Here is a 72,089-nt window from a genome sequence, read left to right as displayed (position 1 = left end):
ATAATTTTTTGCTGACACAGACTCAGTGTGCGTTTCATTACATAGATGAATTAAGCGATAATTAATACACATTCGTAACTCCATTCATGACGTCTCAACAATACCCAAAGGGATCATAAGACAAATGACGTTGGTCTTATAATCTGACTTATAGGCATCAAATTTATTTGCAGAAGAGGCTGTGAAGTGTATCATGTAGGTCGGCCCACCTGTCACCAGCAGGAGCAGCTTCCGCCGATACTTTCCGCTTTCGAACAGTTCAAGATGACATAGCGCACTGGGAAGTGTCAGACAATTGTTGTCTTACAACAAATTTTAACCTCACTGTTGAAGGTTACTGTAAACAGTGGTAAGAATGAACGATAAATTGATCTTTCTTTCGATCATAAGTACTGTTATTGCTCTGGTGCAGTTATCCACTCCTGTCAGTTACCATCTCCATTATCATCACTGCCACTGCCTACAACATCAACGATTTGTCAAATACATGTAGCTTCCCACTGAGACACGCTCTCTTTCCGCCATCCCTTTTTACCGCTCTTGTTGTAACAGATGCCTAACCATTCTATATCTCCGAGTAATTATGTATGTTGTCCTATAAAATTAGCTGGATTCAGTATTGAATACATTAGTGAAAATATGTCTGCAATACTCCTTTCCAGTAAGAGTTTACCTAACCTGTGCTTATGAACGTTCCTTTCCTCGTGGATCGAAGTCTGATTTCACAGACACTAGCAGCAATGCCTGGGATGGCCGTGGACATGGCATCGTCATACATTCTCACCGCATTAGGCGGTAGCTTTTAATTGCACTGATCACCAGTGCCTTGCGTGCTGAAAAAGTATACATTTTACTTAATTCTATAAAGTAATGTGACGTAAAATGTTAAATCAGAACATGTACAAAAACAAGCTTCCAAGTCAATGCCATCGGCAAGTACGGCGATTTAAGTCACATACTTTTGGTAATCGATAACTCAGTTATCGACCATCGTAGGTGCCTCCCACATGACGTTATGAACTACAAGTGGTGTAACAGTTGTGAGATTTATTGTAGAACTGTATATTTATGTGTGCAGCGCTGAAAAAGTGTTCAGTGGCTTTTTCATTTTAATTTTACTGTGAACAATTTTTTTAAAAATATAACATTTGTGGTTGTAGGTATTAAGCAGGCTGAACGAAACAATTCACATTCCATATCACGGTGCAGAGTGCTGCCTGATATAGACGCTTCCAAGACAAACGTGAGTGCGGCACTACCACAATAGCAATACGTTTCCATCTATACCTGTAGGATACTATGTGAAAACGAAAGAGAATTACGCAAATTTGTCATAGACATTTGAAGCTATTAACTACAAAGAAAACAATGGGAAAAGATGTGGTATTCTTAACGTTACTGGTTTAGTAACTGGTCTGTAGTGTGGTTTCACAAGATTGCTGTTTCCTTTGTCTTTGGGACAGCAGTGCTACAGACAAATTGTGGTGACACCGCTAGGCACCACACTTGCTAGGTGGTAGCCTTTAAATCGGCCGCGGTCCGTTAGTATACGTCGGACCCGCGTGTCGCCACTGTCAGGATTGCAGACCGAGCGCCACCACACGGCAGGTCTATACAGACGTCCTGGCACTCGCCCCAGTTGTACAGTCGACTTTGCAAGGAAAGGTTCACTGACAACTACGCTCTCATTTGCCGAGACGATAGTTAGCATAGCCTTCAGCTACATTTGCTACGACCTAGCAAGGCGCCGTATTCAATTGATATTTATTATGTGAAGCATGTATCATCAAGAGAGATGTTCTACAATTGTGGATTAAAGTTAAGTATTACATCATCTACGTACTTCATTTGCAATTCTCAAGATATTGTCCTGTTCCAGACCTCACGCCAGTCAGCGTGTAATTAAACGCGTGCATTTCGGCCTCCTCTAGAAACACAGTGTTGGCTCTTCTGCCAACACTACAAATTTGGCGACGAGTCTCCAAAGGGTCTTCTTTTTTTCTACTTGCTTAATTTACTTGTGTCATGGCTTCGCCACAATCTCCAGATGTACTTGCAGAATCAGCAGACGCAGGCGTTATTGGATGCCCTTGGACAGCTCGTCCAGGGTCAACGTGCAATGCAAAACGATGCGGCCGCCGCCGCTCCACCGCTACCGCAGCCACAACATGCAGTTGCACCACCTTTTCGTCAGTTTGATGCGGCACTGGAAAGCTGGACGGAGTGGTCACGCCAATTTGGATTCCATCTCGCCGCCCACAGAATTCAAGGTAACGAGCGGCAGCCTTTTTTGTTGGCATGTGTAGGCGTGTCCACCTACCGAGTGATAGTGAAATTGTTTCCCCGCCGCGACGTAGCAACTCTGTCCTACAAAGAAATTTTGTTGGCATTAGATGCATATTTCAAAGACTCTGTCAATGTAGTTGCAAAAAGGTATACGTTCTTTCGTACCAAACGTACGGCCAGTCAGACTAATTGGGAGTGGGTTGCAACTTTGCAAGGCCTTACAAGGGATTGTGCTTTTGAGTGTGAATGTGGACTCCCTTATTCAGATACTATGGTACGTGATGCAATTGCACAGAACGTTTCTGATGTTCGTATAAGGAAACAGATTTTGAAACTAGTCAATCCCTCCCTTCAACAAGTGATAGACATATTGGATAGGCAAGACACACTTGACTTTGCTCAGGAATCATTTGAATCTTCGCCAGCCGTGTGTCACGTTAACCGGCCCGCCGGGCGAGCTGCACGGAATGGTAAACAGCCCTCGCGGCCGTCCGCGCAGCTGCGTGTGCCACGCAAGCACGCAAATGCAGTGAAATCATGCCCACGGTGTGCTACTAGACATTCGCGTGAAAATTGCCCATCACGCCAAGCTATTTGCTTTTTCTGTAATAAAAAAGGACATGTTCAGAGGGTTTGCCAGAAAAAGCTCAGATCGGACATTCACAACCATTCCAGGCCCTTTGCTTCACGCCGGAATCGGAATCGAACCAAGCATACTCAGGCTCGTGAACCTTCGCCCATGGACATTCATGTAGTTAATTCCACTCCGCCCAGTGCCACTCTCTCTAAAAGTGACTTGTTGCGTCCCACAAAAAGTGTGCGTCGACGTCGCCGTAAATCACGTCAATTAGCAAGTGATTCTGTACCAGTGTCTGTTCAAATTGCACGAGACAGTCGCTCTTGTCGTCAGCAGGACAATAAACTTTTTGTAGACTTGGACATTCATGGCAACGTGATCCCATTCCAGCTCGATACCGGAGCTGCAGTTTCTCTGATCAATAAAGACACGTACAAACAACTGGGCACACCTCCGTTGCGTGCCGCAAATGTTACGTTAAATAGTTATTCCGGTCAGAATATCCCTCCGTTAGGACAGTGCAGCCTTCTTGCCACCTACAAGGGACAAACAGAACTTGTGTCATTTTACGTACTTCGTTCTTCTTCTGCAGTGAACTTGTTTGGTTTAGATTTATTTCAGTTGTTTGACTTGTCTATAGTAAATCAGGTCCTATCAGTGAACCAGACTGTGCCTTCAGCCAGTGTTTCTCGTCTATGTGAAGAATTTGCTGACATTTTTGCACCGGGCCTCTGTTGCGCTAAGAACTATAAAGCACATTTGGACCTGAAAGTAAACGCGCAACCGAAATTTTTCAGAGCGCGCAATATTCCCCACGCATTGCGTGATGAGGTCGCAAGAACATCACACGATTTGGAATCACAAGGTGTGATTGCACGTGTGCAGGCTTCTCTCTGGGCCTCACCCTTAGTAATTTTGCCAAAACCTTCCGGAAAATTGAGACTTTGTGTGGACTTCAAGCCAACAGTGAATCCACAATTAGTGATTGCAACTTATCCTTTACCCCGCCCGGAAGATCTTTTATGACAAACTGTGCCCGGGTAAATATTTCTCGAAGTTGGACCTAGCAGATGCGTACTTGCAACTACCAGTGGACGACGAATCCCAGCGCATCTTGGTGGTTAACACGCATCTTGGTTTGTATCGGTTCAAAAGACTGCCATTCGGGTGTGCATCCGCCCCTGCATTGTTTCAGCAATATCTGCAAACTGTTTGTGCGTCGGTCCCTACTGCAGCAAACTATCTGGACGATATTGTGATCTCCGGAAAGACGGAAGAAGAACATTTAGCCAATCTCAGAACATTATTTCAGGTCTTGCATCAAAATGGTCTTCACTTGCGGAAGGACAAATGTGTGTTTTTTGCTCGTGACTTACCATATTTGGGACACGTACTCAATGCCCAAGGCATACTTCCCAGTCCCGAGCACCTCCGTGCCATACAAGACTTGCCTTCGCCGCAGAATTTGAAGCAGCTACAGAGTGTGCTGGGTAAAATTAATTATTACAACCAATATATTCCCCATGCCTCTTCCATTTCAGCTCCGCTTCATCGCTTACGCCGTAAAGGTGTTCCGTTCATCGGGACGACAGAATGCGAACGCGCCTTTTGCCAGTTGAAATCGGCGTTGCTTTCAAATACTTGCCTTACGCCATTCGATCCCCAGAAACCCCTTTTGTTGATGGTAGATGCATCGTATTTAGGGATCGGTGCTGTGCTTGCGCACAAAGATGGTTCGCATGATCGCCCTATTGCCTTTGCGTCCAAATTGCTCTCGTCTGCGCAGAGAAATTATTTCCAGATAAAGAAGCTTTGGCTCTCGTATTTGGTGTTACTAAGTTTCATGATTTCTTGTGTGGTCGTCACTTTACCATCATCACAGACCACAAACCTTTGACATCGCTTTTTCATCCGAACAAGCCTGTACCTCCATGTACAGTGCAGAAATTCATTCGCTGGTCAATTTTCCTCTCGCTGTACCGCTACGATATCTTGTATCGGTCCACTGCTAAGCACGGAAACGCCGATGCGTTGTCCCGTTTGCCTGATGCTGAGGATAGAGCATTCGATTCTTCCGAACTTGCTTGCATGTTCATTGATGCGGAAACCGATGACGTGGTCGAATCGTTTCCGATTGATTTTCGTCGTGTAGCTACGGCCACAGCTGCTGACCCTGTCCTTGCTACCGTTTTGCGTTTTGTTGCTACGCAATGGCCCTTGTCAAAGTCACGGATCGGGGATCCGTTGGTTCGCCGATTTTTTGCTCACAAGGAGAGACTTTTTGTACGACGTGGTGTTTTGCTGTTGCGTTCTGATAATGATCAGTCTCGGGTCGTGGTCCCACATTCGTTACAGTCCTCTGTCTTACGGCTTCTCCACCAAGGACATTGGGGTATAGTGCGCACGAAACAACTTGCTCGTCAGCACTGTACTTGGTTCGGAATCGATGCTGCGATTACGAAAATGTGCTCTTCTTGCATGGCGTGTGCCGAACAACAATCCGCACCACCACGGAAATTCTTTGCATGGCCGAAAGCCACTTCCCCTTGGCAACGCTTGCACATAGATTTTGCTGGTTCATTTTGGAATGCTCGATGGTTGGTTGTGGTCGATTCTTTCAGTAATTTTCCTTTTGTTGTCCGGATGTCTTCCACGACGTCATCTGCCACCATCCAAGTGTTATCCGCTATCTTTTGCATTGAAGGTCTTCCACAGACTATTGTTTCCGACAATGGCCCACAATTCATGTCCGCAGAATTTCAGTCATTCTGCAAGGCCATTTATCATTCAACATCTGACATCCGCGCCGTTTTCGCCTCAGTCAAACGGTGCCGCTGAACGATTGGTCCGGACTTTCAAGTCCCAGATGTTGAAGTTGAAAGAGTCACATTCTCGGGAGGACGCGTTATTGTTCTTCTTGTCCTCGTATTGCTCTCAGCCCCGAGATGGTCGCTCGCCGGCTGAGTTGCTCCACGGTCGTCCTCATCGAACCTTGATGTCTTTGCTGCATCCGCCGCATCAGGTTCCTGTGCAGCGGTAGACGCCTGCTTTTGCTCCAGGCGCCGTTGAATACTATCGCAACTATCGAGGTTCACGGCGTTGACTCACAGGGCGCATTCTTCGCTGCCTCGGCCGCGCGATGTATCTGGTTTTGGGGGCCTCTGGTGAGGTGCGTCGGCATCTCAATCAGCTGCGCCTCTGTCGTCACACGGGTTCTGCCGCTCCCCGTCTGCTTTCAGCGACGGTGCCGTCCGGTCAGCGCCCTGGGGACCCATCTACTGGCTCGCCTCATCCGCAGGTGTTACCGACGCTGCCTTCCGTTTTGCCCGTGGCGACGCGCCGCCACCGCCGCCGCCGCCGCCGCCGCCGCCGCCTGTTCTCCCGCCGCCGCCGCCCGCAGTGGACACTTCGCTGCAGCCGCCAAGCGCCTCCCTGGGTCACGCGCCGCCGATCGCTTCCCGTGACCAGCTGTCCTCTGACATGGACCTCTTACCCGCTCCGGACCAGATGTCGTCTTCGCCCGTCGGCTGCCCCGCCCCGATGGAGGTCGAATCTTCGGCCCCGGCCCCTCCTGTCTCTTTACGGGCGCATACACCGCATGTTGGCGTGCACCCTGGACTAGGTTTTCAGGTGTTTCCTAGCTCCCCTCGGACCGAATGGCCGGGTGCGTGTGGCACAGCCTCGCCTGTTGTTAGGCTCCCCACCTCGTCGCATACGTCAACATGGGGTCCTCCCCACGACGGGTGGAGGTCTTATAACACAACCGTTCGCCGATTTGCGGGGGAGGAATGTGGTGTCACCGCCAGACACCACACTTGCTAGGTGGTAGCCTTTAAATCGGCCGCGGTCCGTTAGTATACGTCGGACCCGCGTGTCGCCACTGTCCGGATTGCAGACCGAGCGCCACCACACGACAGGTCTAGAGAGACGTCCTGGCACTCGCCCCAGTTGTACAGCCGACTTTGCAGGGAAAGGTTCACTGAGAACTACGCTCTCATTTGCCGAGACGATAGTTAGCATAGCCTTCAGCTACATTTGCTACGACCTAGCAAGGCGCCGTATTCAATTGATATTTATTATGTGAAGCATGTATCATCAAGAGAGATGTTCTACAATTGTGGATTAAAGTTAAGTATTACATCATCTACGTACTTCATTTGCAATTCTCAAGATATTGTCCTGTTCCAGACCTCACGCCAGTCAGCGTGTAATTAAACGCGTGCATTTCGGCCTCCTCTAGAAACACAATGTTGGCTCTTCTGCCAACACTACACAAATATTATCTAGGTAAGCGGTGCCATCGCAAGAGGAATTCGCTCCGGGGAAAGAAATAATGAATTATGCACTTTTGATGGATTCTCAAAATGTCTGCCTTACCCTGCTGCATTCAAAGCTCAGATTTATCAAGAATTTTATGATGAGGATGGACAAACGTGACAAGGGCTTCATGCGTCTGCATTAAGAGTTCACTGAATTGAGTGATGCAAAATTCAAAGAAGGGTTTTTTTGTACGGCTTCAGATCCGAAAGACAACGCATGAAAAGAATTCTGAAGAAAAATTTAGTCAGAACTGGCAGGTAGGAATTCATTTAAGGGCGTTGTTGAAGGTTTCACTGGCAATATAACAGCAGAAAACAATGATGTATGAGTGATAAATCTTATAGAGAACTTAAAAGCCTTGAATGCAGAGTATTTCTAAAAATGCACTTCCTTCTTTCGCATTTGGACTTATCATCTGCCAATTAGAGAGCTATTAGTGAGTAACATGGGGAAACGTATCAGCTCATTTTGTCGATGGAAAGCTGCTACACTACTGGCCATTAAAATTGCTACACCACGAAGATGACGTGCTACAGACGCGAAATTTAACCGACAGGAAGAAGATGCTGTGATATGCAAATGATTAGCTTTTCAGAGCATTCACACATGGTTGGCGGCAGTGGTGACACTTACAACGTGCTGACATGAGGAAAGTTTCCAACCGATTTCTCATACACAAACAGCAGTTGACTGGCGCTGCCTGGTGAAACGTTGTTGTGATGCCTCATGTAAGGAGGACAAATGCGTACCATCACGTCTCCGACTTTGATGAAGGTTGGATTGTAGGCTATCGCGATTGCGGTTTATCGTATCGCGACAATGCTGCTAGCTTTGGTCGAGATCCGATGACTGTTAGCAGAATATGGAATCGCTGGGTTCAGGAGGGTAATACGGAACGCCGTGTTGCATCCCAACGGCCTCGTATCACTAGCAGTCGGGATGACAGGCATCTTATCCGCATGGCTGTAACGGATCGTGCAGCCACGTCTCGATCCCTGAGTCAACAGATGGGGACGTTTGCAAGACAATAAACCTCTGCGCGAACAGTTCGACGACGTTCACAGCAGCATGGACTATCAGCTAGGAGACCATGGCTGCGGTTACCCTTGACGCTGCAACACAGACAGAAGCGCCTGCGATGGTGTACTCAACGACGAACCTGGGTGCACGAATGGCAAAAAGTCATTTTTTAGGATGAATCCAGGTTCTGTTTACAACATCATGCTGGTCTCATCCGTGTTTGGCGACATCGCGGTGAACGCACGTTGGAAGCGTGTATTCGTCATCGCCATACTGGCGTATCAAACGGCGTGATGGTATGGGGTGCCATTGGTTACGCGTCTCGGTCACCTCTTGTTCGCATTGACGGCACTTTAAACAGTGGACGTTACATTTCAGATGTGTTACGACCCGTGGCTCTACCCTTCATTCTATCCCTGCGAAATCCCACATTTTAGCAGGATACTGCACGACGGCATGTGGCAGCTCCTGTAAGGGCCTTTCTGGATACAGAAAATGTTCTACTACTACCCTGGCCAGCACAATCTCCAGATCTCTCACCAATTGAAAACGTCTGGTCAATGGTGGCCGAGCAACTGGCTCGTCACAATACGCCAGTCACTACTCTTGATAAACTGTGGTATCGTGTTGAAGCTGCATGGGCAAAACGCCATCAAAGCTCTGTTTGACTCAATGCCCAGGCGTATCAAGGCCGTTATTACGACCAGAGATGGTTGTTCTGGGTACTGATTTCTCAGGATCTATGCACCCAAATTGCGTGAAAATGTAATCACATGTCAGTTCTAGCATAATATATTTGTCCAATGAATACCCGTTTATCATCTGCATTTCTTCTTGTTGTAGCCATTTTAATGGCCAGTAGTGCATAAAGAAAATGGAATTCTTCAACGTGAAATGACTATTGTTGGATATTGGAACATGAAGGATTCACATCCCACTGAAAGAAGTTGTCACAAAAGGACTGGACCATCAACATCATCATCCAGGAAATTTATATTCGATTGTAAAATTCTATAATAGGCCGAGTACTCCACATCAACTTAGTTTTAGGACATTAAGTATTTAACCATTGTACAAATTTAGTGAAGGAATTATACAGACGGCTGTAGCCTCTGCTTCTAGACTTACCCTCCATAGCTACAAATTGAAGGGTGATGGTGATAAACTAACTCCACTTTCAGAATCAGAAGGTCGAAATTAGTTATGTCCTTTATGTTTTAGCTCTTTCTCTTTGTACGGGAAACAAACTTTTTTGTTGGCCGTTATTTGTGGAAGCGCGGGCAACTTTGTATTGGACACGTGGGACACGCTTTAAGGTACTGGGATTTCCCTGCGCCACGTCGTGAAGTGTGGACCGTGAGTAATTCGATTCGGACAAAACCGTAGGCACCAGCGTCAGCTGTCGCGGGCGACAGTGTGTTTCAGTGGTCACTGCTGAATGCCACGGATTGTAACAACGAATAAACGTTACACCGTGCAGCAAAGCATTTGCCGATACAGTGCTGGACAGCAACAAGCGATAAGAATTCTCATCATCCGAACGAGTCTTCTCGCTGTGAAGTACAGATGTAAGTCCACGAAACATTTCTCTCTCCTCACCGCTCGTCACAACACGCGGAGACCCGTTCTTGGACGTTTGAAAAGTAAAACGTTGGTGTTTCTTCTTTCCTTATAGACTGCCTGCAGACCAGTGGATGTCTAAGTGGGGGGGGGGGGGGGGGTTTGGAGGGAAGTAGGGTCTTCTCCTGGCCAGTGGTCTTGGGGTGGGGGGGGGGGGGAGTCTCCGTCACCATATCTCGAGAATCTCAATACTTGGAGGCACCCAAGGACCCGACCGTTTTTAATCAGATCCCAAGGAAGGGCAGTAAATAAGAGGCAGGATGGAGTTCTAGGCCGCATATGTATGCAAAATAGGAACCAACTTACCAGTTATCATGCCGTGGCAATTGTCAATGCAGGTTGAATGAGATTTTCACTGGAGTGTGTGCTGATATGAAACTTCGTGGCAGATTAAACTGTGTGCCGGAACGAGACTCGAACTCGGGACCTTTGCCTTTCGCGGAGACGACGTACTGGCAGAAGTAAAGCTGTGAGGAGGGGGCGTGAGTCGTGCTTGGGTAGTTCAGTGGAGAGCAGTTGCCCGCGAAAGGCAAAGGTCCCGAGTTCGAGTCTCGTTCCGGCACACAGTTTTAATCTGCCACGAAATTTCATATCAGCGCACACTCCGCTGCGGCAGAGTGAAAATCTCATTCTGGAAACATCCCCCAGGCCTTGAGCAGCTGCTGGTGAAGTATCACTGCAGCAGCAGTGCAGTAGCAAGTGGCATATTTAGCTTTCATATTTGTTTTGTAGTTTGATTCTTAATTTCTTTCCGAGTGTTGCATATTTAATTACATAGAATTCTTGCGTATTCCCGTATTTGAGAGGAGTTATAGTGCTTATTGATAGCTGTAAAGTATAAATTCGCGGAGTCGTTAGTCAGTTGTTTGGTTTGGACAGCCAGTGCTTTCTGTTTATTTCGTAGTCAGTCAGCAGCAGACAGAGGCCAGTGCAGTTTCATCTGTGCTTGCAGAGTGACGTGTGCGAGCAGCAGTAGCAGAAACTAGTCGTATATTCAGTTTTCCGTATTAGTTCCGCAGGTTCAATTCAAATTACTTTGTGTGTTTTTGTGCTTGCGTGGTGAATTTTTTCCGATCTTTGCGTATTTTCGAATTAGAAAGGGGTAGTATCAAATTTTAATAACGGTAGAGTATAACACCGCGTAGGCGGTTGTCATTTGTTCTAAGACAGGGGTAGGATCGCATTGTAATATCTGTATAGTGGCGTAGTCGTGGTCATTTGATTGCTTGGTTCGTAAGTAATTGTTCATATATCGCAGCTCAATCTGGCGCTGGGGACGCAACTGTGCAGTCGCATATTGCTGTTTTATTCGTCGCAACTCTATGGGTCCAGATATTAGCAGTAAGATGGATAGGGTGTGTGCGTGCTGTGTGCGGGCGCAGGAGGAACTTGCCGCGGTTCGCGAGCATCTCAGCGTGCTGTTGGCCACGGTCAGCCGCCTTCAGGCTGCTGCCTCGAGGTGCAGCGACGGCGGAGGGTCTGGCGCATCGCTTGAGACACCGCAGGTGTCGCTTACTGCGTCCGCTGACTCAGCCGCCGAGGCACCTTCTAGTATAACCGGCGCGTTGGGGCCGCCCTCACCTCAGGGTGAGTGGAGCGCGTTCGCGTCGCTCGAGGCGGAGGGTCAATGTGGAGGCTGGCCGGCTGGCCTCGCCCGTTCACCCTGTCAGTGGGCAGGTGGCCGCTCCTTCAGCAGGGCCCGAGCAGGCACACGGGGGCAAAGATTTGCTGGTTATTGGGAGCTCCAACGTTAGGCGGGTGATGGAGCCCTTTAGGGAAATAGCGTACAGGGCTGGAAAGAATTCCAACGTGCACTCGGTGTGTCTGCCGGGGGCCTCATCCAAGATGTGGAGGCGACCTTGCCTGCGGTTATTGTGCGTACGGGGTGCAGTCGTCTGTAAGTAGTTGCTCACGTCGGCACCAATGATGCCTGTCGTTTGGGTTCTGAGGCGATCCTCAGTTCGTACAGGCGGCTGGCGGATTTGGTGAAGACCGCTGGCCTCGCACGTGGGGTGCAAGCAGAGCTCTCTATTTGCAGCATCGTTCCCTGAGTGGATCAGGTCCTTTGGTTTGGAGCCGAGTGGAGGGTCTCAACCAGAGGCTTCGTAGACTCTGTGACGGTCTTGGCTGCAGATTTCTAGACTTGCGCTATTGGGTGGGGAATTGTAGGACGCCCCTAGATAGGTCAGGGGTGCACTACACAGAGGAAGCGGCTACTCGGGCAGCAGAGTACTTGTGGCGTCGACATAGGGGATTTTTAGGCTAGGCAGTAGTGCGAGATGTCCTGGTGAACACTCACCAGTCGACGTGCAGGGACGCGCTCAGTGTAAAGACACTTCAGCTATCAAGATATTAGCAGTAGATTTTCAGAGTGGTAGGAATAAAGTTCCTGAATTTCTGCCCTCCGGGAAGCGCGTGGCGCACAAATTATTCTCGGGACTGAGACCTGGCTGAATCCTGAGATAGGAAGTTCTGAAATAGTTAGTGAGGGTTGGAACGTGTATCGGAAAGACAGATTAGACTCCTTAGGAGGTGGTGTCTTCATTGCAGTTGACAAAAATATTGTGTCTACTGAGGTCGACGTAGAGTGTGATTGTGAAGTTATCTGGACACGTTTAACAGGCTAGGAGAAATAAAGTTAATTGTTGGGTGTTATTACCGGCCACCAAGTTCCACCGTGACAGTTCTAGAATCATTCAACGGGAGTCTACACTCTGTATGGCAGAAGTACCCGGATCATGCTATATTAGTCGGAGGCGACTTCAACCTACCTAGTATAGACTGGGATGTCTATGGATTCATTACAGGTGGTACAGACAAGCCGTCGTGTGAATTACTTTTGGACACATCACCGAAAACTGTCTTGAGCAGCTATATCGACAGCCAACGCGTAATGGAAATATTTTAGATCTGATAGCCACGAACAGACCAGACCTCATCGACGGTGTCAGTGTTGAGACAGGGATTAGTGATCATGATGTTGTCGTTACGACTATGGTTACGTAAGTTAAAAAGTCGGTCAAGAAGGCTAGGAGCGTATTCTTACTAGAAAGAGCAGATAAGCGGTTGTTAGCATCCCACTTAGTAAATGAATCGACTCCATTTACTTCCGGTACGATGGACGTGGAAGGATTATGGGAAAATTTTAAACAGATTGTAAATCACGCATTGGAGAAGTATGTGCCGAAAAAGTGGGTTACGGGCGGAAAAGACCCACCGTGGTTTAACAGCGCAATTCGGAGAATGCTCAGGAAGTAAAGACAGTTGCACTCGTGGTACAAGAAAGATCGGGAGAATGAGGACAGGCAAAAGTTAGTAGAGATTCGTGCTGCTGTAAGAAGAGCGATGCGCGAAGCATACAACCACTACCACCGTCATACCTTAGCAAAAGATCTTGCTGAAAACCCAAGGAAATTCTGGTCTTACGTAAAATCGGTAAGCGGGTCGAAGGCTTCCATCCAGTTACTCACTGATCAGTCTGGCCTGGAAACGGAAGACAGCAAAACGAAAGCTGAAATTTTAAATTTAGCATTTGAGAAATCTTTCACGCAGGAGGATCGTACAAACATACCGCCGTTTGAGTCTCTTACAGATTCTCGTATGGAGGACATAGTGATAGACATCTCTGAGGTTGTGAAGCAGCTGAATGGGTTGAAAATAAATAAATCACCAGGTCCTGATGGGATTCCAATTCGGTTTTACAGAGAGTACTCTACTGGTTGGTTGGTTGGTTGGTTTGGGGAAGGAGACCAGACAGCGTGGTCATCGGTCTCATCGGATTAGGGAAGGAAGTCAGCCGTGCCCTTTCAGAGGAACCATCCCGGCATTTGCCTGGAGTGATTTAGGGAAATCATGGAAAACCTAAATCAGGATGGCCGGACGCGGGATTGAACCTTCGTCCTCCCGAATGCGAGTCTAGTGTCTAACCACTGCGCCACCTCGCTCGGTTACTCTACTGCATTGGCTCCTTAAATAGCTTGCATTTATCGTGAATCTCTTGCCCAGCGTAAAGTCCCGAGCGACTGGAAAAAAGCGCAGGTGACGCCTTTGTATAAGAAGGGTAGAAGGACGGATCCTCAAAATTACAGGCCAATATCCTCAACATCGGTTTGTTGCAAGAGTCTCGAACATATTCTCAGTTCGAATATAATGAATTTCCTTGAGACAGAGAAGTTGCTGTCCATGCATCAGCACGGATTTAGGAAACATCGTTCCTGCGAAACACAACTGGCCCTTTTTTCACATGATATATTGCGAACCATGGTTGAAAGGTATCAGACGGATGCCATATTCCTTGACTTCCGGAAAGCGTTTGACTCGGTGCCCCACTGCAGGCTCCTAACTAAGGTAGGAGCATATGGGATTGGTTCCCAAATATGTGAGTGGCTCGAAGACTTCTTAAGTAATAGAACCCAGTACGTTGTCCTCGACGGTGAGTGTTCATCGGAGGTGAGGGTATCATCTGGAGTGCCGCAGGGAAGTGTGGTAGGTCTGCTGTTGTTTTCTATCTACATAAATGATCTTTTGGATAGGATGGATAGCAATGTGCGGCTGTTTGCTGATGATGCTGTGGTGTACGGAAGATGTCGTCGTTGAGTGACTGTAGGAGGATACAAGATGACTTGGACAGGGTTTGTGATTGGTGTAAAGAATGACAGCTAACTCTTAATATAGATAAATGTAAATTAATGCAGATGAATAGGAAAAAGAATCCCGTAATGTTTGAATACTCCATTAGTAGTGTAGCGCTTGACACAGTCACGTCAATTAAATATTTGGGCGTAACATTGCAGAGCGATATGAAGTGGGACAAGCACGTAATGGCAGTTGTCGGGAAGGCGGATAGTCGTCTTTGGTTCATTGGTAGAATTTTGGGAAGATGTGGTTCATCTGTAAAGGAGACCGCTTATAAAACGCTAATACGACCTATTCTTGAGTACCGCTCGAGCGTTTGGGATCCCTATCAGGTCGGATTGAGGGAGGATATAGAAGCAATTCAAAGGCGGGCTGCTAGATTTGTTACTGGTAGGTTTGATCATCAAGCGAGTGTTACGGAAATTCTTCAGGAACTCGGGTGGGAGTCTCTGGAGGAAAAGAGGCGTTCTTTTCGTGAATCGCTACTGCGGAAATTTAGAGAACCAGCATTTGAGGCTGACTGCAGTACAATTTTACTGCCACCAACTTATATTTCGCGGAAAGACCACAAAGATAAGAGAGATTAGGGCTCGTACAGAGGCATATAGGCAGTCATTTTTCCCTCGTTCTTCTTTGGGAATGGAACAGGGAGAGAAGATGCAAGTTGTGGTACGAGGTACCCTCCGCCACGCACCGTATGGTGGATTGCCGAGTATGTATGTAGATGTAGATGTAGACAAAGCCATGTCTCCGCAATATTTCTTTCAGGAGTGCTAGTTCTGCAAGGTTCGGAGGTGAGCTTCTGTAAAATTTGGAAGGTAGGAAACGAGGTACTGGCAGAAGTAAAACTGTGAGGACGGGGCGTGAGTCGTGCAAAGGTCCCGAGTTCGAGTCTCGGTCCGGCACACAGTTTTATTCTGCCAGGAAGTTTCACGTCAATGGAGGTGTTCAGAATTTTTTAAATTTTTCTTAAACGTTGTATGAAAATTCAAAACTATAGATTCGTAACTATGTCTTCTAGACACAATTATTCTACACTAAATACAGCCAAGCCGAGAGGACGCGCTGTAGCAGCAGCAGCATTTGTCTGATAAACTATAAATTAATTTAGTCTTAGTTTTTTTTCTTTACAGACGAATGGAAAAACTGGTAGAAGCCGACCTCGGCGAAGATCAGTTTGGATTCCGCAGAAATGTGGGAACACGTGAGGCAATACTGACCATTCGACTTATCTTAGAAAATAGACTAAGGAAAGGCAAACTTACATTTCTAGCAATTGTGGACTTAGAGAGAGCTTTTGACAATGTTGACTGGAATACTCTCTTTCAAATTCTAAAGGTGGCAGGAATAAAATACAGGGAGCGAAAGGCCATTTACAAATTGTATAGAAACCAGATGGCAGTTATAAGAGTCGAGGGGCACGAAAGGGAAGCAGTGGTTGGGAAGGGAGTGAGACAGGGTTATAGCCTGTCCACGATGCTATTAAATCTGTGTATTGAGCAAGCAGTAAAGGAAACTAAAGAAAAATTCGGAGTAGGTATTAAAGTTCATGGAGAAGAAATAAAAATGTTGAGGTTCGCTGATGACATTGTAATTCTGTCAGAGACAGCTAAGGACTTGGAAGACCTGTTGAACGGAATGGACAGTGTCTTGAAAGGAGGATATCAGATGAACATCAACGAAAGTAAAACGAGGATAATGGAATGTAGTCGAATTAAGCGGGTGATGCTGAGGGAATTAGATTAGGAAATGAGACACTTAAAGTAGTAAATGAGTTTTGCTATTTGGAGAGCAAAATAACTGATGATGGTCGAAGTATAGAGGATATAAAATGTAGACTGGCAATGGCAAGGAAAGGGTTTCTGAAGAAGAGAAATTTATTAACATCGAGTATAGATTTAATTGCCAGGAAGTCGTTTCTGAAAGTATTTGTATGGAGTGTAGCCATGTATGGAAGTGAAACATGGACGATAAATAGTTTGGACAAGAAGAGAATAGAAGCTTTCGAAATGTGGTGCTACAGAAGAATGCTGAAGATTAGATAGGTAGATCACATAACTAATGAGGAGGTATTGAATAGAATTGGGGAGGAGAGGAGTTTGTGGCACAACTTGACTAGAAGAAGGGACCGGTTGGTAGCATTGGAGGGCAGCGTGGAGGGTAAAAATCGTAGAGGGAGACCAAGAGATGAATGCACTAAGCAGATTCAGAAGGATGTAGGTTGCAGTAAGTACTGGGAGATGAAGAAGCTTGCACAGGATGGAGTAGCATGGAGAGCTGCATCAAACCAGTCTCAGGACTGAAGACAACAACAACGACAGGAGTTTTTTTTTCACGTGCTTCTGCGAAGAAGTGAATTATACGAGTGTATTTTACTGTTTGGGCTAGTGGTTAGAAAATTAATAGTAGTTTTTGTTTTTGCGTAAGTTTTATGTATATCCTTGTGTAGGGCGCCACCCTAGTGTAATCTTTCCCGTCGCTACATACATTTTAGATCAGTGCATTCTGGTTTGAATATTTATCTTGTGCAGTAACTTTTCGGTAAACAGGATTTCTAATAACAGGTATCTGTAAATACATCAACTTGAGTAGAGAAATTTATTTCTGATTAACAGCTTGCGGTTTCAGAGTCCAGTGAAAAACCTGCACAGCTAATTTTAGTGTTACTTTATTCTCCTTTTGTATATTTTGTACACATTTCAAACTCAGTAGCGCCATTTGAGAACTTATATATATATATATATATATATATATATATATATATATATATATATATATATATATATAATACACAGTACGAAATGACTAGGGACTGTGCTTGTTGTGAGCGGACACAAGGAGAGTTGGCTGCTGTCCGTAAATAGCTGGAAGCTGCGTCGGATACCGTCGACAAGCTTCTGGCTAATGCTCAATGTTGCGACGACGTCGGGGCGCCAGTGATGAGACCTGCTACACCTTTGGTGCCACTGGAATCCCTGGGTAACCCAGACGTCGCTGCGGCTTCTGATACGCAACATGTGACCGGTCCGTCCTCACTCCAGAGTGGGCGGCAGACAGAGGTGGCTTCGCGTGTCACTGGACGGGAGGCGGAACAGGGAGCAGTCCGTGCCTCTGGCTCCCTACGTTTTAGCAATAGGTACAAGGTGCTACTCAGTGTTGATGATAACTCTGAGCCAGCACGGGATGCCTCTCCTGTTGGGCCAGCGGTCGAATTTCCTGCCCAAGCCGGACAAGTACAGAGGGTGGGTATGCTTGTCATTGGGAGCTCCAGTGTTAGGCGGGTGATGGAGACCCCCAGGGAGATAGCAGGCAAGACGGGGAAAAAATTCCAGAGTGCGTTCGGTATGTTTGGCGACAGGTCTCATCCGTGGTGAGTGGGTGAGCGCGCTGGGTGCAACCGGCTGCATGTAGTGGCACATATCGGCGCGACATCACACACATCCATGCCCGAGGCAGAATTCGAACCTGTGACCGTAGCGATCGCGCGGTTCCAGACTGTAGCGCCTAGAACCGCTCGGCCACCACGGCCGGCACAGGTCAGGAAAAGACTTGATTAAAATTTGTGCTGGAGTAGTACGACGCATCTCGGATCCTGTGGGTCAATCATCAGCTGCTAATCGTATTGTAATACATTATTTACCTCTTCTTCAGTGAGTTGGTGCAAAATTTTGATAGTTGACCGATGTATTGAAATTATTTCAACCACGAGGTATATTGTTTCAAGGTACAAATCGCTTTCACTGTGGTTTAGAGGTGACATGTTCAGAGCGTAAAAAGTGTAATACGGCGCAATCAGTGGTTACACATTTATGTGTACAATAGAAGTGTGTATGATCTTTCGTAAAAAGAAACCAAAAGTAACATTCTAAATAAATGTATTTACACTTAGTTAATTTTTGCATTGGCATTCTCTTATTCCAATTAGCACTATTTCCGCCATTTCCATGCTGGCCTAAAGAAAGTCTTTTAGCACCGGATGTAGAAAAGATTCAGGATGTTGCTCTTTCTTCTAAGGAACAAAATACATTGTTCAGGTATTGTTACAGGGTTAGACGAGCTATGGTACTATAGACCGAGGAACGAGGAGGTTATAAGATTTTTTAGTGGGAGTTGTAGATATTATTTTTCTCTGCGTAACTTCAGTGGGTGCCGCCATAGATACGAGGGCGTGCTGAAAGCAATGTCTCTGAATTTTTTAAGTGAAAACCGTTAAAGATTTTTAAATAAAATAAACGATATTAACATTCTGTATCTTTAGTTTTCGTACCTACGTATCTTCAGCCTTCTGCCGCCAGAGGACTCAGAATTGTAGCGTGTAGCATAGCGGAATGTAACGTAACTATGTGGTGCTGTATTCGACTTTAGAATTCGAAGAGTTTTCCCACACATGCAACATTCTGTCCATCAGGACGACAATGCCAAGCCACACACGAGCACTGTGAAACCTGGAACTATCCAAGGCTTTGGTTCACTTCCAGCGATCACTCTCCATGTAATCCCGACCTGGCCCCGTCCGATTTTCATCTGATTTACAAAACGTTAGGAGCATTTTCGAGGACTTCACTTCGATAGTGATGAATTGGTATAAGCAGAGGTGAGATTATCGGTCCGTCAACAAAGTCAAACATTCTACAATGGCGGTATCAACTAATTATTCTCTCGTTGGAAAAATGTGTTTGACGCCAGTACGACTATAGCGAGAAATAAATTTGTAGAGATGAAGAATAAAAGTGTAAAAAGTTAATAACATTTGTGTTATTTAAAAAGGCTTCAGTGCTTTCACGTAAAATATTCGGAGGTATTACCTTACAGCAAGCTCTTGTATTTTGGTATTATAGTTGCATTTTATACACTTCTATGGCATGAATATTAGAACCTCAATAGGTCGTCAAGAGACCCACAAACAGAGAGTACAGAAAATCTTAGAAAACGGTGAACTTTTCATTTCGTTTCACCTCACTTGAGAGCAGAAATAAATAATATATTAGACACGATTTGTACCTGGTCATTAGCCCACAGGGTCCGAAATGCGTTGTGTGATTCAATCAAAGACAAAAAGATTGTGATTGTGAGTGATATTTCATGTGTATTGAATACGGTTTAACAAACTATCTCTGACTCTAGCAATACCAACGCATTATCCTCAAGGCGAACTACCAAGAGGAGGCAATTTGTGCCCACCACAAAAGATTTAAAAAAGCGAAATTTCCGTATTGTTAACATTTATTAACAACTCCTTTTTAAACAGTAAATAGGTGCTGACGTATAAATGGGGTTCAGAAACTGAAAATATATTTTAGCACAGTCTTAGCAACACCAACGCATTTTTCGTAATGTGTACACAGAGAGGAGAGGTACCTTATGATCACCACAAAAAATTTAAAAATACCGATTCCGTAAACTGTTTTGTTTTATTCACAACACACTTTTTGAAGCTATGTGAGTGAGACCGTGCGCAAGGGGAGGGGGCGCGAGTGTCTGTAAGAAGCGTACTGAACGTGAAAATATTAATATGACGCTGTTTGCGAATAGTGGCATTCACTATTCACTACTATGATTTAAGTTTTTGTCTTAGGTTCTACTGAAAATTTCAGAACTACGGAAGCTTGTATAAGAAATCATTAAAAACAATAACAAATTTTTTAAAAATTTTGAAATACCAAGAGCATGACTAGGTTACAGTATTTCCAGAAGGTTGGCGTAAAGTAACCCCACCCCTCTTCTAGGTACTGCATGCGTTAATGCCACCACAGTTAGATTTTACCTTCTCAAGCCGTATCTACTAACATCAATATATGTGGAACATTAAGGGCCAATCAAACGTGAAACATTGGACTCTAGCAGAGAAAGAGATGGGATAAATTTGTCGAGGAAATGGCTAGTTTGATCTCAATTGCCACAACCCGTTCCTCCGTTGCATCACATCATCCGGTGGCTGCCGCGAGCTACCGCCTGTGGTATAGGCAACACTGCGCTGCAGTGGACAGACGAATGACGCCACCCCCGCCCGCCTGTATATACGGCCGGAATTTTCTCGCCGTGCCGCCCCGGAGCGGCACAAGTGGCGCGTGAGCGGCTTTTTATGGCCACGGTGCGGCCAGCGGCGCGAGAAACAAATGAGGCGGGTTTTAAACCGCTTCCCAAAATGGGAGCTCAGCCCCCCATATTTCAGACTTAGGCCGTGAATTAATTTGGCGGGCGCGTGTTTCGAGTGTCGCCAGATTAGGCAGGAGTTATAGCGTAGCCTTATCTGAAGCCGCAGCGCGGTCAAGAGCGGCAGTCGGCCGGACACAGAGCTCCACCGGACAGGACAGAAAGCGCCGCCCGCCAGCCGGCTGCGCACCCTCACACAGGCGCCGTGTACTGCCGCTGTGCTGCTGGATCGTCTTCTCATCCATGACTCCACACTGATCTCACTTCTAACTTACCTCCCCCTCCCCTCCGATTCCTTCGTATCCTTTGTCAAATAGAGCCTCAATCTGCTATTACGCTTACAGCGCCACTGGTTAATAACTAAGTGGCTGACAGAGAATATAGAAGGAATATATCAATAATCTGTCAAAATCACGTTTTGTTCTAACAAAATTACCGGTTTCGGCCAGCATCGGCCATCCACAGGTCTGCAAAACGAATAAGTTAAAAAAATTAAAAGTGAAGTTACACAGGGTACGTCAGAATTAAAATACGTGAAATTAAATGTGATAAATTAAAATATACGCGTTAGATCTATCCCACTATGGAAACCACATAGACAAAAAATATACGTGAGTGTGGTCCTGTATACAGGGTCTAACTCGTACAAGTGCAGATAATTTTGTTGGTGATTGAGGACAGTGTACTGAAACATATCACGTTAGTTCACAGAATGAGATTTTCATTCTGCAGCGGAGTGTGCGATGATGTGAAACTTCCTTGCAGATTAAAACTGTGTGCCGGACCGAGACTCGAACTCGGGACTTTTGCCTTTCGCTGGCGATTTCCCCACCAGGTATTGGCTCCACGAGGTACTAGCGGAAGGAAAGCTGTGAGGACGGGGCGTGAGTCGTGCTTGGGTATCTCATTTGGTAGAGCATTTGCCCGCGAAAGGCAAAGGTCCCGAGTTGGAGTCTAGGTCCGGCACACAGTTTTAATCTGCCAGGAAGTTTCACGTTACTACACACATCAAAAAAAGTTTTGCATCAGCTCAGTTCCGCGAGCGCCAGAACGTGTACAGAAAATTGGAAGAGATATCAACATAAACATCAATTCCGTCCTTTTTATTGCTCATGAGAACCACACATTCAATGTTGTACCACGATATAGCGGGACCTTCAGAGGTGGTGGTCCAGACTGCTGTACACACAGATACCTCTAATACCCAGTAGCACGTCCTTTTGCATTGATGAATGCTTGTATTCGTCGTGGCATACTATCCACAAGTTCATCAAGGCATTGTTGGTCCAGATTGTCCCACCCCTCATCGGCGATTCGGCGTAGATCCCACAGAGTGGTTGGTGGGTCACGTCGACCATGAAGAGCCCTTTTCAATCTATACCAGGCATGTTCGATAGGGTTCATGTCCAGAGAACATACTGGCCGCTCTAGTCGAGCGATGTCTTTATCCCGAAGGAAGACATTCACAAGATGTGCACGATGGGGGTGCCAATTGTCGTCCATGAAGACGAATGCCACACCAAAATGCTGCCGACATGGCAGCACTATCGGTCGGAGGATGGCATTCACGTATCGTACAGCCGTTCGGACACCTTCCATGAACACCAGCTTCGTACGTCGGCCCCACATAATGCCACCCCAAAACAGCAGGGAACCTCCAACTTGCTCCACTCGCTGTACAGTGAGTCTAAGGCGTTCAGCCTGACTGGGTTGCCTCCAAACACATCTCCGACGATTGTCTGGTTGAAGGCATATGCGACACTCATTGGTGAAGTAAACGTGATGCCAATCCTGAATGATCCATTCGGCATGTTGTTGGGCTCGCCTGAACTGCGCTGCATGGTGTCGCGGTTGCAAAGATGGACCTCGCCATGGACGTCAGGAGTGAAGTTGCGCATCGTGCATCCTATTGCGCACAGTTTGGGTCGTAACACGACGTCCTGTGGCTGCACGAAAAGCATTATTCAACACGGTGGCGTTGCTGTCATGGTTCCTCCGATCCATAGTCTGTAGGTAGCGGTCATCCACTGCAGTAGTAGCCCTCGGGCGGCCTGAGCGAGGCATGTCATAGACAGTTCCTCTTTCTCTATATCTCCTCCAAGTCCAAACAACATCGCTTTGCTTCACTTCGAGACGCCTGGACACTTCCCTTCCTGGCACAAGGTAACAATGTGTACGCGATCGAACCGCCGTATTGACCACCTAGGCATGGTTGAACTACAGACAACACGAGGCGTCTACCACTTTCCTGGTGCAATGACTGGAACTGATCGGCTGTCGGACCCCCTCCGTCTAATGGGCGCTGCTCATGCGTTTACATATTTGGTCGGGTAGTGACATCTCTGAACAGTCAAAGGGACTGTGTCTGTGATACAATATCAACAGTCAACGTCTCTCTTCAGGAGTTCTGGAAAGCGAGGCGATGGAAAACTTTTTTTGAAATGTGTATTTAATTCGTTTAGTACCTCCGAGTATATGTGGCAAGAGCATGCCACTAAAGCATACTTTCCCGGGGCCATGACGTCAGATACGAAAGAGTGGGCGCAGGCGTAGTCCACTTACGACTATGCAAAAAGCATCATGTAGCTAAATTCTGTCGGAACACAGAGGAATTACCTCCCCAGGGGACATCGTCTTAATGAAGAACCATTCGTGCAGACGGGGAAGTTCGCATGCACCGAAGAAGGTGGTCGCCTTAAAAAGCGATACAATAAGTCTGGACTGAAGATGAACACGAAGCAGTGTGGGAACTTGGTTGTCAGACCGGAAAAAGTAAACAATTAGGAGGTAGATGGAGAAACAACTGTATGTGTGGAAAAGACAACATATCTTGGGTTGTTATTTAATAAATGTAACATGAGCAATGGTGAAGTCACTAGTAGGATTAACGAAGAACGGGCTGTAACAAGCTCGATGAACTGTATTCTGTGGAACAAAAAGGTAAGAAGAACAACGATGAAGAGAATCTCTAAGACTATAGTCCAGAACGCAGTTTCTTGGGGAACAGAAAGCTGTGTCATTAGCAAAAGAAATAAGAACTGTTTGCCAGTGAGGTGGGTTACTTAAGACGAAGCTCAAGCTGTACTAGGAAGGATAGAGTTAGAAATGACTTAATCCGACAAAGGATGATACTGGATAGTGATATGTGTGACGAAATCCAACAAAAGCAGCTGATGTGAATATGATGAATGAAAACAGAATATCAATTAAAATACTATGATGTCTACCATCCCAGCGGTAGAAAAGGGTTCTCCCGCAGACGCAGCTGGCAAAATGGTATGGAGGAGGCGATGGCGGCAAGGAATATGAACCCCGGGGAAAATCGACACAGAAGAAGAAGATGGCGACTGGGAACTGAGAAGCGGCGCCAGCCATAGATAATCCGCAAGAAGAAGAAGGAAACGAAGACTCACAAATGATCATTGGCTGGACTGTGTCGGACCCGGGTCTCTTTCTTAGTTGGCAGATGGGATGATCACTACGTCATCCACACACATTGCTCACCACAACTGCACGGATTATCCTTGCACGGCTCCCGTCAGACCCAAATTCTCGAATCATACCAGACAATACTGATGTAGTGTCCCTGCTCACTAACCTCCTTACTTGCGGCATCTCGCTGATTCTCGTAGGAGTCAGAGTTTGGTGTCATCTGCACTGAAGGGATAATTAGCCTTCATCACCTTAATTATATATGTCTGTTCTTTCGGAAAAGCTCGAACTCTTACGCGAATCGGCGAGATATTCCGATAAATAATGAAGCTAATGATCAGGGGCACTAGATCAGTAGCGTGTGGTAGAAGACGAGAACTTGGGTACGACAGGAGGCATTCTCGAGTAGCACGTGCGGTTGTGGTGGCCACTGTGAGCAGATGGCAAAATGGTCAGCGCATCTGCCTAGTGAGCAGACGACCCCCGGTTTGGGAACTTGGTCCGGCACAAATTTTCAGCTTGCACTATTGATATAAATCAATGCTCACCGGCAGCTAATGTCTTTAATTTTTTTGTGTCTTGATTCGTAGTGGCTGCAGAGTCAGAATTGTGTCTGTTCTTTCTGATATGCCCGAAAGAAATGACAGCAGACATATCAGTGAACTATGTGAAAATAAAAAACAACCAGCACACTGATGTATGTACATATTAAAGTGCCACATACAAAAATATCCGCACTTATACCGGTTGAACCCCGTATAAAAGCTAATCCCTTGATGGCTGAGAATTAACTGTTGATTTTTTATTGAAATTACTTTAAGGAAAAAAGCTGAAGCAAAAAATTTTAAAAGAAGATAAATAAGTACTTTAGTCAAATCAATGTACGAGAATGAAACTGCAATACAAAGTCTGGAAGTACCGTATTATATGCCACTCATATGGTGCATCTGTGCCAAGCAGATAATTGCGTAAAATGACATGACACTAGGCTAATAATCTTAATTAAATCTTTTTAAAATTTCTTTTAAATTTTATATAGAAGGAAAAGATTGAATAACCAAAAAAGCATAATGTTCCGGAAGATGGAGCATGCAGTGTCAAAAATTGGTGTTAGTGAAGCTAGGAAATCTGATATGGTCTGGGTTATTAACGAGAAATGGAAACGAGAAAAGGATTTTTGGTGAGAATCGACAGCAGACCGATGCCAACAGTAATAGATTAGGTATACATGCCGACATCACAGTCTGAACATGAACAGCCGGAGAAAGTATATAAGGATATTGCACTGGTAATCCATTATGCAAAAGGAGGTGATGAGTAACTGAAACGTGGTACTGCGAGAAGGACGACAAGAAAGCGTTACAGGAGAATATGGCCTCGGTAGCAGAAATGGAGAGGAGAAAGAGTAATTCAGTTCTGCAATACATTGCAGCCAGTAATAGCGAAAACACTATTCACAACACACATGAGGAATAGGTATACAATGTCCTTAAAAAGGCCTTGATACACGGTAACAATCCAGCTGGATTACATCGTGGTCAGACAGAGATTCCAAAATCAGACATTAGATTGAGAGATGTATCCAGAAGCAGATGTAGATTCGGGTAATAAGTTAGTAATCATGTAGAGTGGGCTGAAAGTTAAGAGAAGTTCAAAGAAGTTGGATATTGAATTACTGAGGAATCTGGAGATATGTTTGAAGTTCTCAGATTCTATAGAGACTGCTACGTATTATTAATACCACAGTAGGCACCTCAGGTTAAAAGATGTGAAAGTCTCTAAAAAAAGAGCAGTCACAAAAGTTGGACATACAAACAATAAAAACACAGGTCAAGGAAGATAACTACCAAGTGACTTTGTGTAATGGTTGAAGTACTTCAATTGCTCAACGAAAGAAGGAAATACGAAACTTTCAGGTAAACTCAGTAAAACGGAAGAGCGTAGAAGAGAAGGCGAAATGGATGCAGAAAAAGTGTAAAGAAATCGGGAAGATTGATTCAGCATGCACGAAAGTGAAATGTGCCTTTAGTAATAAGCAAAGATGCCAACATCGAGAGCGCGATGTATATTCCACTGTTAAGCACAGAGTAGAGAGCAGATAGGTCGAAAAAGTACACCGAATGCCGTTATTAAAGGAGACTTGTCTGATGACGTTTTTAATATAGGTTTCTGTGCAAGATATAGGAGAGCCACTACTACGGTGTTGTTTAAAATTAGCTTCGAAAGCTTTGCTATCAAGTAAAACAGAAGAGATAGACAACATTCATTCCAAATTTTAGAATTCATTGGGAGAAATAGCTGCCAAGTACCTATTAAAGTAGATGTGAAAAATCTGTGACATTAGAGACGTACCATTAGACTTCCCCAAAAATATCCTTCACACACACACGAAGATAGCAAGAAGAGTTAGGTCCGAGAACTAAAGCACAATCAACTTAATGATTCATTCGTCCAGGTTGCTGACAGGAATAATATACAGAAGAGATGAGAAGGAAATTGAGGATCTATTAGGTGACGACCAGTTGGGCTTTCACAAAGGTAGGAGTGCCCAAAGAGGAAATTCTGACACTACGTTTGATAATGCAAACAAGAATCGAGAAACACACAGGCAAATTCAGAGGATTAGTCAACATTGAAGAAAAACAATTCTACAATTAAAATAGTATAAGATGCACGAAATTTGCGAAATATAGGAGTACCCTACAAGAGAATACTGATAATGCACAGTATGTGCAAGAACTAAAAGGGAAAAATAAGACTGGAAGAACGTGTGCTGGACTGCTGTTGAAATTGCTCTTCAATATTTTCAGTCTTCAGTTGCTTATTTTAAAGTTTATTTGTGTTAATATTTGCTGTACAACTAACTTACTAGTGGATATTCATTAATCTAAGTCTTTCTTCCTGTGTTATTGACTCGCGTGGTCTGTTATTCGTGAGTGTGCCTACGTCGTTCGTCGAATCCTTACGCCTCAGTAGTGTGTTTATATTTTGCGGCGTGCAGTTACAGCTGTAGCTGTTATAATATTAAGTACTGACAAAGTTAGTTGTGCACTGTTATACAGTTATCAAATTTCGTAGAATTCAGCGGTGTTTCGTGCTGTTTGTGGTGTAATAACGATTTAACAAATTTTTGGAAACGTTCGTTCGCTGTGTTTGCTAGAGTTTTCTGTCCGTTGAAGTCGTGTAGTAAATTTGGTGATTTAGATTTTTGCTCATGTTTCTTATTGTTTCTAGTGAAATATTTCAGTAAAATTTTCATTTGGTGTTTTAACTTCGTTGAGTGTTCCAGGTACCGCTTGAATATTTGGTTTTAGATAGTAATTTTGTGAAGTTTTGTTGGTATTGGTATTAGCTGTGGTGTAGTAGTTGCTTTCGTAGTAGACAGAGGATTTCTAGACCACTATTGTTAGTTGTATTAATAGTTCTTCTAGTGTAACTGGCAATGCCGTGTGGCTAGGGCTTCCCGTCGGCTACACCGTTCGCCTGGAGCAAGTCTTTCGAGTTGACGCCACTGCGGCGATTTGCGTGTCGATGGGGATAATATGATGATGATGATAAGAACAACACAACACCTAGTTCCTGAGCGGAGAAAATCTCCAACCCAGCCGGGAATCGAACCCGCCGCGCTGACCACTCAGCTACCAGAGTCGGACACTGCTGTAACTGAACTTAGGTAAAGTAGCCGTTTAGTTTTTTTTTCAGGAACAGTAAAATTTTACCATGAGTGAGAAGTGTGGGCTCTGTCGTAGGTTTGTAAGTAGTGGGTTACGGTGTGGGATTTGTTCAAAGTATTTTCATTGGGGGGGGGGGGGGGGGAGGAAATGCAGTGAGGAAGCCAGTGAGCATTCTAGCGAGATCCTCTCCAGGGAATGCAGAATCAGTAGTGGAAATAAGTTGTTAGAAGAGCAGGAGCGTAAGATCTGTGCCTTCCATGTGCAGTTACAATGCGCAAAGGAGGAACTAGATAGGGTGAGGAGGGTGAAGGGCGGTGGGTAATGGGAACTGGCAGTTGGCAAGAAGGCAGCTAGGAGGAGGAGGCATTCAGACAGTTATACTTTGAGTATATGCAGTAGATTTGACCAACTGCAACTGTTTCAGCATAGTGATCGGTCTCATCTCAATGTGGCTGTTAGGCGCGTTAACATGGGGCTGGAGGGGGTACCAGATGGGTCTATTAGTAGATAAGGTTTCACTAGGCATTTCCTGCACCTTAATAGTTATGGGAAGGGAGGGCTGGCAAAGCCTATAGGTGACAATGTAGTGGGTGGTGGTGGCATCACTCATGGAAAACGTCCTGTAGTAGTTGGTGCTAGAGCTGCGCCATTTTTAGATTGAAGTCAGCTGATCGGTATACCTGCTTCAAGGAAGTCCCTCTGACTAAGGGCTCATCTTCAGAGGACGTCATGTTTCCAAGTAGAGAAGTACTTAGCATATTTCATCAAAATATAGGAGATATTAGAAATAAAGTTAGTGAACTGCTTATAGATGTTGACTGTGAAATTACTGGTATATTGGAGCACCATGAAAAGAATTTGACAATTCAGAGGCTTCCTTTACCAGGATATGGATTAGCTGGCTAAGTTTCAAGGAGTTCCTTGTGCGGTGTGGGAGTGGGTATAAATGTAAAGAAACAATATTCCTTTTGAGTCCATAGACGTATCATGGCACTGCACTGAACAGATATTTGAATGTTGTAGAGAGGCAGTCGAATGTAGTGAAACTAATCTTCTAATTATTGTTGTCCATAGATCCTTTAACTCTGACTTCAGAGCACTTCTGCTCAAGCTAGAGAGGATTCTTGACTCACTTTGTAGGAAGTACGAGAAATTAGTTATAGGTGGTGACTTCAATATAAATTTTGTATATGATGGTGCAAGAAAAAGGATGTTGGTAGATCTCCTAAATTTATATGATCTCTTGCAGACTGCGTTTTTTTTAACTAGGGTGCAAGGAAACAGTAGCACATCCATAGACAATATTTTTATTCATTCTTCATTGCTAGATTGGCATTCTGTTAGTAAAAGAGTGAATGGCCTTTCAGCCCATGATGCACTACATTAACACTAAAAGGCTTTTGTACTCAAACAGGTGTCACATATTATTACAAACTATGTAGGAAACTTAATCCAACAGCAATAGAGAGTTTTTTAAACCTTGTCAAGGAATAAGAGTGGCAGGATATTTATAGTGCTGATAATATAGATGATAAATATAATGCTTTCCTTAACTCATTTCTCATGCTCTTTGAGAGCTGCTTTCCATTAGAACGTTCTAAACGGGTGTAACAGAAATACGCAGCCTGGATGGCTGACTAGTGGGATAAGGATATCATGTAGAACAAACTCGGAATTATATCAAAATGTTAGAGAAGTCACAGTCAAGCTACAGTAGCCCATTACAAACAAAATTGTAAGGTGCTTAAAAATGTTATTAGGAAGCCAAAGATTATGTGGTATGCAAATAGAATAGCTAATTCACAAGATAAAATTAAAACCATATGATCAGTTGTGAAGGGAGTGTCTGGTCAGCAGCACAAGGTCGACGATATTAACTCAGTTCGTAGTAAAAATATTTCTGTTACTGATAAATCAGATATATGTACGCTATTTAACAATCATTTTTCTGGACATTGCTGGTGAATTAAATAAAAATTTAGTTTCTGCAGGGAATCATATAACTCTCTTGGCAGATACCTTTCCGAGATTCATGTTTGAAATACTCCTCTGTGATACAGACAAGAGGGAGATTGAGTCAATAATTAAATCACTGAAAACTTTGGAGTGCCTAGCAGAGTATTAAAGTACTGTGCTGCACATTTTAGCCCTATATGTAGCCATATTTGTACTTTTTCTTTAGGAATGGTCAGTTTCAGTTTCCTGGACGATTAAAATATTCAGTAGTAAAGCCACTTCATAAAAGGGGAGAAAGAGATAATGTAGACAATTTTAGATCCATTTCTATGCCATCAGTGTATGCTAACGTTATGGAAAAGGCTCTGTATGTAACGATAAATAATCATTTTATATCACCTGATTTGCTATCAAATGTACAGTTCGGCTGTAGAAGTCGTTTAACAACTGAAAGTTCTGTATTATCTTTTCTCTGTGAGGTACTGGATGGGTTAAACAAAAGGTTTCGAACACTAGGCATATTTTTTGATTTAACGAAGGTGTTTGATTGTGTTGATCACAAAATAATGCTCCAGAAGTTGGACTATTACCAAATATGGGGAACAGCTCGCAACTGGTTCATCTCTTACTTTAACAACAGACAGCAAAATATCTAATATCATTATTCACAGTGTTGAGAATGGATGTGATGTGGTGTCTGAGTGGGGTACAATCAAGTGGGGGGTGCCCCGGGGATCAGTGTTGGGACCACTCCTGTTCCTTATTTATATAACTGGTAGGCCCTATAGTATTACGGGTAACTCCAAAATATTTCTGTTTGCTGATGACACTAGCTTCATAGTAAAGGATGTTATTTGCAACATTGACTCGGTTTCAAATAGTGCAATTCAAGACATAAGTTCTTGGCTTGCAGAAAATAAACTAACGCTAAACCACAGTGAGACTCAATTTTTACAGTTTCTAACACAAAATTCAACAAAACCTTACGTTTTGATTTCACAGGATGGGCATATGATTAGTGAAACTGAACTTTTGAAATTTCTAGGTGTTCAGATAGATAGTAAACTGTCATGGAAAGTCCACGTTCAGGATCTTATTCAAAGACTTAATGCTGCCATTTTTACTGTTCGAATGGTATCTGAAGTGAGTGATCATTCGACACGAAAATAACTCGACTTTGCTTATTTTCATTCGCTTATGTCATATGGTATTATATTTTGGGGTAACACTTCCAATTCTAAAAGGATATTTTCGTATTTTCGACTCGGAGACGGGCAGTTCAGGCAATAGGTGGTGTAAGTTCGCGAACCTCTTGCCGACGCCTGTTCTCTAGTCTGGGTCTTGTTGACATTGGCCTCTCAATATATATATATATATATATATATATTACTGTCATTTCTTGCTAGCAATAACAATTCCCAAGAATAAGCAGCTTTCGCTCAGTTAATACTCGGCAGAAATCAAACCTGCATTTGGGTAGGACTTCCTTAACTCCTGTGCAGAAAGGTCTGAAGTTTACTGTTGCATCCAGTTTCAATAAACTACTGCTCGAATTAAAAAATCTTAGCCGTAATCCACGCGCTTTCACATCGAAACTCAAGAGTTTTGCTCATGGGTCACTCCTTCTATTCTGTTGAGGATTTCCTTGAAAAATTAAGCTGATTCTTGTTATATTATTGATTGCGCTTACTTAAACATGACTTTCTTCGGTTTCATAAACATTTATTTTTATCGGTTATTACTTTTATGTTGTAATTTCATGTACTAACATGTTCCATGACCTTGCAGATTTGCTCTTCAATTTGGTCTTAAGGAACTTGACGTGCAAATAAAATAAATAAAATAAAAATAAAGAACGACGCACTTTGGCTAAAAATTGTTGTAATTGGCCAAACGAGCTAACAAGTCTTTTGGCTACTACGATGATCAGTACCGATTGGGCCCACCGAGAAACAGATCACTCTCCACGAATTTGTTGCAAAACGTGTAGCTAACTGTGTTTATCTGTGATAGTGTGCCTCTGGTAGCTGCGCCTCTGTCGATTCTAGCTAAAATGTTGGTGGTGGGGATAGTTTACTACTAACTTTATGGTCAACACCGGATTTGCAATTCAAACACTTCATCCAGATTTTATTGCTGATTGAACTAATGTTTATAGCCAGATCGCGTCTCATTTATCATAATTTATTCACAGATGAACATATAGTCACGTACTACAATCCGTCGATGTTGTACAATACGTTTGTTCGAGTGAAGTAACTTAACTAAGACGTAAATGCTCACAAAACTTAACGTGTGGCAAACATTTATAATAAGACAGCAACTGAATGAAATTCTTAAAACATTGTCCTTGAAATCTGGCAGTTCTGTCAATACATTAACGTACACGTTAAGTATACACTGGAGATATCAGTGAGAATTACTGAAGTTTGCAGAGTCCTTAGAGGTGGCTATCCTCCATCATTGTCCATGGGAAGCAGAACAAAACATCCTACTTTAGTATACAACTAACTACCTTGACTAACCAAATGAGAAAAGGTTTTATCTTTAATGACATATTCATTACATAGCTTATATATCTACAACCTGTTTCTTAAAATATCACAGTATTTTTCTTCAAATATCACAGTATTTTTCTTCAAATATCACAGTATTTTTCTTCAAATATCACAAAGAGAATGGAATTTGTTCCATGTCATCCTGAACCTTAACTCAAACCACTATCTCACTCCATTGAATTAAAAGTCAAGTGATACTAAGGACGTATTTGCACTTAGTATTTCTCAAAACCTCTGTTTTATTAGAGTCACATCCAGCCAGCAGTTTCAATTTACTCTCATTGTAATTCACTCATTATAATGAACTACTCCCTTAACAACACCTCATTCTTCCTTCTATCCATCCTTCTTAGTGGAAACACAATTAGCAACTACCAACAGTATGAAAACTAGTATGCAGCAGAAAATTACTAGTGCTCCATCAAAATATTACTCTCTTAATCTCCTAGCCAATTTCTCATTTCCAGTGCCATACGCTACATATATGAAGAGATCGGGGAGATATAGTCAAAGCCCTCCTTTTTGTCGAAATTGAGATATTCACGCTATGACATTCTTAACGATGCCCTCCTCAACTAGGCTGAAGAAGTTCCGTCTTTCTCCAACAGGTATCAGGTGATGACATAGTGAAGTTCTACACTCTGCCACCTGGTGTCATTTCCAGAACATACTTAGTCACAACCCACATCACAATGGCTGAATGCTGACGTACATTTGCAGATGCTTCGCATATTCTACGCGCATATGGCAGTGACAGTAGGGTAATTGAGGATTGGGATCCTTTTGACAGTGATGGTGATGAGTCTTGGTGTCCATCAAGCAACAGCACTAGTTCAGAAGATGTTTCGGTTAAGTATCCAAAAATATTTTTACTGGTGATCATTGATCAGTGGCTTGTGACTTTGTTTCTCGTAACATTGCTCTCACAGTTGATCGTCGGCTTTTGTGTTAATGAGAAACCTTTAGAGACTAATTTTAATGACCACTGGTAGTAATAATAATATAGTTTTCATGGCTACAAACTTGCAAGAATATTTTTACTATCAGTGCCACTTCAGCGGCATCTAATGATTTGTGTGGCTTCTGACTATATTTCACGGAAGTTCTGTGACTATTTTTCTATTCATATTACAGCTTGAAATAAGTAGAGCAAATGAAGTATCACCCCAGAAGCCAAGCTCTTCAAGAAAAAGAAACCGTAATGTTGATCAGCGGAAAAAAATTAAGGCCAAACGTCGACGTAAGGCGGGTCAGCAATATGTGTTTTCTAAAACCAACAAGACTCTTGAGGCAGCATCTTTGGGAAGTCCCTGTAGTTGTTCAAATAAGAGGTACAGGAAACTAATCGCAGAAGAAGAAAATATTTTGCCGGCCGCGATGTCCGAGCGGTTCTAGGTGCTTCAGTCCGGAATCGCGCGACTGCTACGGTCGCAAGTTCGAATCCTGCCTCAGGCATGGATGTGTGTGATATCCTTAGGTTAGTTAGGTTTAAGTAGTTCTAATTTCTAGGGGACTGATGACCTCAGAAGTTAAGTCCCATAGTGCTCAGAGCCAAGAAAATATTTTCCACTCGTTTTGGGACATAGGAAACTTCAACGACCAGAATACTTACTCAATGTGTTCTATGAAAATGGTACCAAAAAGCGAAGATTCGTTTCACTTTTTTTAAACACGAATGAACCAACTGTCACAAATTTACTTGACTTTGTTCTGCTTCACATTTCTTTCCTTCACAGCTATCCAAAAACGACTACAAAGCAAATTGCATCTAGAACTGTGACATTTTCATACAATATGAAAGTAAATGGAATGGAAGTCAGGACATGCAGGCAAGCTTTCCTCAGGGTTCATGGTTTACAGAACTATACAAGAAGAGTGAGGAATTTGCAATAGCAAATAAAGTTGTGTAGCACAGTTCCAAAAGAAGATGGAAAAGGTTTATATATTACATTTTACTATAATGTTTCCATTTAACCAAATAAAATAATGTTGAAGTATAATAATAACAGCAAGTAATGTATCAACTCGTGTCCTCTTTTCTTTCAGGAAAACATAGCAATCATCCTCATAAATTTCAAGACGAAGCCGTGCAAGGTGTCAGACACTTCCTCAGTGCTATACCAAAATATAAGTCACTATAGCAGGCAGCAGAAACCCAAAAAGGTATAGTCTGGACGTGATCTCACAACTGCGTCTTTATTTCGGGACAAATACTCCGAATACTGCAAGGGAAACGGTGTCCCCACTGTCTCACAATGCAAATTCAAGGCAATTTTTGTGTCCGAAGGTAACATAGGCTTCAAACTGCCACAAAGCGACACATGTCAACATGTGCTGCCTTTCTAACAGCAACGAGTAACCCAGAATTAAGCAAGTAAGAAATTACACAAAGTAAAAAAACAACATGATCTGCATTTAAGAAAGGCTGATAGCGGACCAAATATTATCGTGTCTTTAGCTTCTCTGACAAAAGAGAATGTGAAAGAGAATCACGTAATGGCAATGGACACGCATCAAACGTTCCCCCCAAAAAAAACTAACAGCTGGCGCAGCATTCTACAAGAGAAAAATATGGACGTATAGCTACGGTATCCACGATTATGGGTCAAATAAGAGATAACATTTTTCTGTGGAGTGAGAAGGACGGATGAAGGGGTTCATATGAAGCTTGGAGCAGTTTATTAAAATACTTGGAGATAACTAACACTCAAGCCAAAAATCTCCACATAATCACAGATAACCGTAAGGGCCAGGCAAAGAATTGGTCTCTTTGTGCCCTGGAAAGGACTCTCGTTGCCACCAAAAGATTTGAATCTGTGCAGCATAATTTTCCCGTGGAAGCTCATACTAGACTTCCTTGCGATTGTGATTTTGTTAGTATTGAAATTTATGTGAGAAACAGACTCCAATAGGAACCACGCCAGACGAATGGGCAGAAGTAGTTAAATCTGCTAGTCCAAAAAATTTCATTGTAACAAAAATGCACAGTCAAGACTTCAAAAGCTTGGGCGATCTGACGTCACTAATCTCGATATCCACTCTATTCACATTTAGAGATCCCATTCGTTTTAGTGAAGCGACTCAATTTAAGTTTCAGTGTAAATATCCTTTCACGCTAAGTGTGAAGCACTGCTAATCAGATATGGGAACCTTTATGTCAGTGCACCTACGTAGCAAGAGGAAAGGAGAACCTGCTGAACCCGATCTATTTCAGCTGCCAATATATTATAGAAAGCGACTTCAAATTAGAAAAATATTGATGACATACTGTATCTTATGGCATACATACCTGCAGTATATCAAAGCCTTTTCCGGTCATGTGCTGTAAATAATGTGAACGATGATGATGTAGAATAATGTCCTTGATTTCACATTTACAGTGTAAAATAAAGTATGTACTGACTTATCAGTTACGTGTGTATGTGAAAGTGCAAACATTGTTAAAAATTTCTATTATATATTTTTAAAAATAAAACTTTTAAAACATATTTTGTGTTCTAAATTATGTTCAGGGAGACACAGTCATAAGCCATTTTCGACCACATCATAATTAAAATGACTCTCACATTTATGTTACATAACAGAAAGAAGATCATGTATTTTACACAAGGTTTGCAACATATTAAAGTATAATTAAAAGCAGGAAGGAAGTGTCTATTTTATCTTCAACATCTTCAACATTTTTATACTTCCATGAACCTTTAAACTCGCCGTCTCTCAAAACTAGATGAATGTGGCTTATGACTGTATCTCTCCGACCCCTTCATATACACGAGGATTGAATGAAAATTAATGCCTTCACCTACGTTAATTGTGTTTGGATGGGAGTATTTTAAAATCAAACGGAGAAATAATGATCTTTAATTACCAATTTTCACTTTTCCACATAATCACCAGCCAGTTGGATACATTTCGGCCAACGATGAACAAGTTTTCTGAATCCGTTACGGAAAAAGTCGACACTCTGTTTCCGCAACCACAGTCTCCCAGTTCATTAGAAGCATAATGATGTCCCTGCAAATCGTCTCTCATTATCGGGAACAGATGGAAATCACATGGTGCTAAATCAGGACTGTATGGAGGATGCTGTACGGTGGTGAGATTCAGTCTCTAAAATTCATGTATGGTGGTGGCACGTGAAGTGTGTGGTTTGACATTGTCATACTGCTGGAAAAAATTTCCCTTTTCCTATCTAAACCTCGTTATCCGTCGTTTCAGAGTTCTCAGCGTTGTGATGTAACGCTCTGAATTTGTTGTTGTTCCACGATCAAGGAAATCAATATGGGACACCATCTCTGTACCAGAACACTGTGGCCATGATTCTTCTAACATAAGGCTGCGTCTCGAATTTCTTTTTCTGGGGCGAGTCTTTGTGACGATATTCCATAGACTGATGTTTCATGTCCGGGTCCCAATAGTGTACCCACGTTTCGTCTCCTGTCACAACTGAATGGAGAAATGCGTCACCTTCACTCTCGTAATATGAGAGGAATTCCTGGCAAATTTCAAGTCTGTGCACTTTCATTTGAGGACTCAGCATCCGGGGTACCCATCCTGCACAGACCTTCCGATAGCCAAGCAAAGCAATAATGTGGCCCATACGTACTTGTGAAATTTGAGTATGCTTGAAATTTCTCTCTGAGTGATACGACGATCGTCCTGAATCAATCTGTCAACATTTGGCTTGTGATACTCGGTGGTTGCTGTCACAGGACGTCAAACTCTTTGTTTGCCACACAGGTCAGATGTTCCCGTCTCAACATCTTTAAACCTACTCTCCCAACCACGCACAGTACTCGTATGAACACAATGGCCATTAACTGCTTTCATTCTGTGATGAATCTCCTTTGGCGTGACACCTTCTGTTGACAAAGAATTCAATGACTGAACATTGCTTAAATAGACCGACCAATCGTCTGCGCAGGTTATATGCTTTACACTGTAACAACACAACCGTTCAGTGCTAAGGCTTCCCGCCAACTGGAGCTGTAGAGAAGGGGCTACGGCACAAGCCAGTACCTGCAGCATACCTATGCTGCCAACTGTTGAAGTTTGCTAGCTACAAGAATGCATCCATTAGTCCACGGTAAAGACTGGCTCCCTGCCCATCAATTCCCTACCTGGCACCCTTTCATTTCTTCTCCTAATTACGCCACGACTGCATCATTATTTACTATACTCCATATGTTTGAAATCACTTCATTACTTCGCTATCTCATTAAATAAACAAATACCTACTCTGAAACTTCCTGGCAGATTCAAACTGTGTGCCGGACCGAGATTAGAACTCGGGACCTTTGCCTTTCGCGGGCAAGTGCTCTACCAACTGAGCTACCCAAGCACGACTCACGCCCCGTCCTCACAGCTTTACTTCTGCCAGTATCTCGTCTCCTACCTTCCAAACTTAACATAAGCTCTCCTGCGAACCCTGCTGAACTAGCACTCCTGAAAGAAAGGATATTGCGGAGACATGGCTTAGCCACAGCCTGGAGGATGTTTCCAGAATGGGATTTTCACTCTGCAGCGGAGTGTGCGCTGATATGAAACATCCTGGCACATTAAAACTGTGTACCGGACCGAGACTCGAACTCGAACTTTCGCGGACAAGTGCGAAAGGCAGAGGTCCCGAGTTCGAGTCTCTGTCCGGCACACAGTTTTAATGTGCCAGGAAGTTTCATATCAGCACACACTCCGCTGCAGAGTGAAAATCTCATTCTGAAATACCTACTCTGCTTAGCACAAATTTATCTCTAAAGGATAGCACCCCTCAATAACAATAATTTATTCTCATTACATAACAGACAAAATACTATCTTAATGATTTTATTACTGTATACCATAATATTTCTTCACATTGAAGCCTGAAGGGCAACACAGATAGAAACCTTGCGTTATTATTTCACGTGTTACTATAAGTGACTGTACCTTAGTTTTATTCCATTTTACTTACGCCAGATGAACTAGTGTGACACTTCGTAACACAGTTGGATAAACATCTCCTTACATACGAGTATAAAGCATCAGAACTTTTATATGATGCTACATATTCTACTAAACTATGGTTAGAGATGTTCTCTGCACATTCGTTACTCTAATCCAAAAATTTGTTACTGTCTCCAGTTGCCCGATTGCGTCAATGAAGACAAAATGTTAACGAAAACTTAAATTCTTGGGCCCCACTGATCGAAAGAGGAAGTGATGGATGATTATTATCCTCTCACAAGGTAACCCATGTAGTCTAATGGAAAACTGTGTTTCACTAAAAGGTATAATCTCTCTCACGTTCCACACATTGCCGAAAAGATCATACCCCATGTCCCTAGTACCTAGAATCTAGCAATTATAGAGTGTACTAAGCTCTGGAGAAAAGTTAGACTTATGGGGCTCAGTGCTGTGGAAGATAAGTATGCAATACGCACACTTGTTCAAACAGCACTTCTGGGGACAGAACACCTGGTTACGTAAAAAATGTAACCTAAATGATAGGACAGATCCCGGACTGAAAAAAGAAAAGAAACAAAAAATAAATTTAAAAAATGAAGAGCACAATGGGAGAACAATACGGAGACGAAAGTGGGAGAAATGAGTGAAGCTAAATTTAAGAATGGCCACATACAGCTAGAGAAGGAACGATTCACCACATGGTATCTTTGCACAAAGTCAGAAGACCACCTACCCCATCACCTTATTCTTGTCTCAAAACTTTGTCGTTCTCTGAGCACGATTAATGTTACACAAATTCTGAAATAGTTCAAACGGTTATGTATCGGATTTAAACCATCTTACAGACTGTACATAGGATTTTAAGTCAGTCACGTTCTTCAAATTTAGTGTAAGCTAACGCACAAGCATTGACATGTGAAATGAATATAATTTTGAACAGACAGAAAAGCGCTTGCATTTCTTAATTTCATCATTGACCTCACTTCATTTTTCTTTCGTCTTCACCAGGACTAAATCTCCAGTCTTAAGGCTAGTGGGTCTTACTTTCTTATCATGTCTCTTCTTTCTCCCTTCTCCTTTGCCATTCCTTTGGATGGCCTAAATTTCTCATCTTGTGTTAATTCACTTACTGCTGGAAATTCTAGATCCTCTCTAATGATGTTAGTACGTGTGTCCCAAAACATAAGTTCACATGGTGCACAAATTATTACTAATTGTTATTATAAAATTAATAAATTATTAATAATATTTTCAAAATTCTGTACATTAGTAGTCCGTGCAGTATGTTTCTTGCTACAATACATGCTACACAACTAGTTAATTTCTTTCTTAACTCTTCCACTTCTGTTACCCTGTGGCAAATATGTAGAAATTGTAATATGGTTCATTTTGTAGATTCCCATACCTTCCATAAACCTTTTTATAAATATTTATTATGTAAAAATGAATGGATGAAAATGGGGAAGAAATGGCTTTAAATATTTTTGTTATTTACTCTTTCAGTACGAACTTTGTTGTAGAACCCATTATTTACGTTGTAAGTAGGCTGTTTATGTTTTCTTATTGGCAGCGTTACATAGCGCTCTGTATGAAAATCACTGGCTGAGCTGTGTGCAGTCTGTGGCTAGTTTGCATTGTTGTCTGCCATTGTAGTGTTGGGCAGCTGGATGTGAACAGCGCGTAGCGTTGCGCAGTTGGAGGTGAGCAGCCAGCAGTGGTGGATGTGGGGAGAGAAATGGTGGAGTTTTGAAATTTGTAAGACTGGATGTCATGAACTGCTTTGTATATTATGATTTTTCAACACTATTAATGTAAATACATTGTTTGTTCTCTATTAAAATCTTTCATTTGCTAACTATGCCTATCAGTAGTTAGTGCCTTCCATAGTTGAATCTTTTATTTAGCTGGCAGTAGTGGCGCTCGCTGTATTGCAGTAGTTCGAGTAACGAAGATTTTTGTGAGGTAAGTGATTTGTGAAAGGTATAGGTTAATGTTAGTCAGGGCCATTCTTTTGTAGGGATTTTTGAAAGTCAGATTGCGTTGCGCCAAAAAATATTGTGTGTCAGTGTAAGCACAGTCATGTATAATTTTTCCAACGTGTGGTAATAAAAATTCATTTAGACAGAATTAAGCACATTTAAAATTACGTGAACATTAGCAACCCTCTCATGCTGTTAAATTCAAACTAACTGATTAATAACATTTATGACTTTGAAAATTATTTAAATTAATTTTTTTACATATTTCGGCCTTGGCCCACATTTTCTAAATGCAGCGGTTTTTTAAATATTTGCTGAATTCTTTCCCGGCGTTAGCTATGGAACACAAGACTGTCTCTGTTAGCATAAAATGGTTAAATATTGCCAAATTGCCAAATTGAAAGAACCAACAGATTAACAACTTCAACGTCTGGTATGATTTTTTTTTTTTTTTTTTTTTTTTTTTTTAGGCTTCAAGTATTATATTATGAAATGGAAACTTACATTGACATGGTCATCCATTGTGGCGGTGGAGCGAATTTTCATGATACACATTCTCGCTTGTTTGTGGTTACATATATTTTTAATCACTTAAACTCTTAAATTTACAATAAAATGATTATATCAGTATGGGGCACAATACTTTTGCGTCCGACTCGCAACACATTCACAGAAGAACTGCTAGAGAGCGGCGCGGCTCCCTGCAGAAGTAAAAATTGGCAACTATTATTTTGAAAGATAGGTGCATCGTTTTTTTTTTTTTTTTTTTTTTTTTACTGATCGATAACAGCGTATAACAGTTTATAGCTATCGTGATATTCTGCGCTTTTCAGGAGCGCGGCAAAGACATCTGGTTACAACATTCATTGGTATATGTTAAAAGTTCGCACATACTGACGCGAATACAGAAAAAAAAACTTTTACATGTTAAAAATCGCAGTGATAAAGGCTGTAATGTCACAATGCCTCCCATGTGAGGCATGATGATTCCGGAAGGATCATCAGGACTCACATGTAGTTTCAAAACATTACTGTGTTTTATCATCTGTTTACTATCGTTCTAACATAAAATTGGAATGAGTTTGTCATCTAGTTATTTTATGCTTCCAGTACAGTTATGAAAACAAATAGTCTTTCAGTGTCTTTTGTGCACTTTGGCACTTGTCTCAGTTCATTGTAAGGTGTCCTTTCACTGTTATCTTAATTGCTGTTACTGTGAAACAAAATATGACAAAAAACAATCTTAAGTCTAACACACACAAAGATAAATGAATAATACTCTATATAGAAAACAAAACATGTCAGTAGACAAACATACACAGATACATTGAAATAATTACTTAAACAGTCCTCTAAAATTGTCTGTGACCTGTTTGGTCTCGTAATGTTTTTTATCCGTTTCATTAAATTCTTTTAGAATGTCGTTGTTAATCAGGACGTTTCACTTGACACTACACTGTACACTTTTATTTGTCACGCGCTCACTTAACCGGAGTCTGGAACGTCTATTCTCGTTCGGGGAGCGTCGTCGTCCGAGAGGTCACGACCCTGGGTAGCGTCTTTTTTGTGTTCGCTCGTGTTGCCTCTCTAGTGTCTCGCATCAAGCGTCATGTCGTTTACATGCAAATAAACAGAAAGAAACCTGTGTTAGGTTCGTGCTATAATGTAGACTTACAGGTAAAGGTTTTATAGGATTCTGGACAGGATTGATAACCTTCCCTTCCAGTTAACGTTTCAGTGCTCAGTAATGCCTTGTCTTTATTTAACTATCTATCGCAAAATATCCGACGTGACTGATTAAATGGAAATTAATTTGAAGCTAAGACTTCTCTTTTTACAGAATAAATAAAGTTCGTAATTAAGTTTCACTGTGATAGCTTTAGCAATGTCTCTTGCGTAGTTGTGAGACGGAAAACATTCTAAGGTCAATGACACGCCTCCACAGCGCGCGCGTCGGTTGTGTTTCAAATGTTAATTGTTGTGTCCAATTGCAAGCAGCTCCGCGCTGTTGCCGGTTACTAGTCCAGTGCAACACGCGCTCGTGTATGCTCGTATGAAGTTTAACGTGTCACTCGCGCTCTGCTAAAATGAGAACACGCGGAAAACACACGTCTAGTGTCCTTTCTCCATCGTCGATCGGCGTATCGAAAACTTGGGTAGAAAATACCACCGTCTGTTTCGAGGATTTCACACGACAGTCCCTGCGACCTGCCATGCTGCTTACACACAGGTAAGTGAAGCCAACGTTTTACATATAGTTTGCAAAATGTTTCGCTGTGATCGCTGTCACTACCTGCACTTGCGTGTACACACGTCACTGCACACGTATTTTGTACACTTTATCACTCGCATTTTGTTTAGAACGTCTTAGGGTGTCTGCAAATTCACATCTCCCATCTCACATTGCGATTTCAAAGTTCACAGTTCAAGTTACTCACAGGTAAATACATTACAAGATTAAACAATGTCCATAAATTACATACATACATTTCTTAAGTTTGCTTACAGTCACAAAATTCTGTTAACCTTTTCAGTCACGCCACGCCGGATTAGCGTATTGAATACCACTACTTGTGCATCAAGGCACGATTATTTCGGTTATTCTCTCTCCCTTTTACAAAGGTAAATTTTTTTTTAAAACAAATCTTTTAAGCAGCTTGTTATTTCGTTTCTCTTCAAAATTTAGTGTCACTGTTTATGTAGAGCACAGATTGAACAAATTCTGTCTCTACTGGTTGAGCATACTCATGCATTTCTCTCCGGAAGATTCATGCTTCATAAAGTTACTGGCTGCACGTACTACTCGCGGAATGTATTATAATCTCTCAACATTGCTACTCGCGATACGCGATTAGAGCAAAACTTTGGCTAACGGATCTCTCCCACAAATTTCGTTTCCACTTCAACCGTCTAAAGAGCACTCAGATGAGCCTGTCAAATTCTAATCCTCACTTTTTTTTTAATGGGATAGGATGGGGAAGTGGAAGAGGAGAGGATCAAATATGAACATAAATACACTATATACATATACAAATTCTAGCACAACTACACTAGGATATTTTTGTTACCTTAGATGCATGACATGCGTCACGTGTGCCTTCAATCTAATATCAGATCTTAGTTTTATTATTATAATGTGAGTCATATCTGGTGACAGCTTTCTAGTTTCTCACGCTTCCTTCTGGGCGATTGTCGGGCTTGGCTGTGAAATAGCTAATTACTTTAGTGCATCTTACATGTTTAAAGAAGAAACGTTTACCATCAGGAATACTTCAGTCTTGTCAGTACGACGTATATGTTTCCATGTAGTGGCACTCTCGACTACATGACCTAACAGCTGTTGTAAAACAGAATAAAGGAAATGCTTTGTTGCTTAGCTATTAAATCCTTATGAGGCTTACTGTTCGTAGATGGTACTTTGAATCTGAGATTGAATCTCCTGAAAACTATCAAATACTACGTGATACTCTCTCTCTCTGTTATTTACTGCTTTTGACTGTTCAAACACTGGGCTACACAAATCTGTTTAATTCTGAAGATCGCGCTAACAAAAGGTATAGTTCATGGCGGTGTTACAATAACGCACAGTTTACACGCAATAGGCTGTACTCTGTACACTTAAAGACTAACATTCCATCTTGAGGGCTGAAAAAGAAATTGCTTAACCTAATATTTCACATACATATATATTCATTGGAGTTGGAAGGTGGCAATCTGCTACTTCCTTCCGTATCTCCTTTCACCAATAACGGCATTTCTCAATGCCAACAGCCAACTTGGACTGCTTACACCTATGACTAACTTAAAACTAACTGAGAATCTGTCCTCTCAGAATGTGCTTTCTTTTTCGTACGCCATAATAAATCATATCTTCAATTACCTCCATAGTTTTTCGCCGAAGTGTGAGTACTCGTATTGGTGTGTTTGAATACCGAAGTGTTTCACAGGTTAAACCTTAGGCTAATGTTCCTTTGCTTGTTACTTTGCCTCGTTATACTTCTTGAGATCCTGGTGGTGATACAATCCTTTAATTCTGCCAGATGCTGGATCCGCTATTAGATAACATCCTGTATGTGGTTTTCTAATTATTACAAATGGTCCGTCGTACAATAGCCTCCATTTCCGATTTGTTTTCAACAACTTCGATGACTTAAAATGTGTCCGTAAAAGCACCTTTTCATTAATATCATATGTAAGAGCCTTAAATACCTTCTTGTCATAAGACTTCTTGCGTAGATTTGCCTGTACAGCTAAGGATACCAATGCTTGCCTAAGTTTTGCATCTAAATCTAATTCTGGTTCTACAATTTTAGGTATGGGATCTAATCATTCATTTCTTTCCCGATGACTCGTCATTAATTCCGCAGGTGTAAATCCAGTTGAGAAGTATGGAAGATTGTTGACAATCTGCTCGAATGAAGATAGAAAGTCAATCCAACGGGTTTGTCGATTAGGTATGTAGGTCCGAATGAATCTATTGAACTCTTTGAAGATACGTTCGGTGGGATTAGATTGCGGTCTGAAACGAGATATAAGTATTTGTTTGATGCCATGTCTGGCAAGAAAATTGCGCCATTGTCTGCCAGTTAAATTCGATGCATTATCTGATAGAATGGCCTCCGGCTTGCCAAATCGAGGAAAATAGTCTTGTTCGATTCGACGGATGATCGGAAGTGCACTGGATGATTTCACTGCATAAAGTCTCACATGTTTTGTGAAAAGATCCATCAATGCGACTAGGTATTTCACCCCTCCCCTCCCTTGCGGCAGGGGGCCGGCGAGATCAAGGGCCAGAACTTGATTTGGTCTCTCAGTAATAATTGGATTCAGAGGAATTAGGTTCGAATGGTTGAAGGGTTTTGGCTTCTGGCAGATAAGACATGTACTTAACAACTTGTGGATTCAATGGTGCAAGTTTGGTACATAGCAATACGCAGAAATCTTTCGTTTGCATTTTTCGGGTCCATAATGACCCCAGGAAAGATGTGTGTACCAGATAAGGTGTTCAACGTATGCGTGTGGTATACACACACACCATCTACCAGAGAGGAGAGAAGTTCGATGGAATAGAACATCGTTGTGTAGTTTATAAAATTTGCACAAGTGGTGATCGGGTTTTGTTAGAAGAAGTTGTTTGACCTTACGCCATTTGGGATCTGTTTCTTGGAGTATACGCATCTGCTTGCAGAGCTGAAGGAAATACTTTCTATGTAGTGGGTCTTTCATTAGAAGAATTCGGTAGTTAGACATCTGCTCGATAAGTTCACTGGACTCGGGAAGTCCTTCCGGCATGCGTGACAAAGCATCCGCGATAATGTTGTTTTTACCCTTGATGTATACTGTTTCAAAATCATACTCTTGCAAGAAGAGACTCCATCGTGTAAGACGAGGATGAAGAAGTTCACACTAGAGCAAGAAACTAAGAGCTTGGTGATCAGAAAAGACCTTAATTTTCCGACCATGGATGTAGTAATTGAACGTTTTAAAGGACCATACAGTGGCCAGAGCCTCCAACTCTGTCACCGAGTATGACCTCTCACATTCTGTGAGAACCCTACTTGCAAAGCTGATAACTCTTATCTCTTCTTTTCCATCAATTACTTCTATTTGAAACAAACAAGAACCAGGCCCCTGAAATGAAGCATCTGACGAAATACAGAATTCTTTATCCATGTCTGGATGGAACAAAATATTGCTGTTAAGAAGTGCTTGTTTAATGCGATCAAAATCTGCCTGACACTCTGGCGTCCAATGCCAGTGAGTATTTTTCTTTAGAAGATCATGCAATGCTTGACTGTTCATCGACTGGTCCGAAATAAACTTTCTGAAAAAGTAAGTCATCCTGAGGAAACCTTTCAACTGGCGTTTAGAAGAGGGCACAGGAAAGTTTTTAATAGCTGCTAGTTTGTCTGTATCTGGGGTATTCCCTGTGATGATACAAGATGTCCTAAAAATTTAATCTCGCTTTTACCAAATTTAGACTTATGTAGATTAGCTGTGACTCCATAGTCAACAAACCTCTGGAAAACTTTGCTTATTATGTCTAAATGTTCTTCCAAAGATTTCGTAGCAATCAGTAAGTCATCAACACACACTGTTACTCGATCCAACAGTTCAGGTCCTAATACATGATCAAGTGCAGCTATGAATACGCCTGAACTCACATTCAAACCAAATGGAACTACTTTGAATTGGTATGATCTACCTGCAAATATAAACGCTGTATATTTTCGAGACTGTGATGTCATCTTGACCTGCCAGTAGCTCGATCTCAAGTCTACCGATGTGAGGAATTTTACTCCATGAAACCGTTGTAATTGTTCATCCATAGCCTCAGGTCGAGTTCTTACTGGAATAATTATTTTATTCATATTTCTTGCATCCAAAACTATACGTACACTACCATCCTGCTTCAAAACTGGCAATAACGGACTACTGTAAGGTGAGTCTGACGGTTCAATGATCTCCAACTTAAGCATTTTTCGTATTTCATTTTTTCACAGCCTCGCGCCTTGCATACGGGACAGAGTACGTTGTCTTCCAAAAAGTAGAATGGGGAGCGACCTTCATGTCATATTCGTAGTCACGTATTACTCCAGGTTTCGAAGAAAAGACATTAAGATACCTCATAAGTAAGTGCAGTAAATCTTGCCTTTGTATGTAATCAAGTTCACTTGATTCGCTTACTTTATTCAAAATCTCTTCTGTAGTCGGAAGCCCGTCATCAGTATCAAAATCCGTCCAACTGTTACCCTGTCATGTCATATGTGCTTGGTTCAAAAACATTCGCTGTACCAGTCTGCGTACCTTAACTTTGTGCTCAGTGTTGACTCTTTTGACCTTGCCGCGCAACAATTGCAGCGTTACCTCCTGTTCACCTACTCGGATTGTACAGATACCCTTTTCTATATCAATCACTGCCTTATTCTTCCTCAGGAACTCCATTCCTAATAAGCATGACACTGACAAATTCTTAACTACTAGAAATACACACATGAAAGAAGTAGAATTAATCCTTATCGTTACCTGAGCTTGCAAATTGACTCGCTGTGATAAAGATCCTACCGCTCCTGCTACTGAACAACTTTGTGCTGGTAACGTTAAAATTTTCATCCCTGCAGAAACATTCTTAAACATACATAGTGATAAAGCATTTACGTTTGCACCAGTATCAATAATAGCATCTATTGGTGTATTGGCTATGTAAATTTTAGTCATTGCTTGTACTTCGTCCTCCCATACGTCATTCAAGTCTGTCTCAATATTTTCCTGCAACAAATCGTCTCTCAAGTCAGTGTCGCGATCATAACATATTACGTTAAGTCGTTCAAGGTCGAGTTTGCCCCCATTATGTCCCGCAGCATCCCCAAGGAGGCGAAAAGGTGCTGCCTTTAGTTTTCCGCTTTCTTGTGATGCGACTGATTTGATTCTTCTGTCACATCACTTGACCATTCTCGTTGGTTTTTTACCCATTGTGTGTGTTGATTTGTATCAAACCCTTGTTGGTACTGCACTTGGTTACCAGGCTGAAAAATAGGTACTTTACTTGCCTGCGTAAAATATACCGGTGGATTGTATTGTTTTCTTGGTTTATTGTTATTGTATCTAAAGTCCTGTTGTGGTGGCGTGTACTGTTGTTGTTGTATGTATGGTTGTTGCTGAGGCGTGTATTGCTGTTGTTGCTGGTGTTGTGGCTGCCCATAGGGTTGTGGTGGAGGTAGCTGACCTCCGCAATTTTGATTGTTGCAACGCTTACCCTTGTATTTGTTCCCATTCTGGTAGAAGTTACTACCGTTATTGTTTGATTGGTATGGGGCATTCCCGTAATACTGTTGTTGCGTGTTGTATGTTGGATTGTACCGTTGGTTGCCGTAATGCTTGTTTTTGTGTTTACCATTACGGTAACCATTGTTTCGGCCTCTATTGCGGTTGTTGTACTGTTTGTTTCCGTATTGTGTATCGTGTGAACCATTTCCATTACTACCGTTTCCATTCGAATACGTGCCTGCGTTGTTGTTCTTACGGTTAGCATTCGCACGCGCGTCTTCGTGTATAAGATCGAGCGAATCAAGGACGGATAAAAATGCGTCCTGATCTTCCTCTGACGCGTTCACTAATTTTTCGCGTATGGAAATGGGTAGTTTTGACTTAAGAATCATAATAACATCTTTTGTTGTTATGGGAGTGTCCCAATATTGTATCTTTCTCAAGTACTTTTCAAAGTACCGGCGAAGTCCGCCACTGTTCGAATGGAAAGGTTCGGCGTTGTAGACCTCTTTGCGTAGGCGTTGCTGAACACCTGCGCTCCAAAATTTGCTTAGAAAGTTCTTCTCAAGCTTGCTAAATGTTTTGCACTTATCAACCATCTCGGTTCCCCATATAGCACTTTCTCCTTGTATGTATCCGGTAATGAATTGTATTCTCTGTTTGTCATTCCAGGCAGCTGGAAAGACTCCTGAAAAGTTCTTTAGGAAAACGACTGGATGAATATTTCGCTTTTCCGGTTGGAATGGTTGAAAAACTCTGTGTTTCAATACGCTCTCCTCTTTCATGAGGGTTGTGAGTGTCAATTGTTCAGTGTTGTTGTTGTGTGAATCGTTAAATTCATTTTTCGGTCGCGGAATGTACTGTGGTGTGTTGTGTTGTTGTGTTGTCTGGTATTGATGTTCATCTGGCTCAGAAGGTAGTGAGTGTTTCCCGTCACTCTGGTTATCATACTGTAGTGTTTCAAATTGCTGTTCCAGGTCGGATATCTTATCTGTTACTTGCTTCCGCCATTCCGGCAAATCCTGGGTAAACACTCGTCTAATTTGGCCTAGTTCAGTACAAACAGTGTCTCCTGAACTGCCGGGTGCAGATAATATGTCTAAGGTTGCGGATTTAACAACATCTTTCAAGTCACGTGTAACCTTCTCCTCAACAAGCTTCTCTTGTACATCAATCCATTCTTTGTAATGTTCTGTAAGTGCTTTAGTGTGCGAAGCAACACTACTGTTAACTCTTTCCTCAATAGTTCGGTCCGGAATGTCATTCGCCATTGCACTTACTTTTGATTCTACAGTGACTACCGCTGTCGCTAACTCGTCTACCTGTCTTGCAACTGTTTTACATCTACATCTACATCTATACTCCGCGAGCCACCTTACGGTGTGTGGCGGAGGGTACTTATTGTACCACTATCTGATCCCCCCTTCCCTGTTCCATTCACGAATTGTGCGTGGGAAGAACGACTGCTTGTAAGTCTCCGTATTTGCTCTAATTTCTCGGATCTTTTCGTTGTGATCATTACGCGAGATATATGTGGGCGGTAGTAATATGTTGCCCATCTCTTCCCGGAATGTGCTCTCTCGTAATTTCGATAATAAACCACTCCGTATTGCGTAACGCCTTTCTTGAAGTGTCCGCCACTGGAGCTTGTTCAGCATCTCCGTAACGCTCTCGCGCTGACTAAATGTCCCCATGACGAATTGCGCTGCTTTTCGCTGGATCATGTCTATCTCTTCTATTAATCCAACCTGGTAAGGGTCCCATACTGATGAGCAATACTCAAGAATCGGACGAACAAGCGTTTTGTAAGCTACTTCTTTCGTCGATGTGTCACATTTTCTTAGAATTCTTCCTATGAATCTCAACCTGGCGCCTGCTTTTCCCACTATTTGTTTTATGTGATCATTCCACTTCAGATCGCTCCGGATAGTAACTCCTAAGTATTTTACGGTCGTTACCGCTTCCAATGATTTACCACCTATGGCATAATCGTACTGGAATGGATTTCTGCCCCTATGTATACGCATTATATTACATTTATCTACGCAAGTTTTACCGAATCGGTTTCTTTGCGACACGCTTCGATTTGAGTTGTGAGATTCTGACCAATGTTATCAATTTTGTTATTCAGAGTGCTTATCTGTGTTGTCAAAGTGGTTACTTGCGCCGTGACGTCACCCTTAACCGAATCTATCTGTGCTGTGAGAGAGCCTACTTGCGTAGTGAGGGTACCTACTTTCGCATCAATGGTGGTATTTACGTCATTCCTAACTGAGTCAATCTGTGTTGTGATATCCGTTTTCAACTCTGATAAAAACTTGTCTCTGTCTTTCTCACATTGTTCGCGATCACGTTCGCGCTGTTCCCTCTCCTGTCTGTCTAGTATCAATTCCTGTAACATTTTGACAATGTCAATTGATACCGTTATCGGGGAGGTGCGTGTTTCGTGCTGAGTGTCGTCCACGTTAACTACCTCTTGTCTGTCGTCTGTCCTGGCCGTCGTTCCGCGTGAGCGGAGTCGGTAATGTTTGTTAACAGTGCCGTCGCTTTCGTCTGCAGAGTTCGCGCTCGATTGTCCGTCCGCCATAATGAAATTCAACTATTGCCAACTTAAAATGGGTACTGCCAACTGAAATTCTGATTGTCAATTATTCTTGCCGTGCAAGTTAAAGTCGCGGCGCGTTCGTCAAATGTCTAATGTTACGTGGGTAATAACTGACACACGTCTGTAGCAAAAAGACAAGATGGAGTCAACGCCGTTGAAACAATTGATTGCCAACGCTGTTACACAGAAAAGACTGAAATGGCATCCATCTTGAACTTACATAAGAATACTAACTACAGTATAAAACAAATAGTCCAAGCAAAAGGTTACAGAAAATGTTCAAATATTTACGTAGAAAAAAAAGTGATTTTTTACGTTAAGCTACAGAAAGGATAGAGTGAGGTCGAATTTGAAGGTCAAATGAGCTACTCTTTAGACAGAACTATGGCAAACGAAAATTTGGTACTCACTCGGCGTTGTCTTCAAAACTGCAAATCTGCGTCTTATTAAATCCCAAGATATTTGTGGAAATACCGCGTCCTTCAATATTGCGTATTATTTATTGCTCATCCGTAATTTTATGCAGCATTGGGTTCCAAAGAGCGATACATGAAGTAAGACAATCATATATTACTACCGTGACACTTTCAATATTTTAGTCAAGTCCCTGTTCGGGCGCCAGATCTGGTATGACTTTTTTAAGGCTTCAAGTATTATATTATGAAACGGAAACTTACATTGACATGGCCACCCATTGTGGCGGTGGAGCGAATTTTCATGATACACATTCTCGCTTGTTTGTGGCTACATATATTTTTAATCACTTAAACTCTTAAATTTACAATAAAATGATTATATCAGTATGGAGCACAATACTTTTGCGTCCGACTCGCAACACATTCACAGAAGAACTGCTAGAGAGCGGCGCGGCTCCCTGCAGAAGTAAAAATTGGCAATTGTTATTTTGAAACACAGGTGCACCGTTTTTTTTTTTTTTTTACTGATCGATAGCAGTGTATAACAGTTTAAGCTATCGTGATATTCTGCGCTTTTCAGGAGCGCGGCAAAGATATCTGGTTACAACATTCATTGGTATATGTTAAAAGTTCGCACATACTGACGCGAATACAGAAAAAATAACTTTTACATGTTAAAAATCGCAGTGATAAAGGGTGTAATGTCACAAATGTTAATTATCCGCCTATGAATGCACAAATGTAAAACCAGTAATAAATTCAGTCAGCCTCAGGATCGCTGTAAAAGAAAAATATTTCGTAATTCAGTGCTAATTTTACCTGCTCCCGATTTACAGGTTTGGTTAATTTTATAGCGGAGCAATTTTTTAAATGTGCCGCCGCTGCAAATCTTTAGGTCGCGGCACAGCCCAGCAACACCAACGATAATCGCTAAAAGTGCTGAAAATTCTTTAAAGAAATATTATAGATGACATGGGCAAGCTAATTTACATTAGTAATACACAATTTTGATAAATTATAATGTATTTAGACCATAACAATAATTAAAATTACACACCTTTATAATTTCTCCTCTAATGGCGGCTAAAGATAGATACAGACAAAAGAAGTCTACTCATTCATATAATGCTACGTCACAGGTTCCTCTCTCTCTCAGCTCTCGAGGAAGACGACAAAGAATGCACATTACGTAGTGCTATTTATAGTATTGCTGATAATAAATATCTCTTTGTGATCTTACAACATTATTTTCCTCTGTGGCTATATTTTACATTTTTTCGTCGCAGATATTAACATATTTCGTAATTACATTATGAATATAGAAATATTACAATCATAAATACATCGAGAATATTATTACAGAAAATATTACAATAATAACGAACGTCCTTTATACAAAATTAAATAATATTTTTTGTTAAACAATTACACTACATACGAATTGCTTCGTAGCGGCGTACATATTACAATTAAATGTCATTTCATTTTATTAATAGTGTGTGTGCTGCCAGGGAACGTTACACTTTCCGAAGTAAACAATGGCCCAATGTCTGGTAAAAGCGGTTTTGGTATCCCTACATTGCTAAAATAATCTGTTCTTAGTTTCTCAACTATGGCCTTGGTGTACTTCTTTAATTAAATACTAACTGACATGTTTGGAAAGGGTATCTAAAACTACAATATTATGTCTAAAATCTCCAGCTGATACAGGGAGAGGGCCGAGTAAATACGTTGCAATTAATTCTTTTGTTTCACTAGGAAGAACTGAATGCATCATACTTTATATGGTACCGGCACCCGACTGGTTTGCACTCTCTCAAACCTTTTACATTGTTCCAAATTCTACTCCACCATTCGTCAGAATATGTTAAAAATTACTGTCTCCTGATTTTTTGCTACAATTTTCCTTGTTCCGCAATGGCTGTAGCACTCATGTAGTTAGTCAATCAATTTATTAACATGCTGTTCTGGGAAGCACAGTTTCCATACCTATGTACTAAAGCTTTCCCCCTGAAGAACAATCTCTTACGTGTTGTATGATACTCTATCTCTTTCATTTTTCCACCAGAATTGTAATGCTACTTTACTAGCGTTAAATTAGGATCTTAGTGTTGTTCTCTTTTCAAAAGTTTTGGAATTTTCGTAATCAGTTTTTCATTTTCTGGCTCATGCAAATAAACTAACCTGATCTGACATCCATTGTCCTCCCTAATGTCATCATTCCAGCTTCCAGCGAGATTTCTCTAGAGGGCATTAGCTAGTATATTATGTTTTCCTTTAATGCAGCAAATTTTTTAATCAAATTGTCGGGGGTAGAAGGCCCATCTGGTTAACATAATGCGTGTCAACATAGATTGTTGGGGAAAACAAAAGGCTTTGAGCCTCCAATTCCGCAATGTAATATACTGACGCAAAAAAATCGCAACACCAAGCAGGAGTTATGCGACATTAACGAAATTTCGTAGGCATGTTTCTGCCTATGAAATATTATGTCTCTTAAAATCACCGTCCAGGAGCATAAGAATGGCGCTAGTAGTGCCACTGTGAGGATGTAAGTAAGGTTTGATTTAAATACACCCTGTAACGGTCGTGAGCGTTATTTACATTTGAGATTAAAGATGGTGAGTTGATGTTAGTGAAGAGTGCCTTTAAGGCCATAATACGGCATTGTCAGATTGGTTCAAATGGCTCTGAGTACTATGGGACTTAACATCTATGGTCATCAGTCCCCTAGAACTTAGAACTACTTAAACCTAACTAACCTAAGGACATCACACAACACCCAGTCATCACGAGGCACAGAAAATCCATGACCCCGCCGGGAAACGAACCCGGGAACCCGGGCACGGGAAGCGAGAACGCTACCGTACGACCACGAGCTGCGGACACGGCATTGTCAACACCTCACTGAGTTCCAACGAGGTCGTCATGTAATAGGACTACGAGTAGTTGGATGTTTCTCCTGCGATATTACAGAAAGACCAGGCACGAATGTAGCCACTGTAAATAATTGGTGGCAGCCGTGGTCTCGAGAACGCACGGTCGCAAGAAGTTTGGGCTCTGGATGGCCACGTGGCATTGCCGAGAGGGAAGACTATCGTTTTCAGCGTATAGCTGTGGCGCATCATACTGCGTCTGCAGCAGCAGTTTGAGCAGTAGCTGGCATCACAATGACACAACTCGGTTGCTTCAAGGACAGCTCTGAGCCAGACGCCCTGTTGCGTGCATTCACTGACCCCAAACTACTGCCATTTGTGATTTCAGTGGGGCCAAGTGACAGCTCACTGGAGGGCAGGGTTGAGGTCTGATGTGATTTATGATGAAAGTAGGTCCTGAGGTGCATATGATGGCTGTATGTTGGTTAGGAGGAAGCCAGTGCAGGGCCTGAAACCAACCTGTCTGCGTGCTAGACACACCAGACATACACTTTGAGTTATGGTCTTAGGTGTGAGTTCGTATGACAGTAGGAGTGCTCTCGAAACCTCCTGACTACAAATTTGTATGTCTGTTTGGTGACTCAACCTGTTGTGCTGTCGTTTGTGAACAGTATTCTAGTGTGTTTTCGGAGACAAAAATGCTCACTCAAATATCGGTGTTGTAACCCAACGTGCTCTAGAGAGTGCCGCCATATTGACTTGGCCAACTGGATCACCAGATCTGTCTTCAGTCTTGCGTATATGGAACATCATTGGACGATATCTCCAGTGTCATCTATCTCATTGTTCCTGTATTGACCGACCAAGTGAAACAGGCAAGGAACTCCATGCCACAAAATAACAACTGGGATCTGTACAACCTGGTGTTTGCACATTTGCATGCTTGTATTCAACATCTCGGCAGTTACACCGGTTACTAATGTATCAGCATTTCACATTTGTAATGGCTTATCTCATGCATCCATTAATCTGTGATTTTGCTATTTATAATCACTTAAAGATCTTACTAGACAAATGCATTCCAGTAGTTATTTTTTTGGTGTTGTGATTGTCTTTTCTAACATTGTAGCTCTTTTCATACGCATGCAAGCTTGGGCTTCCTAATGCATCTGTCCTATGTACAATCCGCTCATACAGAAGGGTAATGAAAAATCAGGATGATAAAGCAATCGACTAGTTTCATTAAATTTTGAAAACCTTCCTCACATTGTTCAGTCCAACTCTGTGCTACATTCTTTTTCAATGAATTTCCCAAGCAAGTGTGGTTGTATGATTCCCGTGTTACAATTTTTTGATAACACATAAATATAACAAAAATAATTTTCTGTTCTTTCTTGTTTTTAGGTGATGAAAAATTAGCAATAGCGCTTGGTATCTCTAAATCTGGGTGTATATCCTCTACATTAATCTTATGACACAGAAACGAAATTTCACTTTTCACCATTTCAGATTCGATTACCTTTAGTTTCAATCGTCCTGTGTACACAGCTTTCAATAATTCATCCAAAACTTTGCAATGTTCAAATCATTCAGAATTAGCCATCAAAATGTCATCAACATACGCAGTTACTTTATTAACAATTTCATCTCTTAACGCTTTTTATTAGCCCTAATGAAAACACAGGCACACAAATTAAATCAAAGGGTAGCACACAGTATTGGTAACACGTCTCTTCACGTAGAAAATCTATACAAAGCCTAGATTCATTTTCCATGCTCATGTTTCACTAGCCACTAGTTGCAACAAGAGAAGTAAGAAATTAGCATCCTTGGAATTTTTGCAAACTCTTCTCCATATTAGCTAGTCTATCAGTTATTCTCAAAATTTCCTTGCATCTAGCTCAACCCTAACACTTCCAATTCCCCTATTTACAACAACTAAAGGGTTATTGTATCTACTATTTGACTGTTCAATAGTACTCCATTCAAGCGGTTTCCTAGTTTCATTTCTTACAACTTCCTTTTTAGCAAATGGGATAACAAATGGTTTTCTGCAAATTGGTTAACGTTTCTTGAATTGTCATTTACACACAAAGTCTTTTCCTAAGCCAAATTGGTCCGAAAATGCCTAACTATTTTGAGATAAAATTATCTGGGTCATCTTTTTCATTCGGCATTGAGAAGCGGTTTTTCACGATTCCATGTATATAAAAAAAATTCAAAACTGAGTTATGCATGGTAGAGCCATAATTTTCGCCTTTTACATCACCTCCTGAACTAAGTTTTGCCAAAAGTCGAATACTCCTGTGTGTGTGAACACTTCAAATCACAAGCTGTTAGCAAACCCGTTACAAGAATTCTCACAGTGACAGTAAAAGTCGACGGATGCGATGTAATTAGTCTCTAGTGTTTGTGCTCTCTTTCTACAGCAAGCAGCTGATAATAATAGAGTATACCCTTTGCTTTAAGCATTGTTACTCATTGTTGTAACAGTGGGCTGGAATATTGTTGCAACCAGACATCTTTGTCGTCAGAACACTTGAAACTTACTTTTAGATAAATATTCACTAGATTTTCAAGTGTACAGCTAGAAAGAAACATTGCAGGTGGAAGCCGCATGGATTATGATTCCTGTGACTCTGTAAACGGCATACAGATCAAAGAATATTCTGATGGGAGAAAATCCCGGTTCAAGGAGAGATTATGTCGACCTGAGACGCAAGACAAAAAGCTACTGATCTCTAGACATTTCCCACTTCATTATCATGTGACCTTATTAAATAAAATTGATCAAGATAAATTTCTCTTAATTTTTTTAATATTTCTTCGTCTCAGCACAGAGTTACAGACAACAAGAATTAAAAAAGGAACAAAAGAGTGACGGTGAAGTATACCGTTAGGCAAAGGAATGATGAAGTAGTGCCTGTTTGTGCTGCTTCTTTCGAAGGAGTATCTCCCATGTCAAAAGATGGCATATCCTGTTTAGTAAGCAAATTCCATAAAGGAGGAAGGTTGCTAAAGGAAAGCAGAGAAGACCACAGAACAGTAAGGGTCCTAAGAAAGTAACTATTGCCATTAAAAATTATGTAAAAGAATGTAAATGCAGAGAGAGAGAAACTGTGTAAGAGCGAAGTCTACGAGAGGTTATTTGCCTTCACATGTTACAGTCAACAAAACGTTCAAGATATTCTCTGAAGAAGGAAAAAATTAGGACTGAAACAATCTTCTTTATCAGAATACGATTATATACCTTACAAACATTTCAATCTATCATTCAGGACACCTCACAGCAATACGTGCTCCATTTGTCAATTTGGTTTAATGGAAATAACAGAAGAAAATGTCTGCAGAAGAAGAATGTATTATGAACTAATCAAAGATTACACAAAATTTGTGCAAAGAGATTTTATAATGTAATGAAGGAAGATAATCCAATTGTCATTAAGATTTGCTTTGACTTTTAGCACAACCAGCCTACTATTAGTCAGTGAAGTTTCCTGTGGCACACAAGTATGGTTATACTACCTTTGCATCATGATCCATACTAAGGTGCAAAAAAGGAAAGTATCACTTTCTGCACATGGTTTGGGACATAATCTTCACGAGGATACAATGAAGCTGTTTCAGCTTTGCTGGGCGTTCTTTCTGACTTACATGGAAAACAACCAAATGATGCAAACTTGTTAAGGCTTTCGTGGCCACTTGTTGACAAACCGCCTATTGGCTTCTGTCTCGGGTTCTTCGGCCGACGTTCATCTAATGATTTTTCTGACGTTTCGCCAGCACGAGTGGCTGGCATTGTCAAATCTTCACCCTCCATTGCCGTTGGTGGACTGGAGCCGAGCTCGCGGCCGCAGACTATATGTTCCTGGCACGCCAACGTCCGAGGGCTTCTCTGCGGTCCTTTCCGGTGCAGTTCTCATCTTGCTACCTGCAACGGTCGATCACTGAAGTACGGGAAGCCAGGATCCGTTTACCTTAAGGCTTTCCTCTTTCTTGTTGAAACTGTTCGCGTGTTTTTGTATTTCTACAGCTTCTCTGAACAAGCGCGTGTGATAGTGTTTCTCTACAGCCAGAACTTCCGCGTCGGCGAACTTTATTACGTGGTCGGTCTCATTCAGTGCGTGCTCTGCCACGGCCGATTTCTCCACTTGCTCCAACCTGCAATGTCGCTTATGCTCTTTGATTCTGGTGTTAATATTCCCGACATTGCAAGTGGGTCTCTTTTCTCCTACGCCGATCTAAGACACTCTTTGATCTTCCTTGCAAGTTTGAAAATCGTCTTTACGCCGTGTTTGCGCAATGTGCGGCCGATTCTGTCCGTCACTCGGGGAATGTATGGCAGAAAGGCCGTACCCGACATTTCTTTTTCTGGTTCCTTACTTCGCCGAGTGTTTGGCTCTGTTACACTTCTAATATAATTTGTGGAGTACCCATTGCTCCTCAGAACAGTTTCCAGGTCTTGCATTTCTCGTTTGAGGTGCTGCGGCTCACATATTCGTCTTGCTCTCGTTACGAGTGTACTAATCATGCCTCTTTTCTGGCTCGGGTGGTGGTTTGACAGTTTGTGCAGGTATCGGTCCATGTGTGTTGGTTTTCGATACACGCTGTGTCTCAGGTTTTCGCCGTCCCTTGTGACATCTAGAAATGGCAGTTTCTTGTCGTTTTCTACTTCCATGGTAAATGTTACTTACTACACTGTCTTCCTCATATAACAAATCCTCATTACTCCTTCCCCTAGAAAAGCTATCATCTTGATCGCCACATCTATTTTCAGTTGTAGCTAGTTAATAAGTAACATGATTCTCATTAATCTCTAGCTTTATATCATTGATGCTTTGGTCATTTACATTAATTATTTTATTTTTTCCTTATTTACAATATTGTCTTCACTATGAAAAACAAATTAAAACAGCTCTTTTCTCTCCTCATCGTCACTATTACTGTATGCTATACAACTCTAACCTCTATTTGAACTGTTACTTGAACCAGAACTGCTATCAGTATCTTCGAAAGTTTGTATAAGCAACTGTTCCTTCAATAGTCATCTTACATGGGAAGACGTCTCCCACAGTGGGAGACGAAACGTTAGGAAGCAGTTTTATAATCAACGACGGCCTCTCAGCCTGGAAGTTTTGCCTGAAGAAGACAACCGTTCTTTATTCTCACTACTAGATCGCAAAGAAAGGCACTTCAACTGCTTGGATTTTCTTAATGCTGTATACTTTTTCTTCACACTGTGATATCTTTTCTTGTACTTATCGTCATACTGGACAGTTGAAACAGTCCCTACATTACTAACTCTGTAATTACCTACCTCTTTCTATATCACAGGATTTACACTACTATAATCACTTCTACTCGACAAATGACGTGACCTAACTTTTCCACTTACCTTATTACTACTATCTACATTAACGTTCTCAGAAATTAATTTAGAATTATTTGCATGTGGCTTTTTCCTGAGTGTTGCTCAATTGCAGGTTCCTTTTTAACTGGGGAAAATACTTGTTTAAATTATCTAATCCAGAGTTATCATTATTTCCATATTTCAGTCTCCAGAATTTCTCCTCCCGTTAAAGCTTCCATTTGGGCCATTGTCCACCATATTGTTCCTTAGGCCACTGGTATTCCTCCCAAATCTGCCCTTCTGCCCTGTTCATTCTTTTTGTATTGCAGTTCTCCTTACTCTTTTCTACATTTGTTGTAACTCCTTCCACGTTTCCTGCATAAACCAGAACGTCAGCTATATTATATCTTGGAGCTGGTAAAAATACTTCTTTAATCCTCTGGACAATGTGTTTTTCTTACCCAAAATAGTGGTTGTCTCTAGGTGTTTAGCCATCTTAACGTAACAATAAAAATACCTTCCACAGTACCTCCTCTTCGATCGTATTTCTTTCTCCCCAAAATTCACTAACACCTTCTGCTGTTCTTTCTTTGACCAATATTCCTCTAAAAGTGAGCCCCTAAATCCTCCCATGAGTTGCATGAATCTGAAATTTCAGCTACCCAGGTATATGAGTCTCCTCTCAAAAAAAAAAAAAAAAAAAAAACCTGATAGACGACATTTTTCTCCTTCTCACTCCAGTTTTCAGGTAAACCATCAAATCTCCTAATAAAATCAACAGGATGTATTTCCCCATAACGCTGAAAAATACTGGAATTCTTACAACTGACAAGACACTGCACACAGACTGTTTCCCATTTTGCACTTTGTTGACTTTTATTTTTCTTTCAATAAGCTTATACTCTACATCCTCATTAACTCTATCAATTTTTTCTTTAATAACAGCAACAGATTTATTTTCTACTTCTGTTTTCACTATTCCTAATATAATCTCCAATTAACTTTTGACCTGATCAATTTGACTTTCAGTCTCATCCCTGTTGTTAAAACAAAATTTCTTCGATACTTATAAACTATTTCTACATGAATTTCCTGCAGAGTCCATTATCTTTTTGCTTAGGTCTGAAACTATCCTTTTATTATTTTTACCATCATTTCTAATTCCCTTTATCTTGATATCTATTTCCTGTACTAAAGTCTTCATTTTTTATTCACGAACTATTTCTGCGTCATCTACGAGTATTTTCTTATTTCATAATTAAAACACTAATGTCACTCTTAATACATGTCGTTCCTCACTTCTTTCAAATTATTGTAATTTTTTCCAAAAACTTAAAGAAAACCTGATCGTTATTATGCATCCCGCCTAATTCTTGCCCCACTTTCATCACATGAGCCTTATCTAATGTTAACTTGTTTCATCAATTGCAAACCGTTCTCCTCTACATCTACACAGTTTGTGAAGTCTTAGTCATTTCGTTCACAATTGGTTGTCATCAAGTTCTTAATATAAATATAAGTCTAACCCTGACCTAAATCCACTGACATCTTCACGTTGGTCTTTAATTTCTACTTTATGTTCGTCTAATAAGTGAAAATCCGCAATTTATTCCCAAAGTACATTATTTGCTTCATCTATGTCTACATACATTTTCCGCAAGCCACTGTAGAGTGCTTGGCGGATGGTACTCTGTACGCCTACTATCCTTTCCTTTTTCCTGTTTTTCGCAGATAGAGCGAGAGAGAAACGACTACCTATGTACCTCCAAATAAGCTCTAATTACACATACCTAATCTTCGTGCTCCTTAAGCGAAATGTATGTCAGCCGGAGTACAATCGTTCTGCTGTCACCGTCAAATGCTGGTTCTCTAAATTTTTCTCACTAATGTTGCTCGAAAAGAATGTCTTCTTCTCTCTAGAGATTTCCACTTGAATTCCCGAAGCATTTCTGCCACACAAACGTGTTGTTCGAACTTACCGATAATAAATCTAGCAGTCCACCTTCGAACTGCTTCAATGTCTTCCTTTAATTAGACTTGATGCGGACCCCAAACACTTGAGGCGCACTCAAGAATAAGTCGCACCAGCGTCCTGCATAGTGTCTCTCTTCCTAAAACTCTCTAAATAAACCGAAGTCGACCATTCGAATTCCCTGCCACAATCCTCACATGCTCGTTTCATTTAATATCGTTTTTTCACGTTACGCTCAGATATTTAAATGACTTTACTGTGTCAAGCAGGACAGTACTAATGCTGTATCCGAACACTGCGGGTTTGTTTCCCCTACTCATCCGCTTTAGCTTAAATTTTTTCCAGCTGCCGTTCATCATATCAACTAGAAATTTTGTCTAAGTCATCTTGTATCATCCTACAGTCACTCGTTTTCGACACCTTTCCATACACCAGATCATAATCAGTAAACAACCACAGATTGCTGCCCTGTCCACTACTTCAGTCATGTATACAGGAAATGATAGCGGTCCTATCACACTTCCCTGGGCGCTACTGACGACACTTTTGTCTCTGACGAACAGTCGCTGTCAAGGACAAGATGCTGGGCTCTATTACTGAAGAAATGTTCGAGTCACTCACATATCTGGGCACCTAATCCGTATGCTTGGACCTTCGTTGAAAGTCTGCAGTCGGGAACCGTGTCAAATGCTTTCCGGACATCTAGATATATGTAATCTGCCTGTTGACCTTCACCTGTAGCTCTCAGTATATCATGTGACAAAAGGGAAAGATGAGTTTCACACGAGCGTTTCTTTATAGATCTGTTCTGATTTGTGAACACAAGCCCTTCGCTCTTTAGAAAATTTCTTATATTCGAACTCAGAATATATTGTAGAATACTCCAGTAAACCGATGTTCGTGATATTGGACTGTAATTTTGTGGATTCGTTTTCTTACTCTTCTTATATACAGGACTCACCTGCGCTTTTTCCAGTAGCTTGCGACTTACCCCTGGGAGAGAGATTCGCGATGAATGCAAGCTAAGATAAGGGCCAATGCCGTAGAGTACTCCTTGTAAAACCGCACTGGGATTCCATTCAGACCTGGCGACTTATTTCTGTCAAATGTGTTAGTTGGATCTCAACTCCACATATGCTTATTACTCTGTTATCCATATGTAACTCTGCGCGATTGTCAAACGACGGTATGTTTGAAACTTCCTGGCACCACTTGGTAGAGCACTTGCCCGCGAAAGGCAAAGGTCCCGAGTTCGAGTCTCGGTCGGGCACACAGTTTTAATCTGCCTGGATGTTTCATATCAGCGCACACTCCGCTGCAGAGTGAAAATCTCATTCTGGACGGTATGTTTGTTCGGTTCTCCTGTGTGAACGATTTCTTAAACGCGGAATTTGAAACATTGGCGTTCGTTTTGCTAGCTTCAACTGCAACACCATTCATAATGCTTGTCCATCACCATCTAACACACTGTCTTTAATCTCATTGTCACTGACTTTTATAGACAATCGCAATGTAAATTTACCTTCATTATTTTCTGTACCGTTTGCGGCTGCCTGAGCGTCATCTGTTAATTGCTGTAACTCGTAATCTCCACGTGGGTTTTGCATCTACATCTACATGATTACTCTGCAATTCACATTTAAGTGCTTGGCAGAGGGTTCATCGAACCACAATCATACCATCTCTCTATCATTCCACTCCCGAACAGCGCGCGGGGAAAATGAACACCTAAACCTTTCTGTTCGAGCTCTGATTTCTCTTATTTTATTTTGATTATCATTCCTACCTATGTAGGTTGGGCTCAACAAAATATTTTCGCATTCGGAAGAGAAAGTTGGTGACTGAAACTTCGTAAATAGATCTCGCCGCGACGAAAAACGTCTTTGCTTTAATGACTTCCATCCCAACTCGCGTATCATATCTGCCACACTCTCTCCCCTATTACGTGATAATACAAAACGAGCTGCCCTTTTTTCCACCCTTTCGATGTCCTCCGTCAATCCCACCTGGTAAGGATCCCACACTGCGCACCAATATCCTAACAAGGGACGAACGAGTGTAATGTAAGCTGTCTCTTTAGTGTGAAACGTCCCCTTTGAAAACTTATACATGACTGTGCTTAAACTGACACACAATATTTTTTAGCGCAACGCAATCTGACTTTCAATAATCCCTACAAAAGAATGGCCCTGACTAACATTAACCTATACGTTTCACAAATCACTTACCTCACAAAAGTCTTCGTTACTCTAACTACTGCAATACAGCGAGCGCCACTACTGCCAGCTAAATAAAAGATTCAAACTACTGAAGGCACTAACTACTGATAGGCATAGTTAGCAGATGAAAGATTTTGATAGAGAACAAACAATGTATTTACATTAATAGTGTTGAAAAATCATAATATACATAGCAGTTCATGACATCCAGTCTTACAAATGTACTGTCTCTGATGGACACACGTCCAGATCATCTGCTCTCAAAAATCCGCCATCTCACTTCCTCACATCTACCACTGCTGGCGGCTCACCTCCAACTGTGCAATGCTACGCACTGTTAACATTCAGCTGCCTAACACTACAATAGCAAACAACAATGCAAACCAGCCACAGACTGCACACAGCGCAGCCAATGATTTTCATACAGAGCGCTACGTGGCGTGACCAAAAAAACCCTAAACAGCCTACTTGCAAGTGGACTTGTTGCATCTTCTAAGTGTCCTGCCAATGAAACGCAACCTTTGGCTCGCCTTCCCCACAATATTATCTATGTGGTCTTTCCAACTGAAGTTGTTCGTAATTTTAACACCCAGGTACTTAGTTAAATTGACAGCCTTGAGAATTGTACTATTTATCTAGTAATCGAATTCCAACGGATTTATTTTGGAACTCATGTGGATCACCTCACACTTTTCGTTATTTAGCGTCAACTGCTACCTGCCACACAATACAGCAATCTTTTCTAAATCGCTTTGCAACTGATACTGGTCTTCGGATGAACTTACTAGACGGTAAATTACAGCATCATCTGCGAACAACCTAAGAGAACTGCTCAGATTGTCACCCAGGTCATTTATATAGATCAGGAACAGCAGAGGTCCCAGGACGGTTCCCTGGGGAACATTTGATATCACTTCAATTTTACTCGGTGATTTGCCGTCTATTACTACGAACTGCGACCTTCCTGACAGGAAATCACGAATCCAGTCGCACAACTGAGACGATACCCCATACGCCCGCAGTTTGATTAGAAGTCGCTTGTGAGGAACGGTGTCAAAAGCTTTCCGGAAATCTAGAAATACGGAATCAACTGGAGATCCCCTGTCGATAGCGGCCATTACTTCGTGCGAATAAAGAGCTAGATGCGTTGCACAAGAACGATGTTTTCTGAAACCATGCTGATTACGTATCAATAGATCGTTCCCTTCGAGTTGATTCATTATGTTTGAATACAATATATGCTCCAAAACCCTACTGCAAACCGACGTCAATCATATAGGTCTGTAGTTCGATGGATTACTCCTACTACCCTTCTTAAACACTGGTGCGACCTGCGCAATTTACCAATCTGCACGTACAGATCTATCGGTAAGCGAGCGGTTGTATATGATTGCTAAGTAGGGGGCTATTGTAAGAGCGTAATCTGAAAGGGACCTAATCGGTATACAATCTGGACCTGAAGACTTGCCCGTATCGAGCGATTTGAGTTGCTTCGCAACCCATAAGGTATCTACTTCTAAGAAACTCATGCTAGCAGCTGTTCGTGTTTCAAATTCTGGAATATTCCATTCGTCTTCCCTGGTGAAGGAATTTCGGAAAACTGCGTTCAATAACTCCGCTTTAGCGGTACAGTCGTCTGTAACAATACCATCGGCACTGCGCAGCGAAGGTATTGACTGCGTCTTGCCGCTTGTGTACTTTACATACGACCAGAATTTCTTCGGATTTTCTACCAAATGTCGAGACAGTGTTTCGTTGTTGAACCTATTAAAGGCATCTCGCATTGAAATCCGTGACAAATTTCGCGCGTCTGTAAATTTTAGCTAATCTTCGGGATTTCGCGTTCTTCTGAACTTCACAAGCTTTTTCCGTTGCCTCTGCAACAGCGTTCGGACCTGTTTTGTGTACCATGGGGGATCAGTTCCATCTCTTACCAATTTATGAGGTATGAATCTCTCAATTGCTGTTGCTACTATACTTTTGAATTTGAGCCACATCTCGTCTACATTTGCATAGTCAGTTCGGAAGGAATGGAGATTGTCTCTTAGGAAGGCTTCTAGTGACACCTTATCCGCTTTTCTAAATAAAATTATTTTGCGTTTGTTTCTGGTGGATTTGGAAGAAACATTATTGAGCCTGGCTACAACAACCTTGTGATCACTAATCTCTGAATCAGTCACGATGCTCTCTATTAGCTCTGGATTGTTTGTGGCTAAGAGGTCAAGTGTGTTTTCGCAACCATTTACAATTCGCGTGGGTTCGTGGACTAACTGCTCGAAATAGTTTTCGGAGAAAGCATTTAGAACAATTTCGGAAGATGTTTTCTGCCTACCACCGGTTTTGAACAAGTATTTTTGCCAACATATCGAGGGAAGGTTGAAGTCCCCACCAACTATAACCGTATGAGTGGGGTATTTATTTGTTACGAGACTCAAATTTTCTCAGAACTGTTCAGCAACTATATCATCGGAGTCTGGGGGTCGGTAGAAGGAGCCAATTATTAACTTAGTTCGGCTGTTAAGTATAACCTCCACCCATACCAATTCGCACGGAGTATCTATTTCGACTTCACTACAAGATAAACCACTACTGACAGAGACAAATAGTCCACCACCAATTCTGCCTAATCTATCTTTCCTGAACACCGTCTGAGACTTCGTAAAAATTTCTGCAGAACTTATTTCAGGCTTTAGCCAGCTTTCTGTACCTATAACGATTTCAGCTTCTGTGCTTTCTATTAGCGCTTGAAGCTCAGGGACTTTCCCAGCACAACTACAATAATTTACAACTACAATTCCGACTGTTCCTTGATCCAAGCACGTCCTGTATTTGCCATGCACCCTTTGAGATTGCAGCCCACCCCGTACTTTCCCGAGGACTTCTAACCTAAAAAACCGCCCAGTCCACGCCACACAGCATCTGCAACCCGTGTAGCCGCCAGCTGAGTGTAGTGAACTCCTGACCTATTCAGCGGAACCTGAAACCCCACCACCCTATGGCGCAAGTCAAGGAATCTGCAGCCAACACGGTTGCAAAACCGTGTGAGCCTCTGATTCAGACCCTCCACCCGGCTCTGCACCAAAGGTCCGCAGTCGGTCTTGTCAACTGTGCTGCAGATGGTGAGCGCTGCCTTCATCCCGTCAGCAAGACCGGCAGCCACTCACCAAATCAGATAGCCGCTGGAATCCAGAGAGAATTTCCTCAGATCCAAAGCGACACCCGTCATTAGTGCCGACATGTGCCACCACCTGCAGCTGGCTGCACCCTGTGCTCTCCATGGCATCCGGAAGGACCCTTTATACATCAGGAATGACTCCACCCGCAATGCACACGGAGTGCACACTGGATTTCTTCCCCTCCTTAGCCGCCATATCCCTAAGGGACCCCATTACGCGCCTAACATTGGAGCTCCCAACTACCAATAAGCCCACCCCCTGCGACTGCCCGGACCTTGCGTATCGTATTGTTTGTATCTGCTCCGTCATGCTGCGAGTTGTGACGTCAATTACACGCTGATCTGCTTGCGTCCATGATGGAATTGACGTTGATGATATAGACAGAACTAAGTTTGTCATTGATCCACCCCTTGTCCGCAATGGCATACGCATCTCCATGTAATTCCGAACAATTAAAATTATCACTGTTCTTAAAAAGTGTGGGTGTATTGTTCTATTTGCTGTCTACAAGTAATTTCAGTTCGTTTCTGCCACACAAAAATGTATTTAGTGTACCTGTCCACTCAGTTCTCATTGTTACAGTCACTGTTTGTTATTTTGACATGCGTTTCGTAACTCCAAGTTGTGCCTAGGTGGAGCAATACTCATCCGAAATGAGAACAAATCTAGCGTAACAGTATTTGACTGTGCACGTATGCCTCTGGTAGCTGCACCTCCTTTAAAAATGGTTAAAAAATTGGCGGTGGGGCAATTAACTACTACTAAAGTCCACACCATATTTGCTATTCAAACAGTTTACCCACAATTTGATTGCTCATTGAACTAATGTTTATGGGCCGATAGAGTCTCATATAAAGATTAACAATTAATCACATACTACACTTGATCGATGTCCTATAAGTTTCGTCGAATGAAGTAACCTAACTAAGACGTAATTGTTCACAGAAGTTCACGTTTAGGAAACATTTATAATTAAGACAGTCGTCGTATGAAATTCTTAAAAAAGAGTTCTTGAAATCCTGCACTCATATCAATTCCAAAATGACGTGCATAGTGGAGCAACTATTGGAAATAACACTGTTGGTATTCTGTTCCTATTATCACAGTGAGTATTATTGAAGTCTAGCACAGTTCATGACAGTAATTACACATTCGCTCTCCAAACAGTCACTAAATTACAGAATGATCTCTCAGATAGAAAAATTTATATAAAACTGGGTACATTTTACAAGACACAATTTGTGATAACTGGAGTGCGGCACACTGTGCAGTAATTTTGGGCACAGATCTTATTTGTGTCATATCTTCCGCAGACTAACTTAAGTGGCTTCCGAGGAGCCTATTTAATAAGAATACTATAATTAGAACTACATTTATCTTTTGTCGGTCACTGGCTTTTTACCAGTAACAATTAAAGATTTACATTTCCGAGTGACTGAATAGTGCAGGAAGGCCACTTTGCAAATTAATTAAAATAATAGTTACTATCGCACTACGCTGTTTAGGTTGCCAAAATAGGAGAGTCTAAATAAGTAATCAAGTTTTAACTAACAATGGTAATTACTTTGAAACTAAATGAGTGCAAAGTTTGCTAACATTTTTGTCAGTAGCTGTAGGGATACTTCACATATTTATATATATTTCTAATCTACTTTATCAGGAAGCCAGTAATGGGATGTATGTTCACATAGGAACAATGATAACGAAATCCAAAATTGCTGGTGTTAGCAGTCAGCACGGTTTTTGGGTAAACTAGTCACATCAATAGATTCTAATTAATCAAATGAAAGTGACAGATAATAAAGTTAATGTGTCTAATCCCTGAGTACATATTCATGAATTTTGGTTCTGTGCACGTGCCAGAGAAGTGTTCAACTCGATGATAATCGCAAAAAAATCTAATTTTTGGTGGAAGAAAAACATTGCAGGGGAAGGGAATCCACCTTCTTAGTTACAAACGGATAGAACAATATGAACAGAGTATCCCCAATAAATAAGTTTCTGGAATTGGTTATTAAAAATGTATTACCAGTTTAATTAAATAGGAGGGGTTTGTTTGACTATTGAATTACGTCTTCGCCCAATTAAACTCGAATTCATTACAGTTATTCGTCATAATCACATATGTAACCATGAAACTAGTAATTAAACATTCACGTGAGAAGTAAATAAAAAAGTGAGACGGAAGTATCAGTTATGGACACTGAAACGCACTTAAATCAGAGGTACACTGGTTTGGCAAAGTCCACAAGAAACAAGTGGGGTGGGAAGATCATTGTCTCAACACACGTTGTCGGAAATAGATGTCCAGTGACTGGCCCAGTCATGCGAGAAAGACGCATGAAATAAGCATGCAATAGACAAAAATGCCCCATCAAGGATGAGCCCTCGAATCCCTGACGTGGTATTTAATCACGGAACCTAACCAAGTTTAGAAGCAACAGAAGAAAAATCGGCTAATTACTTTCCTGCAGTGTTAGCCTGCGCTGCACCATGTTAGACGAGTCGGAATGCTGAGTGCCGCATATGCCAGGGTTTCCTGCGAGCTTCTAGCAACAGAGTCGCCCGCGAGCTGCTAGTCATCAGCCGCTGCATGATCGACTGTCCCTCAGAAGTGAAAGTCCGACTGCTGCCGCACTTCTGAAGTCAAAATGTCCACTTTTCTACGTGTCTCTACTCAAAGTGTTCAAAAAAATCTGTATCTCCTTTCTGGTTTGCACAAAACCCACGAGAAAGGTTGCTCCATCAACGAGAGGGCTGTGCTAAACAATGGCCAATGAGATATCTCTTTGATACAATGGTCCAATTCAGTTTCTTCATTTCTTCGCACTTCTCTCTCCCATTTCCTTGTGCATTGATTTCTTAAACTTCAGCCTACTCTTTATAATTATCAAATCGTGATGTGAGTCTATATCTGCTCTAGATTAAGCGTTGCTGTCCAATATCTGATTTCAGAATCTCTGCCTTATCACGATGTAATCTACCTGAAATCTTCCTGCATGTCCCGGTCTTTTACAAGTGTACCTCCTCCTCTGTTGTTTCTTGAACAGAGTATTCTCTATTACCATCTGTAATTTTTTGTAGAACTCAATTAGTCTTTCTCCTCTCTCATTCCTCCTACCAAGCCCATATTCTCCCGCAACCCTTTCTCTTCTCGTTCCCTCACAACCGTATTTCAGTTCCCAGTAACTATTGGTTTTTCATCTCCCTTTACGTACTGAATTACTCGTTCAATATCCTCGTGTACTTTCTGTATCTCTTCATCTCCAGCTTGTTGTCGGTGTTGGTTTGCTGTCGTTCTGATGATAACAACCTTGTCACTGAATTGTTCGCAGTAGCTCAGTCTCTGCCTTACTTTCCTATTAAGAACGAATCCTGCTCCCCCTCATACCATTTTTCTGCTGCTGTTGATATTACTGTAGACTCATGTGATCATAAATCCTTGCCTTCTTACCATTTCACTTCACTAACGCTCACTATACATGGACTGAGCCTAAGCATTACCCTTGTCAGATTTTCTAGCATCACTGCCACGTTCAAACCTCTGACGTTCCACTCCAACACATCCTTTCCTTATTTATTTAGTCCCTTTCTCATGGTCGCGTACCCTTTGGCAGTCCCCTCCTGGAGATTTGAATGGATGAATTGTCTAGGATCTCTTACCTATGGAGAGAGAGACACTTTTACAGTTACAGGCCACATATCATGTGGATACACGTTGTCTTTAATACAGTGGTTCCATTGTCTTCTGGATCCTCTTGCCGTTGATCATTACTGATTCTTCTGCTTTTAGCGACAGTTTGCCACCTCCAAGAACAAGAGAGTGTCCTGGGCATTTTTCCATTCCTCCGCCCTCTTTGAGAAAGCCGTTAGCAGAATGAGGATGTCTTTTTATGCTGGAAGTCTTCGGTAACCACTGCTGACTGTTTTCATTCAAAATTTAAGTTTCGAACTCGGAAATGAGAACGTTTTGGTTAGTAGGCAAAGACAGTACCCGCAGATCGTGTGCACTACCTCTGGACAATACAGGTCTCACAAATGCTTACCTGATTACCGGTGTCTGCCTCACCAGTCCTCCTCCAAGCAGCCCAGTAGTAATGGCCCCATAAAGAGGAGGACTAATTAGCCGACACGCTCCGGAGTGGGTGTGCCCTGACTCGTTTGATTATGTGTGGGCTACAGGCTCGCTTTCGGTCTTACGGCGGACATCTTACCTGCGTGCCTCGACTGCTACCTGTCAGCCCACACTCCGTCAGTGCGTGTAGGTAGGGTCCGCTAAGCAGTTTCTGCTGTCCACATCCAATAGGATTGGTTGACGGACCAGTCGAACTGTGAATGGGCCCTTTCCGAGAAGCTGCCTACTCTCCCTAGGAAGCTATGGGAATGACCCCCAACAACCCCTGCCCCTCCTTCCTTGAAACCCCATCCAAGACTCCGTCATGTTCAAACAGCTCAACAAATACTGGATTTGCAATTCGCTATAGAGACAGGAGGAAACAGACATGTGTTAGCGGCTCGGTCTTTGTGATCACCGATGTCATCCATGTTAGCACCATCAGATATTAATTAACAAGGTGAAACGTGACACGAATTACGATAAAATGGATCGAAATCAGTAATATAAGATGTGTCGGTCCATCAATTGACTGATGAATTTCATGGTATAAGAAGGGGTTGTAGTTTTTCGACTCCACTGTCCAATTTGTGCGTCGAAGAATTTATGACGCAAATAAAAGAAAGGTATAAGAGTGAAATTAGAAATTTAGGGTAAAAGTATGTCGATGAAAATACCTGCTGATAACATTGCTGTTCTCAGTGAAAGTGAAGAATTATAGGACGTCTTGGATAGAACGAACAGTCTGATGTATGCAGAATATGAACTGAGAATAAACAGATGAAAGTATAGAGAAATAGCAGAAATGAGATTACAGATAAATTTAACATCAAAATAGGGAATCACCAAGTAGACGAAGTTAAGTAATTATTATAGCTTAGAATCAAAATAAAACTTGACGCACTAGGGAAGAATGACATAAAATGCACAGGCAAAGAGCGAATTCCTGGCCAAGAGAAGGCTACTAGCGTCGAAAATCGCCCTTAATCGGAGGAAGAAATTTCTGAGGATGTACGACTGGTGTGCGAGTACGGTGCTAGTAAACCATGGACTGTGGGACAACGGGAAAGATGAGAGTCAGAGAGTTTGAGATGGAGTGCTATAGAAGGATGTTGAAAATAAGGCAGAATGGTGAGGTAAGGAATGAAGAGGTTTTCCACAGAGTAGGCGGGGATAGGAGAGTTGAGAAACTCTGAAAAGAAAAAAGGCCAGAATAACAGAACATGTAATAAGATATCAGGGGATAATTTCCACGGTGCTGAAAGGTACTGTAAAGGATAAAAACCGTAGGGGAATACAGAAAGGATGCAGGGTGCAAATGCTACAGTGAGATGAAGAGGTTAACACAAGAGAAGAAGTCGTGAAGGGTCACACAAAAGTCCCGCTCAGAAGACTGATGGCCCGAAAAAAGGCGGATAGTAGTTATTATGCGCCTCAGCTT

The sequence above is a fragment of the Schistocerca piceifrons genome, chromosome 3 (genome assembly GCF_021461385.2).
Source record: "Schistocerca piceifrons isolate TAMUIC-IGC-003096 chromosome 3, iqSchPice1.1, whole genome shotgun sequence".
In the NCBI taxonomy this organism is placed as follows: Eukaryota; Metazoa; Arthropoda; class Insecta; order Orthoptera; family Acrididae; genus Schistocerca; species Schistocerca piceifrons.
The sequence above is the reverse complement of the archived record's forward strand: the minus strand, read 5'-3'. Positions refer to the sequence as shown.